Source organism: Nicotiana tomentosiformis, chromosome 7 (assembly GCF_000390325.3).
Source record: "Nicotiana tomentosiformis chromosome 7, ASM39032v3, whole genome shotgun sequence".
Lineage (NCBI taxonomy): Eukaryota > Viridiplantae > Streptophyta > Magnoliopsida > Solanales > Solanaceae > Nicotiana > Nicotiana tomentosiformis.
Window position 1 is genome coordinate 107,486,266 of NC_090818.1, and position 72,089 is coordinate 107,558,354.

Below are 72,089 nucleotides of genomic sequence, written 5' to 3' on the forward strand. Positions count from 1 at the left end.
CCAAGTGATGTGCATGCCCCTCCTGGCTACATGAGTACACCAGGATATCATCAATAAATACTACAATAAATGAATCAAGATATGGATGGAATACACTATTCATCAAGTGCATAAACATTGCTGGGGCATTGGTCAGCCCAAAAGACATCACGAAAAATTCATAGTGACCATAACGGGTCCTGAATGCCGTCTTTAGAATATCTGTATCCCGAATTTTCAATTGGTGATACCCGAATCTCAAAAAAAATTTCTCTCCTTGAAGCTGGTCAAATAAATCATCAATACGCGGTAAATGATACTTATTCTTGATTGTAACTTTGTTCAGTTGCCTGTAATCGATGCACATCCGCATAGTACCATCTTTATTTTTTACAAACAGAACCGGTGCACCCCCAAGGTGACACACTAGGCCTAATAAACCCCTTATCAAGAAATTCCTGAAGTTGCTCTTTTAATTCTTTCAACTCAGCTGGTGCCATAAGATACGGAGGAATAGAAATGGGTTGTGTGCCCGACACCAAGTCAATACCAAAATCAATATCCCTGTCGGGTGGCATACCTGGCATGTCTGCAAAAAATATATCTGAAAAGTCTCGCACTACTGGTACTGAATTAATAGTAGTAATATCTACATTTGCATCAACATCTGTCACAAAAGCCAAATATGACAAGCACCCCTTCCAAACCATACGTTGGGCCTTCAAATAAGAAATTACCTTGCTGGGAACATAATCTAGAGAATCCCTCCATTCGACCTTCGGCAACCTCGTCATCGCCAACGTCATGGTTTTTGCGTGACAGTCCAGAATAGCATGAATTGGAGACAACCAATCCATACCCAATATTACCTCAAAATCAACCATACTGAACAATAAGAGATCAACTCTAGTCTCCAGTCCCCCAATAGTTAGAACACACGGTCCACAATAATGGTATCACCCACCGACGTAGATACACGAACAGGAGAAACTAAGGACTCACGGAACATATCCAGATAGTGAGAAAAATACGATGATATATATGAATAAGTGGAACCAGGGTCAAATAATATTGAAGCTTCCCTGTGGCACACTGAGACAATACCTAAGATCACTGCATCTGAAGCAACGACATCTGGACTGGCAGAAAAAGCATAGAATCGGGCCTGACTGCCACCTGATCGGCCTCCCCCTCTTGGGAGACCCCTAGCTGATTGACCCCCACCCCGAGCTGGCTAGGCGGGTGGTAAAGTAACTAGTGCTGAAGTCGTAGTCTGATTCCTCTGCTGCACTGGACCTCCCGGGAGACGAGGATACTGCCTCCACATAGGCCCAAACTCCCCACACTCAAAGCAACTCCCCGGTACTGGTGGTGGAGAGGACTGAATTGGGCCCCAAGAACCAGAATAACCGCTAGAAGCACCCGGTGCAAATGAACCCTGAACTAAGGGAGCACGTGACGAACTCTGGGTTGGAAGGGCTCTCAGAGATGACAAACCCTGATGAGAACTGTATGAACCATGGCTGGATGATGGACCACAGTGAATTGGACGACCCGTCTGAGCGTGTCTGTAAGGACGACCCCTGCCGTGGTAGAATTGATCCCCAAAAGGAACACCGCTGAAACCACTCAGTCCACGAGGCCTCTTGGCCTCCCTCTCTCTTCTCTCCTGGCTACGGACCATATCTATCTACCGAGCAATGTCAACTACCTCATCAAAAGTAGAACCAGACACCCTCTCCCTAGTCATAAGTAACCGCAGCTGATATATGAGGCCATTAATGCACCTCCTAATCCTCTCCCTATAAGTGGGAACCAACCAAACTGCGTGACGATCCAACTTAGAAAACCTCATCTGGTACTGAGTCACAAACATGCCATCCTGCCGAAGCTTCTCAAACTGTCTGCGCAGCTCCTCCCTACGAGACTGCGATATGAACTTCTCCAAAAAGAGAACAGAGAACTCCTGCTATATAAGTGGTACTACACCGACCAGCCTGCGCCTCTCATAAGCCTCCCACCATCTGAAGGTATCCCCAGAAAACTGAAAAGTAGTGAACGAGACCCTACTGGTCTCCATAATACCCGTCGTCCGAAGCATCCACTGGCACTTATCCAGAAAAACCTGAACATCTTCTGACTCAGCACCACTAAATGATGGAGGTCGAAGCCTCCCAAATCTCTCAAGTCTCCTCTGCTCATCATCATCCATAACGGGGACTACCGGGGCCTGAGCTACTGCAACCGACTGGGCTGGTAGTGCCCTCGATATCTGAAGCCCTTGCACTACCTGCTCTGGAGTACGGGCAACAGAGGTATGAGTACCTCCCCCGGCCTGAGAAGTGGCTGCTGCGGCCTGAGCCGAAATCACCTGAGCAAGGCCAGTGCAAACAGTCAATATCTGTGCTAGTGCCTCCTGAAGGCCTGGAATCACAATGGGCACAACTGGTGCCTGAGCTGGTCCCGCTGGATCAACTATATCTGGATTCTACTCCTGAACCGGAGCAACTGGTGGTGCAACAAGTGCTACTCCAAGTGCTGTACGAGCTACACCTCGACCTCTACCTCGGCCTCGGCCTCTCGCAGCCCTAACTGGTGGCTGACCGTCCGATCCGATAGTACGTGTTCTCACCATCTGTGAGAGAATAGAATAACAGAAATTTAGTTTCCGGAATCAACAAGTTCGCACGAAAGAATACAAGAAAGTAAAATTTTTCTAAGGGTTCGGTAGCCACTCGAAGATAAGTACAAACGTCTCCGTACCGATCCGCAAGATTCTACTAAACCTGCTCATGACTCGTGAGACTTATGTAACTTAGGCTCTGATACCAACTTGTCACGACCCAAAAATCACACCTGTCGTGATGACGCATATCTCAATACTAGACAAACCGACAACATCAATAACCCATAATTCATTTTAAATACTGAAAATATAATAATTAAGTTTAAGAGAAAATTTCACAAATACTGGATATAAATACACTCCCAAAATTCAGTGTCACTAAGTACATTAGCATCTATATGGTAACAAAGTCTGACTGATAAAACACTGTCTGAAAATATAGAACAGTACAAAAACTGAAAGGAAGAGAATCAAGGTATGCGGACGTCAAGCAGCTACCTCGATAGTCTCCAACAGATAAAGATCCAAAAAACTAGCAATCACCGTGTCCGGAGGTACTGGATATGCACACGAGGTGCAGGGTGCAGTATGAGTACAACCAACACAGCAAGTAACAACACTAAATAAAGAGCTGAAGATAGTGACGAGCTTCACAGCTAAGTCCAATTACAGTAATTTCCAACATAAGAAGGTAGGCATGCTTTCGAGTTCGACATTTAAAACTCAAAGAGTAATTTCATATCAAATTCGACTGAAACAGAAGATAATGTCTTTCAGAAATTTCCAAACCAGTGATATATGATAGCTGAAGTGCAACAATAATGAAATCAATGCATCCTCTCAGAGCAACAGTCACTTAGTCCTCCCATACACTCCAATCTCACGATCACTCTTTCCTCACAGTCACTTATTCCTCTCAATCACTCGGAACTCGCACTCAGTAGGTACATGCGCTCACTGAGCGTATGCACAGACTCCGGAGGGGCTCCTTCAGCCCAAGCGCTATAACAAGCCAATCATGGCATATAACAATGAAACTTGCTGCGGCGTGCTCCCCAATCCCATAGATATCCTCACAATTAGGCCCTCGGCCTCACTCAGTCATGAACCTCTCCAGTCTCTCGGGCTCTCAGAAATCATAATAAGCAGCCCCAAACAGCAATGATATGATGCATCAATAATGAACAATAGAGACTGAGATGAAATATGCAATTAAAACTGTGACTGAGTGCAAAACAATAATTTAACAGATAATTCAACAAGTACACGACCTTTGTGGGTCCCTACAGTATAAACACATATTTTAAATATGATTTATAGTTTGATTTCTCTAATACGTGGAAAATATACGGATATCAACAGATTATTCAACCACACAATTACATAAAATTTATCAAGTCACAATTCCTACGGTGCACGCCCACACGCCCGTCACCTAGCATGTGTGTCACCTCAAAACCAATCACATATCACAGAATCCAGGGTTTCATACCGTCAGGACTAAATTTAGAACTGTTACTTACCTCAAACAATGTAATTCTTTATTTTTGCTATGCCTTAGCTTCGCGAATCGGTCTCCAAACGCCTCGAATCTAGTCACAAATAATTCGATTCAGTCAATACAAATTATAGGAATTAATTCCATATGAAAATACAAATTTTTCAATAAAATCCGAAATTGCACTCAAAAATCGCATGTGGGGCCCACGTCTCGGAATCCGATAAAAGTTACAAAAATATGAACGCCCATTCAACCACGAGTCCAACTATACCAATTTTACTAAAATCCGACATCAGCTCGACCTTTAAATCTTAAATTTTTATTTTAAAATCCATAGGCCCAAATTCTCTAATTCCACCTCAAACTACATAATTTAGTCGAAATACTCAATGATAATCCAATATTATTGACAAACAATGATCACAAGTGACTTAACTCAAGATTTCTTGTGATTTCTCGCTCAAACATCGTCTCAACCCGTGTTGAAACTGTCCAAAAATGCCAAAATCCCGCAACCCCTATGATTTTATTCTGTCCAGGGGTTTTCGGTTCCGCGACTCACTAAACCGCTTATGTGATTCCCGCTTCTGCGGCGAAGCTTCCGCTTCTGCGGCTAATCACGCTTCTGCGAAGCTGCCTCACCAAGCGCCCTTGCGCTTCTACGATCAAACGCCCACAGGTGCGGGGCCGCTTTTGCGGCTACCTGCCGCTTCTGCGATCACAGCCCCAGCCACGCCTGGCTGCATCTGCGATGGAGAGCTCGCACCTGCGATGGGATTTTTGCAGGTGCGATTACATCAGCAGCTTCTAACTTCAGCAATTCTCTAAGTTCCAAACTCGATCCGTTAACCACCCGAAATCAACCCGAGGCCCCGGGACCTCAACCAAATACACCTTCAAGTCCTAAAACATCATACAAACTTAGTCGAAACCTCAAATCTCATCAAACAACGCTAAATCCACGAATCATGCCCCCAATTCAAGCCTAATGAAATTAATAAATTCTAACTTTTACATTTGATACCGAAACCTATCAAATCAAATCTGATTGACCTCAAATTTTGCATACAAGTCGTAAATGACGTAACAGACCTATTCAAAATTCCAGAATCGTATTCCGACCCCGATATCAAAAAGTCAACTCCCCGGTCAAACTTTCAAACTTAAATTTTTATTTTCGCCATTTCAAGCCTAATTTAGCTACGGGCTTCCAAATAATTTTCTGGACACGCTCCTACGTCCAAAATCACCATACGGAGCTATTGGAATTATCAAAATTCTATTCTGGGGTCATTTACACATAAGTCAATATCCGATCAACCCTTTCAACTTAAGTTTTTATTTTGGAGATTAAGTGTCTCAATTCATTTCAAAACCTCACCGAACCCGAACCAATTACGCTGTCAAGCCACATAACAACTGTAAAGCATAAATTGAGCAGTAAATGAGAAAACGGAATTATAATACTCAAAACGGACAGCCTGATCGTTACATTAAAACATCCCATAAAGAATTGAAAAAGTCAAAGAAAAATAAAGAAAACCAGATGAAAATTATGAGATTCTTTTACTAGCAATAACACCTTCCCTGACACCATTGTCGATATCGAATTTTAGAAGGGGAACTAAAATGGGAAAAAGGGCTAGATATACCCCTCTACTTTAGAATATTGTCTATACGTAACCTTCGTTATACTTTGCGAACAAAAATACCCCCGTCGCTACCAAACTTATCATATATACTCCTATTTTTTTTTTTACAGAAATCCACAGTGGCAAAGACCCACCTATTAAAATCTTACGTGGCCTGATATTTAGGTAAGGTGGATGCCACATGGCGTGCCACCTCACCCCTTCCCCATACCTTCTCTTACCCTTCTATCTTCCGCCATTTCTATTCTTGTCACATGTCGAGGTGCTTATGTTTCTTCTACTGCTATATCACAAGATCCTACTTAGTTTTCCCATGACAACTCACCCTCTAAACTCAACTAGCAACCTTCATATTTGAAAAAACAAATCACTTCTTTCTTAAATGGGTATTCACTAATTTGTGTAATTTTTCTTTTATTTATGAACAGATTGAAAATGTGATTTTTTATTTTTTGAGAAATTCCCTTTTTGGTTAGTTTGTTATCAATTTATTTCTGGGTTTTAAAACTTTGACTTCCCAATTGAATTGATTACTTGTTTGATTCTTTGAGTTTTTTTTTGGAGTAAAAATGGGATTGATTTTTTTTTTTTGGTGAAGTCGTTTGTGATGAATTAGTTTGCGAGTCTAAAAACTTCACTTTTCTTGACTGGGTTACAATTAATTCTACTTATTTCTACTTGTGTTTGGGATGAAAATGCAAATGGTAACTTTTTTTTTGTAGTAATGTTATTCTTATTTTAAGTTTAGCCGGTCTCAATTGATCTATAAGATTCTTCAAGTATTTATAAAGAAATTGGACATGGTAAAGTATTCTCCATAATGATTGAGGTTCAATTATCTGGGTTTGAATCTTTTCTCTTCTTTCATTACCGAGAGGCAAGAATGGAAATGGTGGAAGAAGAAATAGAAGGGAAAGAGAAAGTATTTGGGGGATAGGGCTAGGGGTGACGAGGTGACATGTCATGTGGCATCCACCTCACTCAAATATCATGCCACGTAGGATTTTAATAGGTGGGTCTTTGCCACTGTGGATTTCTGTAAAACAAATAGGGGTATATATGATAAGTTTGGTAACGACCGGGGTATTTATATTCGTAAAATATAACGAAAGTTACATATAGACAATATTCTAAAGTAGATAGGTATATCTGATCCTTTTCCCAACTAAAATTGAAGCAGCGTGTTTCATGATTTAAGCCATAAATTTCAATTGATTATTTTGAGTCCACTTAACATCAAAAAGTAAACATGCAAGTGATTATTCATACTAACCCCGAAAATCCATGAATTCAGGCCTTCCTCATCAGAAATTGAAAAAAGAAAAATTCGAAATTAAATCAAATCATAGGGGAAAACATTTTTGATAACAAGAAACATCCATTTTCAATAAGGGATTGCTTTGGTTCTTTTTATTGGTGGGGGAGGGGGTGGGGTGGGGGAGAAGAAATGAACAGGGAGAAAAGAAAAGACAACGAGATGGGGTGGGGGTGCTGGGAAGAACGAGTTTCTTGTTTTGCTTTTGTTCATTGTTTTTTATTTACTTTTTGACTTTATATTTTTATTTGTTTTTTCTTCTTATTTTAATAATTTATTGTTCAAAATGTTCATATTCATGCTCACTGCCTCGCGTGAATTATACCTATTTTGTCCAGCTCAATATTTTGTTGCCACATGTGCTCGATCATTGGTCTGAGGTATTTAAAAATTATGTTTTGCATAGTTTAAGTGTCCGGTTAAAACTTTGTAGAGTAAAAAGATTGGGATGACAAAACTATACTAGTACAAATGTCCATTAGTCTATTCTGCCAAATTTTATTGTCAAACATTGCTACGAAATAAGCTAGGCAACGAATCCATTTAAAATCTCTATAAGAAATAAAAAGGTACTCTTAAAATGAACAGCACAAAAATTGTAAAAGATAATTCGAATAAAAAAGTTCCAATTGACAGGTGCTCTTCATTTTCTGCAGGTCAAAGATTTAGTTGAGATAAAGGACATGAACCTCGTCAACTTGATAGGAAAGCGAAAGAAGCAAAGAGGACAGACAAAAATGATAGGAAAAGACAAAATTAAACAAACACGTATTTCCTATTATTTTGTCAAATTAAATAACGTCTAAAATGTTCAGATTATCAAATACAGTAGAACCTCTATTGTCGGATCATGAAATAATATTGTTTTGTAGAGGTATTATTTAATCGATAAATTAATATTTATTAATTTAAAGAGTGTTTTCGAGATTCAATGAAGGATAATTTTGATTACATCAAAATCATTATATCTTACTAATTTATGTATTACATTTATTGAATTAATATAAAATATATATATTCATTATACGTAAAGTACAATGTATGATATATGATTCATTGTAATATTTTTTTAATTAAATGATTCATTGTGATGTTCATTGTTTATTCATTGTAATTAATAAACTATTGTAATGTTCATTGTTTCTTAGTAATCAAATATTATTCATTGTATTTTTACTAAAAACATTCAATACATGATGGTGAGAGAATAAACTATATAAGCAACATAGAAAATTTCTTCATTATTAAAAAGGTTATGGTTTCTTGCTAGCCAGATGTGCCATAAGCAAAAAGGAAGGATGTTTTCCCATGGGATAATATTGTTAAAAGAAAGCTTCTTTAGCTTGTTTCAGGTTATTGGCCTGAGCCGAGCTGAGAATATGGGATCCAACTGCTGACTTTCAGTAGATCCCTTGGCTAGTATTTCATGCGAGAAGTGGGCTACATTGGGGCATTCATAAAAAATGTGGTCACTGGTTTCAGGATATGCTGAGCAAAAACAACATTGAAGGTTGGAATTAACCCTAATTTTGTGCATGAAGGCTCCAATAGGCAGCCTATCTTGGGCAAGTAGCCAGATAAAGTTTTTGATTTTGTTAGAAGCTTTTAACTTCCATATCCAATTGAAGTTACCTTTATGCTCTTCCACAAAATCTATTTATTGCTGCTAAGGAAGGTATAGGCTGATATGGTGGTGAAAGACCCATTTGGAATCAACCCCATATTAACCTGTCTTCCTTGGCAGAGTTAGTAGGGATGAAAGTTGATTTGATCAAATTAGTAATGTTCTCAGGGATGTCTTTAGAGATGGATGAGATATCCTAGTTTCCAGAATTGTAGACAGCTTCCACTTTGGTAGCTATGTCATTAGGGGTTAAAGGGCCATCAATCATGTCCCTAATTGCTGATTGATTTGGGATCCATGCATCATTGATGAAGCTCACCTTATTTCCCTTGTGGACAACCCATCTACTGGCCTTGTTGAATGTATCACAACCTTTGAGGATACATTACTAGATTGGAGATTTTGGCTTCTTGGGGGTATGGTTCCAGTTACAGTGCTTTGAGATCAGGACTCTAGCCCATAAGCTGGAGGTGTTATGGTAGATCCTCCAAGCCAACCCAGCATGGGAGGCTTTATTTTTAAGCTCAGCTTTCTATAAACCTAGCCCACCATGCGATATTTGCCTAGTGACTTTGTCCCAGCTAACTAGGTGCAATTATTTCTTGTTTGAAGTTGTACCCCAAATAAAATTCCTCTGAATTCTATCAATTTATTTGATAGTCTTGGTGGGATATTTGATGTATTGTATAACATGGCTTGGGATGATACTAAGGGAGGCTTTGGCAAGGATGATTTTTCCAGTCATATTTAGATAATTTATTTTTCAGCCAGCCAGTTTGGATTGCATATTGTCTAATATGAATTGAAAGTCAGTACTAGTGAGTCTTCTAAGGAACATAGTGAATCCTAGGTATTTCCCAAAGGACGTAGTAGCTTGGATTGACACGGTATTTATGAGGCATTCCATTGTGTCAGGCTTTGTGTTAGAGGAGAAGAGAACCCTGGACTTGGTGAGATTAAATTTTTGCCCAGAAACCTCATTTAAGGCCTGCAAGATACAGTAGATTGTGGTGCAGTTCCTAATATTTGCTTTTGCAAAGAGAGTACGGTCATCAGCAAAGAAGAGTTGAGATAATTTTGGTCCAGGCCTACTGATACTGATAGGGAGCCATTGTTTATCCTGGACAGCTCTATCAATTGACCTAGAAAGCCTCTCCATACATAGAATGAATAGGTAAGGGGAGATTGGGTCCCCTTGTCTGGTGCCCCTAGAAGGCTTGAAGGTGCTTGTTTTGCCCACATTCACTTGGATGGAGATGGTTGATGAGCTAATGCAGGATAAGATTAACTTAGTTAGCCCAGGAGGGAAGTTGAAGGCATGTAGTGTGTCCCTAATGAAGGACCACTCCAGCCTGTCAAAAGCTTTCTCTAAGTCAATTTTGAGAATCATATGAGCCTGGTTCCCTTTCAGTTTCCCAAAATGGGCGATGTATTCTTGGACAATGATGACATTATTAGATGCCCTTTTATTGGATAGGAAACTAGCCTGGCTAGGGCTAATTATAACATATAGAAGAGGTTGTATCCTAATGACAATGATCTTAGTGATGGTCTTGTAGATGGTGTTACAAAGCCCTATTGGTCGGACATTTATTAGCATAGTGGCTTGGGGACACTTGGTAATGAGACAGAGAAGAGTTTGGTTCATGGTCTCATTCATGGAGTATGTGTAAAAGCATAACTTGCAGAAGTCTACTACTGAGTTCCCCACAATGCTCAAGTACCTTTGGTAAAAAATTGGGTGAAGCCCATCAAGGCCTGGTGCCTTGAATGGTTTAAAGGAAAAGATGGTCATTTTGATTTCTCTAACCTCAAGGGGCATCCAAACTGTCTCTTTGACAGTTTGAGAGGATATGGGTCATGTCCAAATGATTGGCAGTGGAAATGGGAGCTTTTGTGTGGGAGGAAGTGTAGAGACTCCCAAATAAGTGCATTATAAAGGCCTTAATGTCCCCTTGGTCATGGAGCCAGTTTTCACTATCCTCGTTGAGGGACAGGATCATGTTCATTCTTCTCCTATTGAGGGTGTAAGTATGAAAAAATCTAGTGTTGGCATCACCTTCAGTTAGCCAATTGACCCTTGACTTGAGTTTCCAGAAGTCTTACTCATTCTTGAGGATGGAGTCAAGCTCTCTGGTCAGGTTACTTTCCAGATTTAGTAGGTAACTGCTGAACTGGTAATTTGGTGATTTTTTGATCTCAGCAATTCTGGCCAAGATCCTTCTCTTTTTGTAGAAGATGTTAACAAAGGTGTGCCTGTTCCACTGGGTCATAAGGCTTTAGAAGGTTTCAGTTGATTGGATTAGGGGGAAGTTATTAGTGAAGGCATCATTGATGATACTAGTGAAGAAGGGGTGTCTAGTCCACATTGATTCAAACCTGAAGGGTCTGTTAGAATTACTGAAAAAATCCCTCTTTAGCATTATTTGAACAGGGCAGTGATCTGAGTGGGTCCTAGGGAGATAGTTAACACTAGCCTCAGGGTATTGAGAAATCCAGCAGTCGTTAGCAAAGTGCCTATCTATCCTTTCTAAGATTAGACTACTCATATTTTTGTATCTTTTGTTAGTCCAAGTGAATTTACTGCCTTTGTAACCTAAGTCAACTAGTTTGCATTCATTGAGGCAGTTCCAAAATAGGTTACTATGACTTGAGTTAATGGAGTTACCCCCAAATTTATCCCTAGCTTTTAAGACCTCATTGAAGTCTCCACCTACAAACCAGTTCCCAGTATTGCTTTTAGAGATAGTAACCAAACTTTTTCATAACAATTTCCTATCAGCTGATATGTTGCTAGCATAAATGACTAAAAATAACCAAGGGGTGTGGGATGGGAGTACCTTCACCATGGCATATATGCCCTTAGGGGTAGTAGATACCCCATCAACACTGACGCAGTCCTCCTTCCATATCGTAACTATCCCACTAGACAACCCTACTGCCAGAGACTAGATAAGCATATCAAAGTGTAGTTCCTCAGTCAGATTTTTATGGTCAGCCATCTTAGTTTCTAACATAACCAGCAGTGCTGGCTTGTGAAGATGAACCATGTCGAGGCAGTGTCTCCTGAACTCCGAGTTGTTTCCACCCCTAACATTCCATTTGATTTACTTCATCAGGGGTGGTTGGCGGTTGGGAGGACTGGTTTCCATGAGGCTTCTCCATTCCCTGAGGAGACGTCACTGGTTTCTTTTGGTTATTTTTCTTCATGCTTAGAACTGGGGTCAGATTGAGGAGTGGTTTGGTCACACCTTGAGTGTGGTGAGAGAACAAGCTCAGACCACACCTGGTCATGACTCTGGGAAACAACAGCACAAGCACTTCGCTATTCTCGACACTGAACTATATTGCTCTAACTGAGTCCAGTAGGAGAGAGTTTGTGCGTAGAGGGTCGTAGGTTGTTCCTTCCATTTCTGGTGGGGTTTTCCTCTTTAGAAGCTCTAGGGCTTTGTTGATCTCCCTTGTAATATTTCCTAATGGTGGGGGGATTAGTTCTTCTCTACTGGAGCAAAAGGTGATGGTGTTTGATGGGATTGGGGCTCGATAGTCACAAACACTAGAGACGCTGCTAGGTCCTCCGTTCCTGTGTCTTGGAAGAAGGGAATTAACTGGAACGCTTGGGAGATGAGGGTGTTGATCATTTGTGGGTCCAGATTGGGTTGCATGTTGCCATTGCTTGTCGTTGCTTGCCACAGGCTTAGGACAAAGGCTACCAAGGCCCTATTTAGGGCCTCCACCATTACCCTCGCCAGATGCATAGGGTTTTGGACAATCAGGGTTACTGGTTGATTTCCTATGGTGAAATTGTAGGCTAGTCCTTATCCTTGAAGCACCCCATCTAGCCACGATACCGGTGATTGGTCCGGTGGCAGTGGAAATGACGTCACAATAATGGGTGGCAGCTGGGTTATTTTCATTTTTGTGGTTTTTTTGTTTTACCTCTTTGGGTAAGAGTGGGGGTTATGTTAACGAGTCGGCTCATAATGGCGTCGTTTGGTGTCAAATCTAGATCAGTGGAAAGGTCATCAGTTATTGCATCTGGAGAAATGGATTCGAAATTAATGTGGTATTTGTTGGAGTGGATGGAAGGTGTCATGTCACCTGAGATTGGGTGGGTTCTCAGGTGAGGCCCTTGAGTGTTCATGGAGTGTGGTGAGTTTTTCCCATTAGAGTACTCTGATGGGAAGGGAGTTGGGGGCATATAGATATTTGGGTAGGGATAATTATTTGGGCTAGGTGGTTCCAATTGTATATGAACCCCAGTGGTTGATTGGGTATTAGTGCTAGGCCATATATTTAGTTGGGTATATGTCTAGGGTTGGGCTATTAGTAGGGGACTCCTGGTAGGCATCATTAACGGGCCCAACTGACTTTTGAATATCAGCTCCATCGGGCCCCATTCCCGCCTTGCGTTTGCCATTGTGCTTGGGCTGGGGCCTCGTGTGTTAGGCTGTTGGGGAGTGGGGGATTGGGTTTTGTTTATTCACAGGGCCACTGGGCCTATTGTAATTTTTGGACTGCATATTATTGGACTTAGAATTATATTGAAAAGTTTTGGTTTCCAGAAATTTACCAGAGTTTGCATCGAACATTTTTACCTGGATCTTTTGTGATTTTTGTGTATGATGCTGATTGTTTTTGTTTCCATTGTTCCTTCCCTTCATCGGTTGTTGGCTTGTTTTCTTTTGTCTAAGGAAAGTGACTATCTTTCATCCATCGTCCTCTCCTTCCTTGGTGTGTATTCCTGAATTTTTAGGGACTTCTTGTGACAGCGATAATTGGAGTTTTTTGAAATTGCAAATTTTTGTTGTGTGGCCAATTCTTCCACACGTTGTACATAACGTACCTTCACCTTCATAAATCACAGCTTGCTTATGGTCACCAATAATTACTGATGTTTCCACTGGGGTTTCAAGTGGTACTTGGATACAGATGCGTGCATATCTTCCTTTCAACGTGGAAGATGTGTATGAATCAATTTTGAGTAGTTTTTCAAGTTTTCTACCAACTTTTTCCAATATTTCTTTGTCATAGAATTCTGTTGGTAGTTGGGGTAGGCAAATCCATATGGATGTGGAAGAGAGTGAAGCTTCTTATGGGATAAATTTTATTTTCCATTTACGCACTGATAGAAAATTCCCAGAGACAAACCATGGCCCTAGGTGTAGTTCCTTAGCCATATTTTCCTCTAGACTAAATTTGACAATGAAGAAGTCCTATTCTAAATCAATCAAGATTAACTGTTCGGATGATTTTCATAGGTCAATCAGTTTAGATCGAAGGTAATGGGAAGGCATTCTATGACCAAAAACCTTTATGATTACTTAGAAGCATCATGGTTGGTATATGCGTTTCTTGTCTTCTTGTGAGAGGGAAATTAGTCCTTCAATATTTTTTCCTTTATCATCTTTGTTGATTTGGGGGGTATCTTCATCGTAGTATTCTGTTTGGCTTACTGCCTGCTTGTCGAGTTGCATTTTCTTATAAGAGTGTGTTATTATTTCTTCCACATTTATTTTGGCTATTTTTGTCCGGTGGTATAATTGGTGGTGTAGTGGTTGTGTCCATGTAGGTATTCTTAGAGAGAGTGGAGAGTTTCTATGACTAAAAGAAAATCTTGAGAATCACCCACGCCATAAATCTCTTTGTATTATTGAAAAAGTTATGGTTTCTTGCTAGCCAGATGTGCCACAAGCAAAAAGGAAGGATGTTTTCCCATGTGATAGTATTGTTAAAAGAAAGTTTCTTTAGCTTGTTCCAGGTTATTGGCTAGAGCTGGGATGAGAATATGGGATTCAATTGCTAACTTTCAGTAGATCCCTTGGCTAGTATTTCATGCCAGAAATGGGTTACATTGGGGCATTCAAAGAAGTTGTGGCCACTGGTTTCAAGACATGCTAAGCAAAAACAACATTAAGGGTTGCAATTAACCCTTCAAAAGGTGCTATCAGGATGCCATTCCATACCAGAGTTAAATGGGAACCTCCCAGGATGGGGAACTATAAACTCAATACGGATGGTGCTGCTAGGGGCAACCTAGGCATTAGGGGAATTGGTGGAGTATTCATGAATCATAGTGGGGATTGGATTATGGGATATATGAAAAATATACCACATACCACCAACATCATGGCAGAACTAAAATCACTACTAAAGGTCCTCCAAATAGCAGAACAAAATGGTTGGGTTCCACTAGACATAGCTACAGATCCGACTGAAGTAATAAAAATGCTACTCACAAGTAATACAACTTACGATCCTATAATTTATGAATGCAGGTTATTGATGCAAATGATGGACAAGGTGGTGGTGAGACACCGCTACAGGGAACAGAATAGGATGGCCGATACATTGGCAAAAGAGGCAGCAAATTTAAGCTTTTTGGGTAGAACTACCATGCTAGCAGTTCCTCTGATGTTTTTAAATTATGTATTTTGAGCAGACATCCTAGGAACTAAAATTGTTAGGAATTTTTGGACATGTAACATAGATACAATTGAAAAAAATATGATCTTTTTAGGGGAATTGCAGTACCTCAATTTAGACAGCAATCTGCAATGTAATACCTAGTTTCTTATATATATATATATATATATATATATATATATTCCCTTTGACCAAAAAAAAAAGAAATTTTCTTTAAACCGTACCCAACAATGGATTCTCATCTAAAAGGTATCATAAAATCAACAACGATAGATCAAATACGTAAAGCATTATGTGAGTACAAAAGAGATCATTTCACATGCACTTAAAAAGATTTGCAGTTCTGGCTTGATGAAAATATTCATTTGAAAGCTAGTCAAGGTATAGTATCAAACACACTCATACAATCAACTGAGTATCTTTCGACTAAACTTAGAAAAGGGAAGGGATATCAAGAGGCACAAGCCAGTAAAATTTTCAGACATGAAAAAGGTTATTTATGAGTGGTTTCTCCAATACTACAACCGTGTAAATATAATCGGAGAGTTAATTTTGGAGAAAGCGAGAGATACCATGAAACTTTTATATCCTCAACAAGATTTTGAGAATAACTTTTCTCAAGATTGGCTTGAGAAATTCAAGCTAAGACATGGTATCAAGTTATTTCGTCATTTTGGCGAGAGTGGTTCTTGATATACAAGACATGGAGATGACATTGGAGTCCATAAAAGAAAAATAGACTAGTTCCCTATGAATGATGTTTTTAATATGGATGAAACTGGTTTGTTGTACAGTTTACAAGCTGATCATTCTCTTGCTACTAAACAACTTGAAGGAAGAAAGCAGGACAAAGAAAGGCTCACAGTTGTTATTTGTTGCAATGAGGATGGATCTGAAAAACTTTTTTTATGGATTATTAGAAAATATGCAAAGCCACGTGGCTTCAAGAATGTCAACATGAACAGTTTGAATTGTCAATATCGTGCAAACAAAAGAGCATGGATGACAAATGTGCTTTTTGATGAATATATTCGTTGGTTTGACCAAAAAATGCATGATGGACGAATTTTGCTTGTGGTAGATAATTATCCAACACATCCAAGAAATATTGAATGACTAAAAAATGTTGAATTATTTTTTTTGCCCCCCAACATGACATTAAAAATTCAACGTTGTGATGCTTGGATAATAAGAGCTTTCAAGATGCATTATCGCAGTAGATTTTACCGTAGGATATTCGAAGGCTATGAGCTTGGACAAAACTAATACAAGAAAGATTAATATTTTGGATGCTATCAATCTTGCGATGCGGCTAAGACAACAAATGTTCAGCAAGAGACAATAGCAAATTATTTCCGACACTGCAAAATTCATGCGGGGAATGAAGCCTCAAGGAATTTAAATAAACCCACTTGTGAAAATGATATTCATGAACTTGAGGTCATGGCTAATGATCTCGGTTACCGCAATAAAATATATGTCAATAGAAAGTTCGATTATCCGGGTGAAAATGATGTATGTTCAAAGGTTCGGAGCTTAGAAGAAATTATGGATACCATCGGAGAAAACAATATTGATGATGAAGTTGAAGACGATACAATACCTTTAGAACCAGTTGCGCGTAACGAAGCACTTATCGCGTCTAAAACTCTTCACAATATTTTGGTGCAGTTCGAGAAAACAACACCAGAATATTTTGATGCAATAAGAAAAGTTAGATATGAGCTTCAACTAGATTTAAATTTTAAGAAAAAATAAAAAATACTAGAATCATGTTTCGCTAAATTGTCTTAGATATTTTTATAATTTTAAAGAATTATTAATTTATAATATTAATGGGACCATATATTTATATAGGGTCTTTCAAAAATTATTATCTTATAATCTTACAGAAATCGGTGATATTTTCCACTTCCCCAAGTCGGGATCGGAGAAAAATATTATTTTAGAGAGTTTATTAATTTACCGAGTATTAACGTAGAGAGGTTCTATTGTATATGCTTTTGAACATCATTTTGTACGCAATTTAATTTGACAGTAAGTGTGAACATATTTACTATCTCGATTGATCATTAAAACATTTGCATAATATTAAATACTACTGTAAGTAAATGGTAAATGTTTTGAATTTTGCACCTATATATTAACTTAAAAGTTTGGAATCGTCTTTGTGCTCTAATTATCCATGGATTAGCTTAATTACCCGTTTAAACTTCAATATTGTATAGGCCAAAAATTATCTTTGATATAGGCAAGCCACGTCAGCATCGTGATAGCCATCATATGCCTCAACGTATTATCAGTAAGATTTCTACAATGATCTGCCCGAGGTCAAAGTGGCCTTGAAGAGATGAAGGGTGCGGTTGAAGAGTTAGCAAAGATCAAGGTCATGAATTCATCGTAGATCAAGGTCGAGCATCGTAGACAGAGTTATAACAACTAGTTTTAAGATAGGACACTAAAAAAAATATTCTAGTGGATATTCTCTGCACTTGTACTATCAGGGTTTTTAGGAATATGTTCCCTATAAATAGAAAGAGACATAATAATAGGGGACATAAGATATTCATTTATAAGAGAAAATATTGACTTAATTGAGAGAATCTTACCATATTGCAAACATACGAAAAACTACCTTTTCACTAAGATCCTTGTCCAACTTTTTTACTTGATCCAAGAACAACCTGAATGTTCAAAGACTCAACAATTATTTATCATTGTCATAAGGAATATCAACAGATCTCACCTCTTTCAGGTGACTCATATGTTCTTATTTACTAAAATACCATCTATTGCTATATATATATTGTTAGTTAATGCTACATCACTCCTTTTGAGCTGTTAAATAATATTGACATTGTTCATATTTATTGCCATGTGACCTAACACATATATATTATTTTATTACAAAACTAGTTATCTTGTCTTTTGGATATTAATACTAGCTAAGATTGACTCTACTTTATTTAAATTTAATTGGTTGAACACGGATTTAAATTTTGGGTCAAACAATTTGGCGCCGTCTATGACCCTTTAGATCTACAACTCGCGTGAGTTGCTAACCTAACAAACCACAAGGTTTCACCTACGGATACTTACATGGTAGGTAACCAAGGAGATAGGACGAAAATGACAGGTGACTTCCCTGGCAATCACATGAACGCTCTCAACGAGAGCTGTGAAACACTAGGCGATGATATGATACCCACTGCCTCCCTCATACGTGAGAGGTCGCCTCCCCCCCTCAATTGTAGCATAACAAAACCAAATGGAAATGGGGAAACTACGTCCACAGGAGAAGGGACGCCACTGGCCATGAAAAAGCTCCTCGAAGCGTGGTTGACCGATACACTAGTAAGCGTGCTCAACAAACCTGCTCCATGCATGACCATAGAGACCACAAGAGCCCACACAGTGCAATGAGAAAATGATCAAGGCGAACAACCAGACCCTCCAACACCAGGTATAACTCATAATATCACTAAAAATCCAGGTGACGACATCCTCGCCGATGTTCTTTAGAGGATGGAAGAAATGGAGAATGAAAATAAAATGCTCAAAGATCAAATGAAAGAACACCAAGAACGGGTCGATACGATACAGGGCACCCCTAAACTACTGCCAAAGAGGGACGCCAGTAAATTCATAGAATAGTCGTATAGCAAGGAAACAATCTCGCATGCCATACCAAAGACCTTTATAATGTCGTTGTATCTCAGGATATATGATAGAACGACTGACCTCGAAGATCACGTAACTCATTATGTCACCGCCGTGAAGGGCAACGACCTCACCAAGGAACAAGTGTCCTCCATCTTGCTGAAGAAATTTGGTGAAACCCTCACGGGAGAGGCGTTAACATAGCATTCACAGTTACTAACCCGCTCCACAAAAACCTTCAAATAAATGGCTGATAGGTTCGTAACGGTGCATGCCGAAGCCAAGAAAGCCGAAACAAGAGTAAATGACATATTCGCCATCAAGCAGTTCTTGGGAGAAGGACTGTGGGACTTCCTCGCCCGATGTAAAAAGTTAAGGATGACCCTACAAAATGTGTCCGAAGGGATGGCAGTCGTGGCCTTCAGAATGGGTTGAGTAAATAGGGTTCAAGAGCGACCGAAAAACTGCTGAGCCGATTGATGAAATATCCTCCAACCACTTGGAATGAAATCCACAATGCTTACTGTGCCGAAGTCCGAGTAGATGATGATCCCTCAACGGACCAACTCGACATCTTATCTCGGCACAAGCTGAGCACTGGAAAGAACAAAGATATAACATAAGGAGGGATCACCCGGTCTCACGACCCAATAGGGAACGACATCAGCCATACGTCAGGGCCCCCGCCCCATCTTTTTTTCGTTATGATGAAGGCCCATCTAAGCCGAGGACGGGGACTCACTGGAACAAGAGAGGTATGCCCCCCTTATTGTCTTCTCATAATGTTTGTGTGTCACCTACAAAAATAGTCTATGCCCTAGAAAAACGCAAAATGAAGGTGAAGTGACCGCCCAATATGAGGTCTGACCTGAGCACCAGAAAATCCGACGCCCTCTATGAATTCCACAAGGAGCGCGGATACAAGACAGAAGACTGTATCGCCATAAGGCAAGCGATGGTAAACATGTTGCAGCAGGGACACCTCAAAGAGTTCTTGAGCGACAAGGGGAGAAACAACTTCGCCAGAGGTCGTGAACGCCAAGGTCCACCAAAGCCACTATCATCAGCTCGCACCATCAACATGATCATCGGCGGTAGCGACGATGCCTCTATCAACGGCGTTAAATTCACTGCCACTCACAAGCTCAAAAGATCTATTACCCACGAATGGTATGACTGACTCGAACAAAGTATCATCTTTGACGAGTCAGATGCTAACTGTTTGAATTTCCCTCACAGTGATGCTCTCGTCATTACTTTGGAAATTTTAGATATTGATGTCAAATGTATCATGGTAAACGATGGAAGTGGAGCGTACATTATCCATCCCCGATTCCTCACACAGATAAGACTCTAGGATAAGATAATGTCGCGCTGCATCATACTAAACAGTTTTAATAATGCAGTTGAACAAACATCGGGTGAAATTACACTCCCCATCTTGGTCGGCGGCATAAGTCTGGAGACAATGTTCCACATCATGGACCACGCCACCACATACAATGCCATAGTAGGACGACCATGGATACATCCCATTAGAGTCGTTCCCTCCAGCTTATACCAAGTAATTAAATTCCTTACACCTTGGGGAATATTCAGCATACGGAGAGAACGGTGCACGTCCCAGGAATGCTACCGCATCGATAGAAGAAAGACAAGCAAAAAAGAGGCATAACACAACAGGTTCGATGTCGACGCAAGAAGATACCAGGGACGTCATCGTGGATCCCGAAACTATTGAAGCCGCGGACTCAACTATAGAGGACCTCGACCTCGTTCAATTAGACTCCAGCGACTTCAGCAAAAAGGCCTACATCGATTGAAAACTCCGAGAACCAGGTAAATTTAGTCAGTTTTTAAGATCTAAAGCGGATGTTTTTGCCTTCAGCCATGCAGATATGCCGGGCATCCCCAAGAAAATCGTCACATACAAATTAAATTTCAATCCATTCTACCTTCCAGTAAGGCATGTCATACGAAAAATCAACCCTGCCATCAATGATGTCGTCCACAAGGAGGTGGAGAAGCTACTAGAAAATGGCTCCATCAGGGAGTCGAAATACCCTAAGTGGAGCACCAACGCAATGATGATTAAAAAGAAAAACGGGAAATGGAGGTCAAATCCATAAAGGCGGAGGATCATATCGACAAATTGAAGGACGCTTTCGACATATTGAGACAGTACGAAATGAAGCTAAACCATAGAAATGAGCGTTTGGCATAGCCTAGGGGAAGTTTCTAGGTTTTTTAGTGTCGCAACGAGGGATAGAAGTCAACCAAGACCAAATCAAATCTGTCGAAGGGATACCGGATCAACTGACTACTAAGAAGCAAATCCAAAGGTTAACTGGTCGAATCGTCGCCCTGTCGAGATTTATCTCGCGGTCATCTGACATATGTCACAAATGTTTTAGCATACTAAAAAAGGATAACGGCCTTGATTGGATGCCTGAATGTGCACAAGCCCTGCGAGAGATAAAGGCGTATTTTTCGTCACCACCTCTACTCTCAAAGCCCGAACCCGAGGAACATATCCTCGTCTACTTGGCCATCTCCGAAGTGGCAGTAAGTGCAGTACTGATCCAAGAAATTAAAGGTACATAGACTCCCATTTATTACATTAGCAAAACACTCGTCGACGCCGAAACAAGGTATCTACACCTCGAGAAACTGGCCCTGGCACTAGTCATAGCTTCATGAAAGCTTAGACCTTATTTCCAGTGCCACCCAATCTCGTTTGTTAGCACCTTTCATCTGAGAGGCATTTTACATAAACTCGAATTATCATAAAGGCTGGCCAAGTGGGCCATCGAGCTAAGTGAGCACAATATCATATATCAGCCGCGAATAGCGTTAAAGTCGCAAGTTCTCGCCGACTTCGTCACAGAATTCAGCGCAACGATAATGCCTGAAGTCGAAAAGGAAGTCGTCCAAGCTTCTCTCCAAACACAAGACCTCTGGGTCCTATACACCGACGACGCATCTAGAGCTTCCGGATCCGGACTAGGACTCGTACTCGAGGTCCCTACTGGCGAAGTGATTCACCAGTCTATAAGATGCCCAGATATGACTAACAACGAGGTCGAGTATGAGGCCGTAATTGCAGGATTGAGACTAACACTCAAGTATGGGGAAAATCAGTTAAAGCTCTGTTGTGACTCTCAGGTCGTAGTCAACCAAGTCATATGGACTTTCCAAATCAAAGAACAAAGGTTGCAAAAATATCATATCGAGATCTGCAAGTTGCTGCCCAAGTTCGACGAATGCCAGCTCAACTAGATCCGGGGTGCTCAGAACATTGTGGCGAATGGCCTCGCCAAATTGGTTACTGCCACCAAACGTATCACGATCGGGGATGAAAGTGTAGTCCACCTCCTCAAGTCATCGTTGGACCAAAGCGAGGTAAGATATGTAAGTTTAACTTGGGATTGGCGCAATCGTATTATAGCCTACTTGCAGGACGGCACACTCCCAAACGACAAAAAGGAAGCCAAAAAACTAAGAATGCGGACAGCCAGATACAACCTCCTCCACAGCGACCTATACAAGAGGACATACGGTAGCCCTCTAGTGAAATGTTTGGGCCCAAACCAAACCCAGCGCGTCCTCGAAGAAGTCCATGAAGGCCATTGTGGCGCTCATTGCAGCAATCGAGCACTTGTTAGATGTCTCATACGGGAGGAAACTACTAGCCACCATGAAAAAAGACGCCTCAGAATTTGTGAAGAAATGCGAATATTGTCAGAAGTACGCCCCAATAATTCACCAAGCAGGTGAGCATCTCTAATCAGTTACCTCCCCATGGTCTTTCATCAAGTGGGGAATGGACATCGTGGGGCCCCTCCCAGTAGGGCGATGTAATGTACGATTTCTTTTAGATTCAACTGACTATTTCTCTAAATGGGTAAAAGTAGGAGCGTTCGCCCAAATACGCGAATAAGAGGTAATCTCCTTCATATGGAAAAACATCATCTGCCCATTTGGCTTACCCAAAGAAATCAACTACGATAACGGACCCCTGTTTATTGGGAAGAAAACCGCAGAATTCTTCGAGAAATGACATATTAAGAGAATACATTCAACCATGTACCACCCAGTAGGTAACGGGCAGGAAGAATCCTCCAACAAGTCCATATTAAATATCATGAAGAAAAATCTCGAAGACGGCAAAGGATTGTGGCAGGAAATACTCCCAAAGGTATTGTGGGCATATAGAACCACCCCGAAGACTAGCACATGAGAGACACCCTACTCGCTGGTCTACGGAACCGAAGCAGTCATACTAGTCAAAGTCGGAGAACCCAGCCTAAGGTATTCCCACGTAAGCGGCACTAACAATAACGGGAGTAGAAGGCAAGAGCTAGATGAGATCGACAAACGAAGATATATGGCGTACATAAGAATGGTCGCCTAAAAGCCGCAAGCGGAATGCTACCACAACAAGAAGGCAAAGGTTTGGCCACTCAAAGTCGAGGACTATGTACTCAAATCCAAAATTCAAGCAAGCAGAGATCCACGAAAAGGAAAGTTGGGAACAAACTGGGACCGCCCATACAAAATTACTACCAAAGCAGACAAGGGTTCGTTCCAACTAAAAATAATGGATGGAAACAATTACCAAACAATTGGAACTCCAGCCACCTCAAATACTTCAACTTCTAAAAGGAAGAAGCGCCCCCAAGTCGTACTCTTTTTCCCTCACTTGAGTTTTATCCCATTAGGGTTTTCTCAAGTATGTTTTTAATGAGGCGACGAAAGGAACACTTTGAGTCGAAGTATGCAAATAAGGGACTATTTTCTTTTTCATTGCCCGACTCCTAGAGACTCTCCAAGCTGAATAATGAAGGGACTAGATAGACCGGGACTAGAACTAGAACGCTAGCCAATTCCCAAAGCTTGTAACTTTCTCCAATCATGTAATCAAAGCAACAACGTCAAAGTAATAGAAACTTACGTTTATCAAACAGCCTTAATGAAAGGTTAAGTTTGACCCAGCTTGAACAACACCTACCGGCCCTCAGTTGCGCCTTAATAAAAGGTCAAGTTCGACCAGTTCGAACAACACTTATCGGCCCTTGGCCTACAATTTAATGAAAGGTTAAGTTCGACCCAGCTTGAACAATACCTACCGGCCCTCGGCCGCGCCTTAATAAAAGGTCAAGTTCGACCCAGTTGGAACAACACATATCGGCCCTTAGCCCACAATATAATAAAAGGTTAAGTTAGATCGACTTTGAACAACACCAACGACCCTCGGTCGCGCCTTAATAAAAGGTCAAGTTCGAACAACACTTATCGGCCCTCGGCCCACTATTTAATGAAAGGTGAAGTTCGACCGACTTTGAAAAATACCCATTAGTCCTTGGCCCACAATTTTAAGGAAATGTTAAGTTCGACCCATTTCGAACAGACATCTACCGGCCCTCGGCCATAACTTGGCAAAAGATCAAAATCAACCAAGTCTAAAAAACACCTATTAGCCAAACCTAAATGAAGAAGCACACTCAACCAATATAAACAAAGGACAAATACGGGCCATAAATATTCATCCCCAAGGCTACGACCAACAAAAAGACGGCGATAATAAAAAGAACAGAAATTATAACAAGCAATTTTCGGCAAAATCAAAATATAAGAGTGTAGAAACAAGTGACAAATATGGAAAAAGGTGCAGAAAACAACCATAATATTCATATACGAATATAGAGTTCATTACAAGGGCTCTTGAAGACGCCAACAAAAATACTCAAAAAAGTCTAAAAGAAAGACTATTGGCCCTCGCCATCACGACCCCATGCGACCCTATCATCTCGGTTCCCAGCATGCTCACCACCCTCTCCTTGAGGATAAACGATATCATACCGGGCATCCTCCTCAAGCCGGTCTACATCTTCTTCCCCATCCTTGTCGTCAGGTCGAGGCGTGGCGGGATCGTATCCACAAGCGACCTGAGCTTTGCAAGCCTTAACTCGAGCATCCTCAAAGGCAGTAAGAAATAGAGCCCGTTGCGTGCAAGTCCTGAAACACATCTAACCGGGCCTCGGCATGGATCCACTCTTTGTACAACTCCCGAGGTACACTGGAAAATCATAAGCGTTGGAAGAGGACGGTCGTGCAAGTAGTTGAGCCTTCTCGGCCTCCAGAGCGGTCACTTGATCATGAAGGTCAAAGTTCTCCTTTTCCAATTCCCCGATCCTCTCCTCGAGCCAGTCCTCCTTAGCTCTAGCCATTGATTGATCATTTTCCCTCTCAGCCCGAAAAGTCTTATTCGCCAACTCGAAGATCTTCGCCTTCCACCGAGCGTCCAAACGAGAAGACTTCGCCTTCTTAAGTTCCTCCTATTTCTCGGCAATCTCGCCACTGAAGGCTTCCAACTGAAGCCAGCACTCTTCAAGTTTCCCTCGCAATTCAATCACTTGGGCTTGAAGATCACTGCATTGGGCCTCTACGCCCCTGCTAACCTCAAGCTCTTCCTCCCTACTTCTCAACGTCCCTTCAAGGAAGCTGCACTTCTCGATGACCTTCACCAGCTCCTCATCCCTCTTCTTCAAATATTCCCTCAAGTCCCGCACATCACCGCCCTCGCGAAGCCGACTTCAGAGATCCCGATACATGCAGCAGTACTCAGTGTATTTACTTTTCAACTTCATAAATATCTCTTTATACCTTTTCCCCCTCCGAGTGCTCTGAATTTCCAGAATTAGCATCTACAAACCAAAAGAAAAAAGTTAGAACTTAGAATGCTCTAAAAAGTTAGGAAAGGTTCATATGACAAATACTTACCCTGAGAGCGAGGGCGGCAATGCTCTTCGATAGGGCGCTGCCATTTATCTCCTTAAGGGTCTTACCCTCGACATTGGAACAGAGAGGGCCAAGGGTAGGGACTGTCTCCTCAGTGTTCACCAACAAGTCACGATCCATCGGGATCGTGATAGTCCTCGAATTCCCCTATAACCACACCTCGAGTTGGGTAAGCCCCTCGTCGATCATTCTCAGGTCGTCCATGTCGACATTGAAACCTGACTCATCGCCCTCTTCATCAACACTTTTTCCCCTATCGTCAGTAGGCAAAGAAGCGTCCACGGTCGTTCAAGATGTTGAAGCCTCCTCCTGCCGCGAAATTTCATGGCCGTCAGCAGTCGCCTCATCGATTTACATCCCCTTGGAATGTAGAGACATACCTATATCATCTTTCACCGGCCTCAGAGCCTCAAGACTCGGTTCAACATCATCATTCACAAAAATCGTCGTTGTCTCACGTAACGTGAATTCCCTTTCCGCAGCATCAATGGCCAGAGGGACTCTATCACCCATGTCCACACACCTCATTTTTTGAGGCTGAATATCCATGTCGCTGGGTGGTTCATCATCCTCGTCAATAAGTGAAAATAGAGGAGGGGCAAAAGTCGTAACGACCGGAACAGAAATGGAGGAAGAAGAGGCAACTGTCGAAATTGGGATGAAGGTAGGAGCGGCAGTGAATGAGGCAGAGACTGAAGGCGTAATGGCCCTCCTCTTCTGGAATGAGGGCACAGAGGCCCTCGACCTCCTCGTAGACCCTCTGACCAAACCTAGAAAAAAATTGGAAAGGAAGAAATCAGCAAATGGAACAGACATAGATGAAAGAACCACTATGTCGATGGTAGGGAAGAGGTTACCTGTCGAGGGAAGAGATGGCTTAATATCTGAGAGAAACTCGACCAGTCACGTATCCTCGCCATATGAGGAAGGATCTGTCTGACACAATCGGCAATGTGGTTCACCATCTGGAGAGGTCGAACAGTAGCTTCAGAAAAGGAAAAGTTGATTAACGAACCCACAACAAGAAAAATGCTAAAATAAATAAATAAATAAACACGAGCACTTACGAGTGGGGTTCCAAGCCTCAGGGAAGCCGACAACAACTGACACTATGGCCTCAGTTCTGACGAAGAAATAGTCAAGCCAGAAGTGCTGACTAGCCTTCTCATCCACCTCACCACCAAACACTTCCCCCCGTTGTGACGAAGATTGAGCAACGTCCCATGATAGAAATGTGGGGCGAAGAGATGGATCAGGTGGCATACCGTTATCTCGACGTCGGCCAATTTGGCAAATTTCGTCAGCATCTTGACCACCTTAAAAACAGAAGGGGCAAATTGCACTGGGCATATGTTGTAGTAGCAACACAAGTCTTCTATCAACAGTGGTAGAGGGAACGAATAACCGATAATGAATAGATATGCATAAAGGGCACAGAATCCAGGACGATGAACCCGCACTTCGTCGTCACCCGCAGGAACCAAGTCCATGTGACCGGGGAGGCCGAGCCTAGCCTAGCCTTAAATTTGGCTAAATGCTCAACCGTCATCGTAGATTGGAACCTCTTCGTCACCACTTCTGGCGCCTTGTGGAAATCAGGTTTAGTGTCGGGGTATTGAGGCACGATCTCCTCTACAGTAGGAAGGGTTTCCTCCTCAACAGCAACTCCATCGTCTTCCCCGTGATAAGGAAAAACGACATTAGAATGATATTCCATGTGGATATCTGATGGTAGGTCCGACATTGTTGTGGAAGGAGGTAAAGAAGCAGAGAAAGCAACAGAGAAACGAAAAGGTTCTACGAAGGAGAAGGAGAATTTCTGCTTATAAAGAAGAAGGAATGTGGGAAAAGTTTCAAATTCAACGAGCCACCCCCTATTTATAAAGTTTGGGGCACCATAATCAAAATGGTGTGTCATGATTAGCATGGAGATTGAAACGACAGAACCAATCAAGGGTCACACGAGAATCGACGTAATGCATCAGGAAAAGGCGTCATCATGACGTATGACATAATGACATCACTCTTTCTCTTGGACCAGATGACTCCAACAAATTTATCGAGAAATTCGAAGAATTCCAAATAGGTGGCTTATAGAGAGCCACGTTGCATGATCGTTAAGTCGATCATGACCTGTATAGCCAGCCCGATAAGCTTGACCACAAACGGCATTATCCACTCATCGAACGCGCCCGCGAGGAAGACCTCGACAAGCGAAAGGACTAACTATCTGGGCTAAAAAATATCTTTGATATAGGCAAGCCACGTCAGCATATATCCTGATAGACTTCATCGGCCACCACGTGTTATCAGTAAGATTTGTACAAAGATCTGCCCAGATCGAAGTGGCCTTGAAGCGATGAAGGGTGCGGTCGAAGAGTCAGCGAAGATCAAGGTCGTGAAGTCATCGTAGATCAAGGTCGAGCATCGTAGACAGAGTTATAACTGCTAGTTTTAAGATAGGACACTAAAAAGAATATTCTAGTAGATATTCTCTGCACTTGTACTATTAGGATTTTTAGGAATATGTTCCCTATAAATAGAAAGAGACACAATAATAGGGGACATAAGATATTCATTTATAAGAGAAAATATTGACTTAATTGAGAGAATCTTACCCTATTGCAAACATACGAAAAATATCTTTTCACTAAGATCCTTGTCCAACTTTTGCACTTGATCCAAGAACAACCTGAATGTTCAAAGACTCATCAATCATTTATCATTGTGAGAAGGAATATCCACAGATCTCACCTCTTTTCGGGTGACTCATATGTTCTTATTTACTAAAATACCATTCATTGCTATTTATTGTTAGTTAATGCTACCTCACTCCTTTTGAGTTGTTAAATACTATTGACATTGTTTATATTTATTGCTATGTGACCTAACACATACATATTATTTTATTACAAAATCAGTTATCTTATGTTTTGGATATTAATACTAGCTAAAATTGACTCTATACTTTATTTAAATTTAATTGGTTGAACCCGGATCTAAGTTTTGGATCAAACAAATATAGCTCCAAGTGAGTGACGGATCTACCAAGTAAGTTAGGGATTCACGTAAATTCAGTAATTTTTTTATATAAATATATATTAAAATTTTACTAAATATTTATAATATATTAACTTGAGATCGATTTAACAAGCCATAACTTCGAATTCTAGATCCTCTTATGCTTTAATTGTTATTTTGTATTGCAAAATGGTAAAAGCTTTCAAGTTCAAAGTTTTTGCGGAAACAAACAAAATAGAGGTACATGGATTCTAAATTATAATCTGTCGCTGTGACCTGTGCTATACGTAGTTTCCCTTGTTATAATGCCGAAGACGACAACAAAATCTTCTTTAGAGAATTATAACAAAGGGAACAAAATTAAAGGAAAAAGAAAAAGGGCATTATTAGTAGACCTTTTTTCGGTTTTAATATTTTTGTCTTGGGTTTTCCTCTATGAATTGACATTCAGTGTAAGCTAAGTTTAGATCAAGTTTTAAATCTTATTAACCAAACAAGATAATAATGACAAAAATCAACTTTAATCTTGTTAATTAGCTCGTTGGGTCGACAACAATCGAGGGGAGTGAGATTATCGGTTTTTTTTTTTTTTTTTTTTGGTTTTTCTTTCAATAATTTCACCATTATATTATTTTTCTCTAACTGAAATTTAAAAAATAGGAAAACTTTAAACACATTTGGTATTTACATCAAAGTGAAGAAACTGATGTACACATGACCTTTTTTTTCCTTTTTGTTTTGGTTTGAGATGCACACATGACTTGTGTCTTCTACTTATAATTTTATCACTTATCATTTAATAATGTTGAATTTATATGCAATTTCGCTTAATCATAAAGAATTAGTAATATAGCTTGGTAAAAATATTGTTATGGAAAAATATTTTCTAACGTCATATTATATCATGTCTAAGCCACAAAAATAAAAATAAAAAACATATATAAAAGACTTTATGGGTTGATCCGTCAATTACACGACTCCCACGACCAAGTAATCTACACCAACAAATCACTTTAATAATGTCTAAGAAAGGAGCTTGAATATTGAAGTCTTATACTATTACAAAAATGTAGTTATAAGCAATAATTATTTAAGAGCTCTTGTTTAAGCAAACTCAACAAAACAACACGAGTGACAGTGACATACAGTAAATTGTAGAGGCTCCTCATTTAAGTACATACTCCCTATAATCTAAGCCCAACCAAAAACCTCACACTTACTGCTTTCTTGTTCTGCTTCATTACTCATATTATTGTCATTGCTTCTTTTATCTTAAAGGAAGTTTCTTTATTCTTGTTTTTTGTATTCTTTTTCAATTCTAAAACTTCTCCAGTTAGCAGACATGTTTAAAGTTGAAACCTTATGGAAAAAGAGGTTTCTCTGCAATTTCAGCCACAGCTCAAGCATTTTATTCCTATAAACACTTGTACAAAATCCAAGAATCATACCCCTGGCCCTTTATCAGTATTCAAATTTCAAGTTTGTAAATCTTTCAAGAATCTGTATCAAAAAGCAAAAGTGTCAAAAGGTTTTGGCAGTAAAAGGTTTGAATTTGATGAGGTTGTAGTAGTGACAAACAACTCAGTTTATTGCGCTTCTCCTGGTTTTCTTGTTGATGATAAAATGGAGGTTTTGGCTGACAAGAAAGATGGAACAGAAGGGAATTTTGATGGTTTTGAGGTGAATGACAGTAAAGTTGAGTCTTTTGTGTATGAAGAGGAAGGAGGAGAGAGCAGTTTAAGTTCTGAATTTTTGATTTCTGAGGGAACTGTGAATGATGAACATAGTAGCTCTGAAGATTCTTGTTCACCACCTTCAATTGTTTGGCATATTAAGAAGAATGAGGTGCAGCATTGTGGCAATTCTGGTGAGTCTGAAGAAGTAGAGAAACCACAAGTGGATAATAGGAAGTTAGCAAAACAAGGGTCTTGTTTATCAGGTATGTTACTGTACATATTCTTAGGCGTTTGGATATGAATTGGTTGATATCCGGAAAAAAGTAGTATTTGAAGTTACCTTTAAAAAAGGTATTTGGAAGTTGTTGTTTAGACATGAAAACACAGTTGGAGCTACCGTTTGGACATAGATTTGGTTGAAATTTGTAAAAAGAGTTTTTGAAATTGTGTTGAAAAATAATTTTTGGAAGTTAAAAAGTTGTATTTGGACATGCATTTTATTTAAAAAATAATTGAAGTTTTGTGAGAGAAAGAAAAAATTTCACCCAAAAACCGATTTAGTTTTTCAAAAATTAATCATATTCTATGAACAAATGTTTTCAATTTTTTTTTGAAAACAAAAGAAGCCAAAACATATGGCCAAACCGGAGCTAAGTTTCGGGAATGAAGACTTGAACTCCTATAACCTGTTTTTCAAACTTCAAATTCCATATTTCAAGTTCAAAATAATCTCAAATTATTTGAATTTTTTTTTTTTTCAAATAAAATCTATGGACAAAATCTCTTAAATTCAAGAAATTGGGAAATTGGATTTTTGGTTGAATTTTTTTGGGGTTTCTGTAGAGGTTGAGATGATGAAGGAAAGATTTTCAAAGCTGCTGTTGGGTGAAGACATGTCTGGTTGTGGAAATGGGGTTTGCACGGCACTTGTAATTTCAAATGCTATAACTAATCTATGTGGTACGTTTCCTTGTTATTTTAGTTTCAATTAATATGAGTTGGTTTGTTTTGGTGTTTTTGTTTTACTAATTGAAAAGCTGCGCTTTGTGTCTCCTATTCTTCTTTCTTGCCCTTAGCTACACTTTTTGGGCAAATTTGGAGATTAGAACCTTTACCTACAGAGAAGAGGTTAATGTTGAGAAGAGAAATGGAATGGCTTCTTTGTGTTAGTAATTACATTGTAGAATTGACACCCTCTTGGCAGACATTTCCAGATGGCACTAAGCTTGAGGTAAATATATTTACTTGGACTTATACGTCTGCTCCTCAAAATAAATGATGTAAATTGCAAGATTTACTCTGTCTTACAACAATAACAACAACAATAATCATCTGTGTGTACGCAGACCTTACCCGTACCCTGGCTAGAGAGACCATTTCCGATAGACAAATTTTACTCTGTCTTACATGGTTACCAAATATTTGAAACTTGGACTTAAACTTGACTTGTTGCTAGTAAATGTGATTTAAACTTGACTTGTTTCTTGAGAATGGCTATGTATATTTAGGTAGGAGTGACAAACTTTTAAGTTTGTGTTCATTTGTTCTTCCTATGTTTTGTTATAGGTTATGACTTCTAGGCCGCGGTTGGACCTTTATGTCAACCTTCCAGCACTCCGAAAACTAGACAATATGTTGCTTGTAAGATACACACATTCCTTTTCCTTGAGATTTCAGCCTTTTGCTGTTGAATGATGTATTCTAAACTCTCTTGCATCTTTCACAGGAGATTTTAGACAGTTTCAGAAACAATGAATTCTGGTATGTTGACCAGGGGATCTTAGGGGAAGATGCTGATGGATCGTCCTCTTTTCGAAATCCTCTCCCTCGTCAAGAGGAGAAATGGTGGCTTCCTGTTCCTAGAGTCCCCATCGATGGTCTCAGCGAAAATGCAAAAAAGCAGTTGCAGCACAAACGCGACTGCACAAACCAAATCTTGAAAGCTGCAATGGCTATTAACAGCAACACCTTAGCTGAAATGGAGGTTCCTGAATCATATCTTGAAAATCTTCCTAAGGTACAATTTTCTTGCAGATAATGACTCTTATATATACGTAATGAAAACCACCATCTCGGTGCTGATTTAGCGTTGTATTTTATCTACTTACAGAATGGAAAAGCTAGCTTAGGTGATCTTATTCACCGATATATCACCTCAGATCAGTTTTCACCTGAATGTTTGCTTGACTGCCTTGATTTATCTTCTGAGCATCAAGCATTAGAAATAGCAAACAGAGTGGAGGCCTCAGTTTACGTGTGGCGCAGAAGAACTCACCCAAAATCCTCAAATATTATGCTCCGATCCAATTCAAAGTCCTCGTGGGATATGGTTAAAGATTTAGTGAGTGATGTTGATAAGAGGGAGCTGCTTGCCGATAGAGCTGAAAGCCTATTGCTTTGCTTAAAACAACGGTTTCCTGGTCTTCCTCAGACCACCTTAGACATGAGCAAGATCCAATATAACAAGGTTTCACTTGAAATCAAATCACCCTTTATTTTTTTATGTCATTTTGCCAATGATAGTAGGAGACATCAGCACTACCATTATTGTCTTGTTTAGCTACTCCATGTTTGATAGTTGTTGTTGAATGATGTTCTCAGGATGTTGGCAAATCAATATTGGAGAGCTACTCAAGAGTTCTTGAGTGCCTGGCATTCAATATTGTGGCTCGTATCGATGACCTTATTTACGTGGATGATTTGACTAAGCACTCTGATCAATTTATTCCAATCTCCAAAGTAAGCATCATTGCGCATAAAAGCATTGGAACTCCACTCTCGCGACATGTCTCGGGTAGTCAGATTAAAGCTCCTTTCTCCACACCAATCTTCTCGCCTTCTCAACATATTAGTCCAGCAAAGGGAGATAGATCACAGTTTTCTCAGTTTGGTTTTGGTGTGAAAAAGATGTTGACTGATTATTGGAGTGTTAGTGATTCTAAAGGGAAGGACTACAGCTACAGCAATGAACTTAAGAGATCAGATTCATTTTCGAGCACAGCTCAAGAAGTTTCAGCGACAGCATCAGTAGGCTCCTCTGAATGTTCAAGAGAAATTGTCAGCCCATTGACACATGACTCACCTGGAGAACAGTAATAAATCAACACTAAAAATTGCTCTTTTCAGGCATGTTATCACTGATGATAAAGAAGGAGTCGTGTGATATAGGTTGTATATGTGTTGATGGTATAAGCTGATCTTTTCTATCCTTGCAACATTTCTCTGTTGTGCAGTTTTATCATTTTCTTACAAGCCTAATCTGATGGCAATGAATAAATTAAAATGCAAAAAAGCTATATTGATCGACAATTTGTCATCGTTACCATGTATATTTATCAGCCAGTGCTACCTAAATGTATTTTTGTCCCATTAAAGCTACTAAAGATTAATAAAAATATGCTGGTTTTAATGCAAGATTCAAATAATAGTTTGCTTTGAAGAAAACAATAACAAAAAGATGGGGCATTCCGAGAATTGAACTCGGGACCTCTCGCACCCTAAGCGAGAATCATACCACTAGACCAAATGCCCACGCTGGTGCTGTGCGGATCTATCATATCTAACAGCTGTGCACTTTTTAACTAGTATATTATAATTTTTGTTTCTATCAAATTAAATATTTAATTTTACTAATTTTCTTTATATAATACTTTCTTATAATAAAAGCATCCCTCTTGGCTCTTGCGTGTGACAGGAATTAGGAAATGAGATTGTTTTCTCACCCAGAGGGTTCAAAAGCGCAATTGCATTCCTTTGCTCTAAGCTAATTCTGAAAATTGAATGAGCAAATAATAGGAATGCCCAGAAACAACAACAACCCATTAAAGTCTCACAAGTGGGGTCTGGGGAGGGTAATGTATACGCAGACCTTACCCCTAATCCGATAGAGTAGAGAGGTTGTATCTGATAGACTCCCGACTCAAGAAGACGAAAAGAGACAATATATCAGTACCATAAAAAAAACCATAGAAATAATGACAGAATCAGACAAACCAGAAAATAGATGAAAAACAACAACAATAATCAGTAAATAAGGCCCGACACAATGAAAAAGGAAAAATAGTGTGAACACAACATTAACCACTAGCAGTCCAAGACAAACCCTATCAGACTAGCCTCATACCGGTAGGAACGCCCAGAAAAGGGAAAAATATTAACCATAGGAATTAATATTCCAATAGTAATTCACAAAATATGCTAGGAAATGGTCTAATAAAGTTTTAAAATCGAAATATTCAGCATTCAAAATGGGCAAGTGCAATGATAAGCTTCTGTTTTGAAATTTATAAAACATAAGGATAAAGCTTTTTCATGTTTATTTCAAACGGGAGGTCATTTTATGCTTAAAGATAGATATGAAGGCAAACATTTTGCATATAAAGTGTTTGGAAAATCATCTTTAGAGTTATTTTCTAATGTTTGGTCGAAATTACTTTTCTCACAATTAAAGATAATTTAACACTGAAAATATTCACTATACCATCTCATATAATTTATAAAAAAATAATTAAATACTTAAATCACCATCATCGTCGTTAAGGTGCTCGAGTGTGATTTTACGTTCGAACTGAGTTGGACAATGCAGATGTATAAGCAACCAAAAAGATTTATATAAATGCACTGACCGATTGCAACAACAAGTCGTTGTAGTATAGTGGTAAGTATTCCCGCCTGTCACGCGGGTGACCCGGGTTCGATCCCCGGCAACGGCGTTTCTTTTTCTTTTTGTTACACGATTGGTTGATGTTTATCAACTAGGAAACTTTTTCCTCACTATATACAAAGAATATGTGCCTTCTCTTCAAGTCAATCTTTATATTTTCCTTCTTCCTTTTCTCCTCTTCTTTCTCTATTCTGGTTGAAAGGACAATTTCTAAAGTCAATCTTAATGCACTGGAACTTTTGACTTTGGATTTCCATCTAGTAACTAATTTCAGTTTCGTTAGACGAATAGAAATGTGGAAAATTCCTAGTTTTAGAATACCTAGTTTGTCATTGGAGCAAATTATTATATTGAAAACTGAATGAAACAAGTATAAAAGGAGCGAAATGAATATTCAGAATTTGTACATCAATCCCAACTAATTAAGGATTGAAGAGCGAAACTAATCATGATCAGAAGGGGTATCTATTGTAACCTTTGTTGGAATTAAGAGAAGATAGGATTCGACTGAGCAATTATGTAAATGCTAAAAAAATAAGGCCCTTGGGCTTGATCGATTGTTAAGAGCATATGGTGTGATGTGTGGATTAGGTGCGTGTCACAAGTTCGAATCCTGATACGGACAAATGTCTGACATTTAAGTAAAGAAAAATAGAGGGATAAGCCTATTTTCTATCGAGTCTAGAACATGCACCAGCTGATCTCTTGGTTAATTAAAAAAATAATTCTACAAAAAATGATTAGAAGCACCATTAGGATTTGGAGGTGTGCAGATAGCAGGGCCTTGTTGGAGTTCATCTCCAGATAATGAGGCGATAAAACTCCTTCCTTGTGCAGATCCAGCAGAAGAATCTAAGGCTTCTGTTTCAAGAAGCCCGTCTAGCTCAGTTGGTAGAGCGCAAGACTCTTAACCTTGTGGTCGTGGGTTTGAGCCCCACGGTGGGCCTTTCTTGTTTTGAAGGGAAACCTTAGAACAACAGTAAAGTTGATTCGAGTCGTGAAAGCAGTTATTAATGCTTGCCGTAATTTCTTGTTTTGAAGGAAAACCTTGAAACAACAGTAAAGTTGGTTCGAGTCGTGAAAATAGTCACTAATGTTTGCTGTAGAATAGGCTTCAAAACATCCATTTTTCTATTGGAAGCGGTCACGGATAAGTTTCAAAACATTCATTTTTCTATTAGGGGCAATATTATATAGTTAAAATATTTATTGTTGCTTACTGTGTTAATTATGGAGGGTGTCGAAAAAAACAACCAGAGAGCTCTCTAGTCTTTGACCAACAGAAACTGTAAATCTCCTTCTGCCACATATACAGATATTTAGTGGGGATGGAACAATTCAGTTAAAGTTATCCATAAAGGATAAGTCTGTTTTAGACGGTTAGTCGGTGGACAAACAATAGATAAGAAATTGAAAGCATGAGATACCAACAGTAACATTTGTATTTGTCACCAAGACATTTGCATGTCACAAATAGTTTTAAGTTTCTGAATGGGAACAGATAATGATGTTTGGTTTCTGATTGGACAATGAATGAAACTAAGAAAGAACCAAACAACCCTTTCATGTGACAATTAAAGATAACAAAGTAACCGAAATGGTATGAAAAAGAAGTTCCAAGAATCAAAAATATCTATAGATAAGGTTCATCTTGAATAATACCCATAGAAGAAGTACAACAGTAACATCCAAATGTTCTGACCAAGTCTTTTCACCTTATCAGAACTGACACTTTAACCACCAGAGAACTGAAAAAGACAGTTGTGGCCCTTAGTTGAACGTGGCTTCATCTCATAAGTTTGAAACCAGGCCGGAGCTAGCAAAGAAAGTATGGGTTGGACAAAAACAGTAACTTAATCTCGTAAGTTCGAGAATCAAGGGTGGAGCTAGCAAAGAAAGAATGGGTTCGACAGAAACAGTAACTTAATCTCATAAGTTCGAGGATCAAGGACGGAGCTAGCAAAGAAATTATGGGTTTGACATAATCTTAATTTTAAATTCTAAATTTACTTCTATCGAGAATCACATACGATTTTCTAAGTAAACAGTTCTTAGACAAATTCGTGAACTTGTTACGAAGATAATATTGTTCTCACTGCTTCTATTAAGAATCACATACGGTTTTCTAAGTAAACAGTTCTTAAATAAATTCTTGAACTTATTATGAAGATAATATTGTTCCCACCGCTTCTATTGAGAATCACATACGATTTTCTAAGTAAACAGTTCTTGGACAAATTTTTGGACGAAAATAATATTGTTCTCATGGGCACATTCATTGGATTTGATTCGACGGTTATATGAATGGACGTAAAACCAATTCGACGAACCACAAGATAGTTCTTGTGAAGTCGCAATCTTTTTGAATTTGACCACCATACATTAATAAACTCATAAAGCACCTTTAGAGAGGATATTAAGAACTTCAGAAAGTATAAAATCATATTTTCTGCAAAACAAAACATTACGTATTTGAGATGTATTGAAGCCAAAAAATTAATAGTAATTACTAAGAGCACAGAATTTTATGGTATAAGCTAGTTCCTAAACAGAACTTTTTTACATTATAAAGTAAGTACATAAGGTCTATAATCCTTTACAAGGAAAGTAAAGAGAAAAACACCTAACTACAATAACATATTATATTATAATAATTATGATAATATGTAGGTCCACCAACTAATTAAGGGTCATATTTAGCTAATTACTAGTAATCATCCATCTTTAATATGGACTATAGATAACTGCTTCTCTCTATATTAACCTTAACTTCCTGCCAAAAGACAAATTAAAGAGGATAAATTAGAAGAAACCAAAAAACACAATAAGTTCAATGAAAATAATTAAAGATAAGAAATTGAAACCAAAAAAAAAAAAAAAGAAACTTGCAATCTGCGGTAGCATTGATAAGAAAAAGAGTAAAAGACCAAAGGTCCTCGATCTGATCAATATTAGATGAATAAAACCAAGTCCTTCAAATACCTAGAGTATATATATATGTAACATCCATGTCATTGGTAATGAGATCTCAATAATATAAAGACCCTGCAAAATGAAAAACCATGTCTTATTGATGAGAATGAGATCAAATTATACTAATTTAACAATTAAAGCCGCTATATACCTTGCCACCAGTTTCCTCTAGACGCGCTGCTAGAATCATCTTCACCATTATCTTTGTTGAACTGAACTCAAAGGAAAAAATAGAAACATCAGAATGAGCAATGACCGTCTTGTTAGAAGCAAAACACTAGCTATTCTAAAGTATACCGTCTTGTTAGAAGCAAAAGATCGTTTAAAAAATGAACCTTAGTGTTAATATTATAAGCATTAGTAACTTAGAAGGATTGCGCCAATAAATCTAAACACTAAGGCATTATTTCCTTTGCATACATGAGATTATGTACTCACAGTTGTGTAGTTAGAATTCTGGTTATTTTGAGGAAATGAATAGACATCTTGCCCGCCATAGTATATTGATGAGCTAAGATGGCATGGCTGTACTTTTTCATTCTGATAAAATGAATTTGTCTGCTTATTTTGTGCGGTTTGGCTAGCAGCTTCATTGCTAGGAGTAGTACTTCCTGCAAAAAGAAAGTGGAAAAAAATTGAATCTCAAATATAAAAACCCATCAAATGAGCAAAGATTTTGATATACAGAGGAAATCATTGAATTACTCACACAAGTGATGGAAAGCTTATATCATTGAAATTCAATTAGGAGAAAGAATCGATCTCCTTTTTCTTACACAATACATAGTTTAATACAAGAACCTAGCTGGGATTGGAAAGTGAAAGCTTTCGAAAAAAACTAGTGTTAGAAACCAAGCCAGCAAACTGAGACATTTGAAAGATCTCATTCTTGTGTATCTATCCTACACCTGAAGAGAAAAATCCTTTAGTGGTTAGCAAAATTATCATAACAAATCCCGCTCATACTTCTGTGGAGTATACTTTAACCAATTCATATTATGATTATTGAAGACATAATTAAGTAAATAAAAGTATGTTTTGTCTAAGAAGTGAAGCTTGATGAGATGGTCAAATGCTTCAACATCATATCGGAGAAGCCAGATGACCTGATTCAAGTCTTATCGCCCATCGTTAAAAAGATTTTTCATGTGCTTAGCCTATGAAAAAGAATAAGGATCATATATATGTACAGGGCCATGTTGAAGACATAATTAAACAAACGAAATTGTATTATGTTCACATACTTCAACAAGAGTGAAAAATAAACCTAAGTTGTAACGACTGATCAGCTACACCATAATCTCACCAATTACTTTGATTCCAAACTAATTCCTTTTCTCAAAGCTATAAGCATCACTAACCTGAATATCCACCTTTAGTATTTCGTTCCTGAATCACAGGATCTTGCTTCGGTTGAACCGTCTCCGAATGTACCGATCCAGGACCCTTAAAAAGGAAAAGGAAAAGGAAAAGGAAAAAGAATTGAGGTATATATATGAGAATATAGCAACATGAGATCAAGAATACTAAAAAAGAACATTCTCATCAAAATTCTAACGTCCTCCTTTAAGTTTGGCATCCTTAACTCACTAGAATTACCTATATCAAAAGGCATCACAAAAGTACACCAACTCTAAAGTCTAAACCAACAGAATATAGCAACTTCTGCTTTTTCAATTCAATTCTTGTCTAAGATTCTGTCTGACTTCAAAATTCTCAAATTGAGTAAGCTCTTTACGAAATAGGTCAACTTTTAACCTAAAAATCCAACAATTCTTCTTGGGAATCAGGGCTACAATCCCCAAACCCCACTCTTAATTTTTTTATCCCTTTTTTCAAATTTTCACCTAATCTATTTTGCTAATGAACTTATGTGGTTATATTTGATTAAACATGAAATTTTAAGAAAAACAAACTTTCAAAGCATCGTGGTCAAAAACAAGCCTTAACATATATGTTTGGTTATATATAAATTATTTTATTAAAGGTAAAATAATAAATTTACACTTAACTTTTATCCAAATACAGAAAGATACTAATATTGTTTAATATCACATAAATTTGTACAAGAAGAGATATTTTTTCCTTGTTACAAACAGACAAGAGATCCCATTAGAACTAAAACATTAATCAACTGTTGGTCATTGAGATGGGGAAAACAGAGCAAAATGAAGAAAAAAAATGCATAAACACCCACAACACACAACACCTTAATTCATTGCAAAATTTATTGAAAACCCAAAAATCATACCTTAGAAGGAGGTGGGAAAATAGAGCCAAAAATCCCAGAAGTTGAAGAAGCAGAAGACTCCTTAGAACCAAAAAGATCAGAAGTAAATGAAGAACTCGTTGGCTTTGTTCCTTCCATTTTTCCCTTACAAACTCTTTCTTGAAATATTTAACGAGATTTACCTTAGTTTATATAGGAAAACCACCGTCAAAAGAAGGATCAGATAAAACGTAAAGGCCCACAGCTTTTTCTCCTCAGAAACAAACAGAAAACAGAAGAAAAAAGGAAAGAATAAAGAGAGAGACACGTGAAAAGATGGGGTGACGAAAAGAAACTGTTAAATTTTAAAAGAAAAACATAGAAATTTGCCTTTGCCTTTTAAACTGTCTCTATCGAACACAGAGGAATTTGGTATTATTATGTGAAAAAAGTTTGAAGGCTTTAATTTGTATGTTCATATTTTTTTCTTGACCGACGATTATGTTTTTGTCTCTCTCTCTCTCTCTTGTATTCTATTTTCTGCGAGTTTTCGGTTGTTCAGTTTCGGTTACACGGCGTTATTTTCTGAAATAAGTCATACCTGTCGGAAAATCGAACAGATTGTCGCCACGTGGATCAATGGATCTGCCAAATGGGACCAACTATTGTACTTCCAACCTTTTATCGCCACGAATTCCCCAGTCCATCATAAGTTCATAACCAACCCCCTCTCTCCTCCTCCTTTTTCTTTTTATTGTTTTTTCCATTCCTCCTCTCTTTTAAAAATATTACTCCCTCTTTTTAAAAATAAATGGCACTATTTCCTTATTAGTTTATTCCAAAAGATTGATATTTTTTAATATTTCTTTAATATGAAGCATTTTTAGTTACACAAATGTTATGACAGATTTCATATCACAAGTTTCAAAAGTTTTACAGTTACACAAATATTATGACTTATTTAAGACCACATATCTTAAAAGTTTTTCCTTCTTTATTAAAGTTTGTGCGAAGTCAAACTAATATAATCTTACTGAAACGGAGGGAGTATTAGTGATAATTTGAGGTGGAAATGTAAAAAAAAATTTATTGTCTTTATAGTATTTGTATTATTTTATTCTATTTATTTTATCCATAGATTTGAATTTGGGTGAATGATGTAGGGTTAGTTTCTTAACCACTGGTTTTTATATTGATTTTGATAGAAATTGAGCGTTTTAAAGATGATGTGGGTGGTGGTGGTGGAGATGCCACAGAAAGGATGATGATAAGTAAGAGAAAAAGAAAACAAAAGTAAAAGAGTTATAAGTCATTAAATTGGGTCGGGAGGATAAAAAGTTAGGGTAGATTTTAATTGGATTCGGGTATTTAAAATTGGGGCGGGTCTTTTTATTTATGAGTTTTTATGTGGCACTTCGTTCAAAATAAGGGTATATTTATGTCAAAATATAACAATAGAGTTATAATCGAACTGACAGTAAAACAAAAGGTATATTTAAACTATTCTCAATAGTACAAGAATATATTTGATCAATTTCCGTTCTAATTTTGATTCTTTGAAGATTTGTAAGGAATTATTCTTTTTACTTTTGTAGGAGTATGGAATTATCTTAAGAATCTGTGTTGTCTGCAACTCCCTTGTTTTTGTTGGAAAAAGCGGCACGCCTTCATCTGGTTGTGAGACTCAACTCACCTTTCAAAAACTACTGAATTTAAAGAAAGCTCTTAATAAAGAAAATAATAAGGTAACAAAATTCAAGTAAAAGATTTATAAGTGGTATAAAATCCAACATCTAAACCAAAAAACGTTGTTAGAGAATTGCTCATCCATCGTTATGGATTAGGGGTATTCGTGTGTTTCGATTTGGGTAGATTTTTCCCCAAAAAAAAAAATTAAAACCAACTAAGTCAATTTTTTAAATATGAGAATCAAACCAAACTAACGGAATTAGTTTTAATCCGTTCGATTTTTGTCGATTTTATTGGATTTTTTGATTTTTTTGTCTGTTTTTTCTAAAATATATAACATACACTGTGAAACACATTCCACCTACTATAAGAGTATATTCTAGCATAATACTACCAAGCCAATTATTCTTCAAGAAAAGTTATTATTTACCAAGATATCTTGATAAGAATTGAATTAAAAAGTGATGAATAATTTAAAGATTCAATTAAAAATAAATTAATTTTAAGATAAAATATATTCTTGGCCTTATCAAAATAAAGATACAAACCAAACTAGAAAGTAAAGGTAATATCTAAATTACTATAAAGGCAAAGAATGTAAACCAATAGTACAAAAGATTTACCGTAAAATTGTATGAGATTTACATAAAAATGTATGATATATATATATATATATATATATATATATAGTATATGTTTTAAATAGATATTTATATACTGTTTGGTTCAGTTTTTTGGGTTATTTTTGGCTTAGAACCAACTAAACTTTATCGGGTGTTAAAATTAAATCAAACTAAAAAAATAACAATTTCTTTTTTGGAAAAATGCATTAGTAACCCCCCTCCAAATCTATGACCGAAGTTCCTACTATACACCTTTCTTTTCCGAGGGTCCTATTACCCCCAAACTATTTTAAAGTAGAATAAATTTACCCTTGAAACACTACAATCAGATTTATTGGGAGGAGAATTACACGCCCTAGACAAGTGTATATTTCATTAAGAAATATTTTTTTCTTTTCTTTCCCTTATTTTTTTCCTTCTCTTTTTCTCTTCTTGGTTTACTCATGTCACCACCAAACTAGACAACAAAGTTTCACACCATGTTCTAAATTTTGGCCTCTAATTTATTTATTTTTTCTTTTTTTTGCTAAGCAGGCTTGTGGCCTTTAAATCGCTATTGTGGTGGAGGTTTTCTGGTTAGGTTTCTATCATTGGTGATTATGAGGGCATAAAAATGGTGGCTTTTATAATTAAGAGGTAAGTAATGGTAAATGATGTGAGTATATGTGTGTTTGCTGGGTAACAAAAAAGACTTCTTTCCGTTTGAAATTTCAAAAACTCCATTTTTTTTGACATAAAAAAGGTTTTTCGGTGATGGATATTTCTAGATCTTAGTGGTTTTGCTTTACATATGTATAAATTTTTCATGAAAGTATGATTTGTGTGTTCGAGATCTCGAGAGAGAGGAAGAAGACTAACAGAAAAAAATAAAGAAGAAGGCCAAAAAAGTCACCGGCGAATGCTGTATGTTGTCGACAGAGAGGAGAAGAAGTAAAAGACAATGAAAAAGAAAAAGTAAGAAAGTATATTTTTAATTTTAATAAAAGTAAGAAAGTAATATTTTAAAATATTTTTTTCTTCTCACACTCTGAGAGAGAGAGAGAGAAAGAGATACACACTGCCACCTAAGCCTTTAAGGTGCAATTAATTATACTTTAAAATAGTACAAGGGGTAATAGAAATTCTGAAAAGAAAAAATATGTAGTTAAAAATTCGGTTATAAGTTGAGGGGGTACTTATACATTTCTTTTTTTTCTTTGGTTTGAGTCGATTTTTGATTTGATTCAGTTTTTCGACTTTCCATGAACACCCAGTGACAAACTCACAATGCAAGTTTTCCGTGGAGTATTAATACTCCGTAACTTTTCTCAGGTATAGTTTTTATTTAATGGACCTCAAAAATTAAAAAATAGCAATTTTATTATTGCATAATTAAATTAAAAAGAAAAAATATAAACAAAGCTGCCACTTTAATTTTTCCAAGGCAAATTAGAGAAACGACGAAAAGAGTCACGGGTGGCGAGAGGTGAAAAATTTCTACCGGTATTTATATCAATAAATATAATATATGTGTCTTTTGTTACAAAATAAATACTATAAAGTAGATAAACTGAAGACAAGTATAGAGAGAAACTGATATATTATTCAATTTCAAATTCATGTACATAATAAACTGAAAACTCCTTTATTTATAGAAGAAAGGAAGCAGCTACGAGGCTTTTCAGAAAGCAACTGCAAGGCTTTTCTTTAGCTGTTTGTAAGCTGTCTGCATGAGCTGCTTGCAACCTGCATGTTTAATAAGAAGCTGCTGCAAATCATTTTATTGAGCTGCTTGCAACCTGCCTGCATCAGCTACTTGTAGATAAACTTCTACAGAGTACTAAATGGATAATCTTCTTCAGGAAGATTATCTATAGCAGAGTAATAAATGAACATCCACAATATAATTATTTTCATAACACTCCCCCTTGGATGTTCATTAAAAGATAATGTGCCTCATTAAAACCTTACTAGAAAAAAATCCGGTGGGAAAAAATCCTAGTGAAGGAAAAAGAGTACACATATTTAGTAATACGCATTGCTAGCTGCCTCATTAAAAACCTTATAAGGAAAATCATGTGGGAAAAACCTTAGTAAGAAAAAAAGGGTACATCGCGTATTTTACTCCCCCTGATGAAAACCTTGTTTCAAATATTTAAGTTTCCGCATTCCAATCTTGTATACCATCTTCTCAAAAGTTGAAGTTGGTAAAGATTTAGTGAATAAATCTGCCGGGTTGTCACTTGAACGGATTTGTTGCACATCAATGTCACCATTTTTTTGAAGATCGTGTGTATAGAATAATTTTGGTGAAATGTGCTTCGTTCTATCTCCTTTTATAAATCCTCCCTTCAATCGGGCTATGCATGCAGCATTGTCTTCGTATAAAATTGTGGGTCTTTTATCACATTCTAACCCATATTTTTCTCAAATAAAATGAATCATTGATCTCAACCATATGCATTCCCTACTTGCTTCATGAATCACTATTATCTCAACATGATTTGAAGAAGTAGCAGCAATAGATTATTTTGTAAAGCGCCATGATATGACAATACCTCCACATGTAAACACATACCTAATTTGAGATCGAACTTTATGGGGATCGGATAAATAACCTGCATCTGCATAACCAACAAGATCTGTACTACCTTTATTAGCATAAAACAAACTCATATCAAGAGTTCCCTTTAAATATCGCAATATATGCTTAATCCCAATCCAATGTCTCCGTGTAGGAGAAGAGCTATATCTTGCTAGTAAATTAACAGAAAATGCTATGTCAGGCCTTGTATCATTAACAAGATACATAAGTGTATCAATTGCACTGAGATAGAGTATTTCAGGACCAAGGAGTTCCTCATCCTCTTCTGGAGGTCAGAACGGATCCTTATTCACTTCAAGTGATCGAACACCCAATTGGTGTACTTAATGGGTGCGCTTTGTCCATGTAAAAGCGTTTTAAGACCTTTTCTGTATAGACAGATTGATGAATAAAGATCTCGTCTGCTAAATATTCAATTTGTAGACTAAGACAAAGTTTTTCCCTTTGGAGCTCTTCTGGAGTTCCTATGATATTTATGCCATTAACATAAACAACAAGTATAACAAACTATGATGTTGTTTTCTTTGTAAAAATGCATGGCAAATGCCTTCATTTACATAACCTTCATTCATCAATTCAGTGAGGCGATTATATCACATGCGCCCAGATTGATTTAAACCGTACAAAGATCTTTATACTCTGATTGAATGCATTTCACGATGCTTTGAACTATATGCTTCAGACATTTTAAATCCTTCAGGGATTTTCATGTAGACTTAATCAAAAGAATCATATAGGTTATGCCTTGCATTTAGATGGCATGACATCTTCAGGTGTCTGGACTACAGGTCCGATCCTCACAATCTTTTACAATATTGTGTACTATATTGTATCAAATATATCATTGACGATCATTTCATATCGGTTCGCAAGCGACATAATTTGTTGAGATCTCATCACTTTCTTTATTTTCAGGTACCTGAACTTCTTCCGGAGTTTCATGAAATGTTATGTCGTGGGCTCTTCCAGAGCTTATTTCCTCCTTATTATGATCATTTTGATCATTTGCTCCTATTCTTTTCAAGGATTGTTACCTTTGGAACCGATTGGTCTACCACGCTTCATGCGTACAGTAAACTCTATCCTTCAGGGACTTAATTTTAATAGGAGCATTTGCAGCTGAAATATGATATTTAATTTTGGATCAGCAAATGCTTCTGGCATTTGACTTGAATTATCTTCTAAGCGAGGATCATATTAATGATAATTCGATTCATATAGCATATTTTCCAACTATTTTATTCCATCCCCCAAATGTTAGAAAAACTAACATATATCCCAAATCTTCTTTGAAAAATATATCTTTGTGCATTGTGGTAGAGAAATTAATCATATACCACACATCAAAAGTTATTAGATAGTAAAAATATTTGGTTTCTGATCCTAAACCAATTGTGAGGGGATGACTTATCATATTTTGTTGGTCTGATGCATACAAGTGCTGATGTATGCAATTTAGAAAATCTTAGACCAACACATGAGGCTTTGTTCTCATAAGTAATAGTTTAGCCATTAATAGGAGGTATTCAATACTAAACTAGCTTGGATATAAACCAACATCATCAAGATGAATTATCTTGATTTCATAATCTGAAAATTATGCTCTTAGTTGAGAAAGACAATTTCAAATGCCAAACTGCAGGTTGACAATAAACATACATGTAATCATCTTATATATGCATCTATAAGTGGTTCACATGATAAGTGAATGGGCTCATATTCACCTTTTATATATTTTAGAATTCGGGAGTTTTAGTCCCAACTTTAGTTGGTATAATCAAGTTATTATGAGAACAAGCAACACAAGAGAATTCTTGAAGAATCTTCTAGTTCTTCAATATATGCTTATCTGAATTCTCAAATAGCTCATTTAAAAATGGCAAATGAAAACTTAAAGTTTATCATGGTATGTGCTATCTCTAGGTAAACTTCTGGTTTACTATGGCATAAACTTTTGTATCAGTAACCTTCTGATTTACTGTGGCTACTTTTGTATCAGTAAATTTTTGATTTACTGTGGCTGCTTTTGCCTTAGTAAACTTCTGGTATACTGTGATATATGATGTAGTATAAATTTGAAGAATAAGGCGAGTAACTTCTTACATACATATTTACCCCATATGATTGTGGAAACATAAAGATTTTCAATCTTTCAATCATTTGTAGTCTCAATATGATAGCCATTTGTATCATTAAACTTCGGGTTTACTACATCATATGTTTTGACCATAATCATATAATAAGAATGATATATTTGTATATAAGCTCTCCGAGAGCCTTCGTTTATTATCCATAATCTAATATTTATCGGACACTACTGGTGTCATGTGTCTTCTAGACAAACATCTAGCTCTTCAGGAGTTGTTGATACATTTTGTACTATCAAATATTGCTCAGACACTTCTGGTATCATGAGAGAAAATCATAATCAAATAAACAATATAAAGACAATTCTAAATTTATAAATGTAAGAAATCAAGAATTTCAATATTTTTACCACCAACTTTGTGTCTCCTTCAGGGAGAAATGCCATTAACATATGAATATTTTATATCAAAGCGGCAACCACATAGTCATTACATCCTTCAGGAAAATATACATGAGTTGTTATTTTCTTCGGGGTAGTTAATTACAACTAACCATAATATATCAATGTGGTTGTAGTATAAAGCATTCTACAAGAATGATTTTGCCTTAGAATGATACTTAATAAAATTATCCAAGATGTTTTACGTACAACAGGTACGTGCGACAATGATCTTTATGCCACAAAAATAATATTTATATCATATGTTATTCTAGCTCTTCCGGAGGTGAGTTATGGTATTTCTTCATTCACTACAGGGAATAAAAATGTGCTTCAAAAATAAGTTTGAATAGCTCATTATTTTATTTACACACAGAAAGACACTGTTTCATAATATTTTTCTACTTCGGGAGAAAATTTTAATTGTGTTACTTCTTCAGGAGCAAATTAAAATACGAAAAATTGAGTATATATTCTCTCAATCATATTACCTCTTATGGAGGTAAATTGTAATATATTTACATCAAGAGCACGTTCATATTTACGACTTTATTAATATTATCACATTCACTTCATGGAATGGATTAATATTTATCAGAAATTCTCATCCTTCAGGAAATCGAATATAATTATCTGAACGCGCATTAATCACATCAATTGTGATGCTTCAACCTCTTTTAAAATATTTACTACTTCATGAGCAAATCGATGCGTGCATGTAATATAGAGAATATTTCTCTAGCTTATCTTTAATTGTAACCATAGAAAGCCTAAATTATCACTTCTGGTGGTCATAGGCATATACCACTTCTGGTGGTTAACAAAATTTAGTTACAATGAGATATACGAAACATAACTACTTCTGGTGGTTGTATATTTCTTGCAAACTCTGCTGGAGTTTAAGTGGATCTAACAATGTTATCCACTTTGTAATCCTTTATTAAGATAATTAGGATGAAAACAAATACCAAAATAGGTACTATATACGTAACATATAACCAAGCAAGCGATGCTAATGATATTAAAATATAAGCAAAAGACTCAAATTAAATTATGCAAATTTGGCCACACCAGATGTAAGTGATATCTATATCACTACTGCCAAGAAGAAAAACTCACCACCTCAAGGATATAATCTGCCTTATGATGCTCGTTATGAACAAGATCTAACCACGGACATAAGAGTGTCGCCTTACATCGGAGACGAACACTGAAATAGAAATTAAATTCGAAGAAAGTGCTCAAAATGGCAGAGTCTCGTGCTGATAACGTGTTATAAAATAAATACTATAAAGTAGATAAACTGAAGACAAGTATAGAGAGAAACTGATATATTATTCAACTTCAAATTCATGTACATAATGAACTGAAAACTCATTTATTTATAGAAGAAAGGAAGCAGCTGCGAGGCTTTTCAGAAAGCAGCTGCAAGGCTTTTCTTTAGCTGCTTGTAAGCTGTCTGCATGAGCTGCTTGCAACCTGCATGTTTAATAAGAAGCTGCTGCAAATCATTTCATTGAGCTGCTTGCAACCTGCCTGCATCAGTTGCTTGTAGATAAACTTCAACAGAGTACTAAATGGATAATCTTCTTCAGGAAGATTATCTATAGCGGAGTAATAAATGAACATCCACAATATAATTATTTTCATAACATCTTTTAAATACATTTTTGTTTACATTTAATTACCGTGGATATTTTCGTTTTTTATTTATCGCTTTACCCTAAAATATTTGTGATTTACATAAATAACAAAATAAGTATTCTCCGAAGTAGAGTAGGACTTTGGGTCGGATGGTGGTTTTTTTAATGAACCGGGTTAAGACAAGAGATGAGTCGATTTAATCTGGCGCAACCACGTGGCACTCCGTCCAAAATATAAGTATATTTGTTCCATAGTATAACTATAGGATATGAAATAGCCAAATAGTATAACAAAGAGTATATCTAAAATATATTTATAATACATGGGTATATTTGACCTTTTTCAGATAAATATATTGTATGTGTCTTTTATATAAAATTATCGTGTGTAGACATTTAAATTTTACTTGATTTTAGTGTCTACACCATGTATATTCATAAAATATTATTGCTATTTGACGTAAATATCAAATAACTATTCTAAAAAGTTGAGGAGGAGCCGAGGAGGTTGTTTAAGAGATTGATCATAGCTAGTTTGGTACGAACGATAAAGAATAATTAATTTTGAGATGAGTTTATCCTATGTTTGGTAAGAAAAAAATTGTGATAAATTAATCTCGATATTAGTTATCCCAAAATTATAATATTTTTTTTATTTCTATGACAGAATGAAATAACTAATCCCAAAATAACTAGTTTCCAACCAAACAACTCACGAGTTTATCATTTTATCTGCACGTTGTGACGACTTTAATTAATTCGCCACTACGATTTGGCTGGTGGGACAAAGGCTTCAGACACTAGATAGAGAAAAGCAAAATCAGGATATTAATGTTTTTTGTGTATAATATTAACATAAAGACGCTTTATTTGATTTATTCTAATTTCAAATTTTCAACTACCTTTAAGTTAAACTTCCTTTCGTTATATTGCGGTTTCAGTGAATATCGGATCTTCGTAAATGCAGAGGCGGATCCAGGATTTAAACTCTATGAGTTAAATTTTTAAGGTTTATAGCGTTGAACCTATTATATTTTTAAAGTTATGAGTTCATATCAACTACTTTTGTAATTTTAATGTATTTTTACATATAAATTTTTACTCACACCACATCCGCCCCAGCATAGATAGTATTAGAAAATTATTCCACTTTTCTATTGAGTTGCGTGACTTATTCCTACTTAAGAGTTTTAAATAGACGAGTACTATCAAGACTTTGTGGTAGTGAAAGTTTTTACACAATGGGTGTGATTTTAATTTTTACTATCCTTATTATTCGTTATACCCTAGTGTAATTAAAATAACTAAAATATAAGGGAGTTGAGCTACATTTAAAAAAATTAAAATGGATCAAATTAAATAAATATGTCAGGTCAATCGCACCCAATATTTGATTAGATCAAGATGAGGAACAAAGTGCATATATTTGGTGATCAAGATGCGCGGTCGGACTAAGTAGCTCACAACCAAGGCCACCAAACTGAAAATCTTTTTTCTTTATTATTTTTCCATTCTTCTTAATTTGAATTATCAACTTGAACTAATAAAAGTTATTTTTCTGTTATTTATAATGACTTTATTGAAAAATAAACCCGAAATATTTATTTTTCTATATTTTGATAAATTCGTTTAAAAAGACAATATCTACTTATACATATGCAACTCTAATTGGCATGGTAGACTAACTTGGACTATACACAAAATAATCTGTAAATAAATTCATAATTAGCCAAACTCGCACAAGTCTAACTGATACGGTGATGTTTTATATAATTTAAACTCTTTAATTTATATTTGACACTTCATATCCTAGCTACTTCGATAAGAGCATATATCTATACCCAGCTTAAGTCTTGACAACTTAGGTAAATTATACTTTTTCAATGACACTAATAGCTTGTTTGGCCAAGCTTTTTCAAGCTAAAAGTACTTTTTTCAAAAAAAAAAAGTATTTCTTTTTAAAGTTAAAGTGTTTGGCGAAACTTTTAAAAGAAAAAAATACTTTTGAGTAGAAGCACAAACAGTTTTGGAGAAGCAGAAAAAAATAGTTTATTCTCAGGAGCACTTTTTGAGAAGCACATTTGAGAAAAATACAATTAGAAGCAATTTCTTACAGCTTGATTAAACACTAATTGCTGCTTAAAAATACTTTTCAAATTAATTAGTCAAACACAAACTCCTTCTCATCAAAAGCACTTTTAAATAAAAACACTTCTCAAAATAAACTGATTTTTCCAATTTGACCAAACATTATAAATTTGGCACCCTTGTTTTGGAAACTACTCTCCTCTTTTTCGGTGGATCAGGTAAACTTCAAGATTCAGGTACGATTTGAGTTTGGCCAGAGCTGTTTGGTAGGATAAGATTTGCAGCTTTAATGTAAGTTCATTTTTTCCCCCTCTCTTTTCGTTTTTAATTCGCTGTCTAATAAGTATTTATTATTGAGGTTCGATTAAATTGAATTTGTACTAAAAAGTCTCACCATAACATACGTCCATTCACCTCATGTCATAACAAGATGCATGGTATGCAGGGGTTTCTATATTTGATGTCAAAGCAGTAAAAATTTAGCAATGGCATGGGGTTCAATCCTTGAAAATGATAACGCCGCCCACTTATTTGTTCAGATGTTGATATGATCGTGATTTAATGTACAACTGATCAAGTTGTCAAATTGCAAAGGTGTACTATGAAATAATTGGCGTATTTAGATTTAAAATACAATGTGGACAATCTTTGATATGATTTCTCGTAGTGTTTTTCTTTTACAAGCCAACAACAAATGCTAAACTTAATGATTAAAGGTGTTAAAATAGGAAAACGTAAAATCTAAAATCACATGAAAATAAGTTATTTCAAAAGATTTAATATATCTCGAAAATCAATCAGATCTAATTGAAAATAATAAAAATTAAAAATGCAAATATACAAGTGATACCAACTAAAAGGCTAGTGCTTACTAGAAGATTCTTAGGCGTTTTTTGATTCGTGGGATAAGGGAAAACAATTTTGCGATGAAATGCAAAATTATTTTATCTCGTGTTTGATTGGATTTCTTATTTCAATATCAGTAATTTCGAAATTAGTTATACTATGATCGTGATATTAATTTGTAGCACATTTAATTTCGCCTCTGATCAAGGACAAGAAGGATTTATAAGAAAGAAGAAATGTTCTTGATTGGGTATTTTGATTACAAATCTTTATTGTAAATTTGCAAGGCAGAATAGCTTTGAAAACACTTGTATTTATTTCAATTTGATATTCCGGTCCATGTACTCTACAAAGTTTCATCCATATACTAATTTTACTTAATCAAAACAACTCTTTTAAACCCTCTGGACCTTGTATGCTCTTCACTGATCCTTGTCATTCATGTCCACCTCAGATTTTTATGCCACGTCATTATTTTTTCACTTCATTTCAAAATTTTCTACTCCATTTTTGATTTCTTTGCTATTTTCTACTCCATTTTAGATTTCTTTGCTATTTTCCCTCAAAATCATCTCTCAACACGCCTCTCTTCCTCTTCATGACTGCCTGTCGCCGGATTTGATCACTGGCTGGATGGCACATCTATTCCTATCGATGCTTTTCCCGTTTCCTCTTATCCTTACCACATTGTCTTCTTATTTTATATTTCTACTATCATATGGATTTTAGATATTGAAGCTATCGAGAGAGTACCAAATGTTGACGGTGACGAAGGTTACCGACTTTCGGTGGACGCGGCGGAACTTTGGCCGGATTTTTTGCCGGTAGTGACTCTAATATAGCCGGCGATATTCAATGAAGCTAACTCCGGCGACTTGTTGAGCTTTTTAGTCGTTGTTCGGTATCATTGCCGTCGGAGCAACACCACTAACCCCCACCTTTATGCCGCCACTTTCAACAACCTCCGCTAGAAACTACCTTCGACCACCGGGAATTCTCGCCGGTCTTTCTCATTTCCACTTACCTGGTGCGTTCTCTCGCCTATGTATGCCCCAATCTATAATATTATATACAACGAGAGAAACAAAATCGAATTTTGATTACAATTACACAGGGAACAAAAACTAGAAATTGGGATTTGGGGAATTTGAGGAGGGAAAATTTAAGGTGTGATTATCCTAATATGTATATATATATATATATATATATATATATATATATATATATATATATATATATATATATATATATATATATAGAGAGAGAGAGAGAGAGAGAGAGAGAGAGAGAGAGAAAAATAAAATCGAATTTTGATCGAATTTAGTAGTAATATATATGAAAAGGTGAAATTATTTTTTGAGTGTTTGAGGGTAGAAAGAAGGGGATGAAAAGGGGGGATAAAGGGAAAGAGTAGAAAAGTGCAAACAATGATTTGGCGATAATTAAATCAATGATTTGCACTAAGAAATTTGATTTAAATCTCATATCAGTTTTAAATCAAATTCATTGTTTATCCTCAGCTTTATAAGCGTGTATTTTACATATTTTGTCCAACTCAATAGATTCAATGCCATATAAGCTTGGTCAACGGTTTGAAGCGTTTAAAATACTAATTCTAATCGAGTAAAGTATCTGAACAAAATTTTGTGGAATACAAAAATTGGGATATCAAATCGAAACAAATAATGAATGCATACATCCGTAATTGTGACAGATAAATGTACTCGATTAAGGACCTATTGACTTGGCTTCCTTTTCACCAACCTTCGTATCTACTTAATCTTATCTTTAACCGTGGATATTGCAATGTGACTCCAAAATCCAACGCACACATCATAAAGTTCTTTTCAAGCGAGAATTCTTGGATACGAAGAGGCAATCCACGTACTTTTTTTTTTTATGACCTTGACTCAACTTGTGTGCACTTAAATAATTTTGAAGAATACCTATTTTCATTCATTAGTATTCAGTAATTTATTGTTTGTAGGGAAGTTTTGACGTAATTGGTAAAGTTAATGTTATGTTATTAGGAAGTCATAAAATTGAGCTGTGGCAACGATCTCTTCCAGAAATATTGGGTAAAGTTGCGTACAATAAACCCTTATGGTCCGATTCTTCTCCAAGTCCCGCGCATAACGGACTTAGTCCACTAGGCTGCCCTTTACTCTTTCTGTTAATAATGCTTAAATAGATGGAAAGAAATCATTCAACTTTGTTTGAGTAAGTTGAAATTTAAAATTTAATTTTTTATAGTAATACTTAACACTTTATTGACTACTATAACCTGTTTGGCCAAGTTTTTCAAAGTTGAAAAGCATTTTTTTTTGTTGAGGTGTTTGACTAAACTTTTAGAAGAAAAAGAGTATTTTTGAGTAGAAGCAGAAGCAGTTTTGAAGAATTAAAAAAAATAGCTTCTTTCCAAAAGTATTTTTGTGAGAAGCACTTTTGAGAAAAATACACTTAAAAATACTTTTTTATAGCTTGACCAAATACTAATTGTTGCTCAAAAGTATTTTTTAAATTAATTAGCCAAATACAAACTGTTTATTATTAAAACGTACTTTTTAAAAAAAACCACTTATCAAAATAAGCAGATTTTTTCAGCTTTGCCGAATATGCGATAAGTCACACGACAAATTAGCCACATATATTCTCTCTTTCTTTCCAAGAGGACAACGATATTAACATGAATCGCAATTCAACGAAAGTTGAGGCTATCAGTATGATGTACAATACTAAGAAATGGGAGTCCAGAACCCATTTGTGGTTCATTTGGACAAGTGTGACGAAAATATGTATTTAAAAAAAAAATAACAATTTTATATATAGCGCTCTTTTAAAGAGCGCTATGCTTTAACGGATAACGCTCTTTTAAACCGCGCTATACCTGTTTTATGGGCCCACCAATAAGTCTCCTGCGTTTTACTGACATAACAATAATTCAAATGTGGCATATGGAATGACGTATGGAACGTACCATCGCCAGCTTGATGAATGGGATTCCCGACAAAAAGTTGGGTAACGCGGAGGTACCAGGGCATATAGAGCTGGATAGTCTCCGTCTGGATCTTTGAAGGGGGCGGCGGTACCTGGGCATCTAACGCGGCGGTACCAGGCCGCAAGCGCTGGACTACACGGGGATGGAGATCTCTGTCCTTCATAAAATCCCACATGTCGTCCACTCTCCTGGCGCAGAGAGTCTGGGCCAGTAACTCTCCCTCCCATACGTAGGCGGACCTATGATCGCCCTGTAACACTAATAGCTCATCGGAGACAGGTCCGGGATGCATAGGCGGCACGTCCATGTCGTCTACTGTAAATTAAACAACATTAATTGTATGTTTGATCTGTAAATAAAATAATTATTTTTTATAATTATATAATATTTAATTGGACCAAGCTATTTAATTGGTCCGGTATCCAGGCTCGATATTTGATGCCCAGTAGGACCAAGCTATCGTGAGTTCTTGTGTGTGTCAATTTTATTATTTTCGTAATTTTGTATGTTTGTTTTGTAAATTAAATAATTAATTTTTATCATATTTAATTGGACAGAGTATATACCTATGGGTTCCAGGCTCGATATTTGATGCGCAGTAGGACCAAGCTATCCTGAGTTCTTGTGTGTGTCAATTTTATTATTTTTGTAATTTTATATGTTTGTTTTGTAAATTAAATATTTTAATTTTTATCATATTTAATTGGACAGAGTATATACCTATGGGTTCCAGCCTCGATATTTGAGGCTCAGTAGCACCAAGCTATCCTGAATTCTTGTGTGTGTCAATTTTAATATTTTCATAATTTTGTATGTTTTGTTTTATAGAGTATATACTTATGGGTTTCAGGCTCGATATTTGAGGCCTAGTAGCACCAAGCTATCCTGAATTCTTGTGTATGTCAATTTTAATATTTTCATAATTTTGTATGTTTGTTTTGTAAATTAAATAATTAATTTTTATCATATTTAATTGGACAAAGTATATACCTATGGGTTTCAGGCTCGATATTTGAGGCTCAGTAGCACCAAACTATCCTGAATTCTTGTGTGTGTGAATTTTAATATTTTCATAATTTTGTATGTTTGTTTTGTAAATTAAATAATTAATTTTTATCATATTTAATTGGACAGAGTATATACCTATGGGTTCCACGCTCGATATTTGAGGCCCAATAGCACCAAGCTATCCTAAATTCTTGTGTTGTCAATTTTAATATTTTCATAATTTTGTATGTTTGTTTTGTAAATTAAATAATTAATTTTTATCATATTTAATTGGACAGAGATTGTGTTTGATCTATCAGTATAAAAGATACTTAAACTACATGGATTCTATGCTAAAAGGATCTATATTTTACTACGCTAAAATGGCACTAGTCTTAAAGTAAATAAATAATCTAAAGTTGATAAAAATAACAAATACATTTTAATCATAAAACAAACACAAAACACTAATATCTTAGTCCGGAAAAAAATAACATACTAGTTTAATCGCAAAAAAAAAATACAAAACATGGAAACACATTCAAAACAACTAATATGCATTATTATACGAGTTTTGACATAAACTAAATCGGAATACCTCGATTTATGTTTTTCGGAAAGTCGATGAATTGAAAATTTGAGTCCGAAATGAGAAAACCACAACAATAGAAGGCTTGGCTAGGATGTGGGACCTACAATCTTATCTTTTTGTGTGACGGGTGGGGTCCACTACAATTTTTTTAGGAGGAAATTTTTGTGTGTGTTTTGGGGGGGGGGGGGAGGTTAAGAATTTTTAATTTGGGGGAGGTTTGAGTGTGGGGAAGAAGGAGGGGACCGTTTATTTATCTATGTATAACGCGGTATATAACTGCGTTATACATATATAACGCGGTTTAAAATGGCGTTATATATATATATATATATATATATATATATATATATATAGTGCTCTTTTAAAAAGTGTTATACTTTAATGGTCAAAATTCCGTTAAAGCATAACACTCTTTAAAAGAGCGCTATATATAAAAATGTCACTCTTTTTTTTTAAACACATATTTTCGTCACACTTTTTCCAAAAAATCACAAATGGGTTCTGGACCGTAAGATATGGACCTTATCCAGTGTTGCCACCGGAACAAACCTCGGGACCTGGATCTTATAAATGAATGACTCTCCGACGTCAAGAGGTCCGGACTTGAGACAGTGCTCATTTAATTATCCGGAGAAATAGTCGGCAATCAATCAAATGCTATTCTATCACTAATATATATCGTACGGAAGTAAGCAAAGATTAATTCCGGAAGCACAAAAGAGATCAGCTTCAAAGAAGAGAAAAAGAAGCTAGAAGTCTTATGACCTGTTTGACCAAGCTAGAAAAATTAGCTTATTTTGAGAATTACTTTTTTAAAGTGCTTTTCAAAAAAATATTTTTGGAGAAAAACAGTTTGTGTTTGACAAATCAATTTAAAAAATACTTTTGAATAATAATTTGTATTTGGCCAAACTTTTCATAAAGTACTTTTGTGTGTCAAATTACAAATAAGAACATGAAAAGATTTGTTTAATAGTTATTACTATTATATAAGTAGATAAATAATTATAAATATTTATTATTAAATATAATAATTAAGTATTTTATTTTATTTAAGTAAAATATAAAAATAAAATTGAAAAATACTTTATTCTTTCAAGATAATTTAAATATATCAAAAATCATCCAATAAATATGAAAGTTCATCCCAAAAGTCATTTTATATTACTTAATAGTTTAAACTAATTAAGGTTATTTTGGTATATATAATATTTTTGTAAAAAGTATTTTTGGTAGGAAGAAAAGTCAAAACTGCTTCTGATTCTGCTTCTGGAGAGAAGTTATTTTTTTCTACTTTCTTCAAAATAGCTTCTGCTTCTTCCCAAAAGCACCCTCTCCCCAACAAAAGAAACTTGGTCAAACACCTCAAATTGAGGAAAAGAGCACTTTTTGAAAAAGGAAAAAAAATTTGGCATGATAAGAAGCTTGGCCACAATTTTTTTTTTTTTTTCTCAAAAACACTTTTTTTTCTAACTTGAGGTGTTCGGCCAAGTTTTTTTGGGGAAAAAAATACTTTTGGGAAGAAGCATAAGCTGTTTTTGAGAAGCAGAAAAAAGTGGTTTCTTTCCAAAAGCAGAAGCAGAAGCAGTTTTGACTTTTCTTCTTACCAAAAATATCCTTAACAAAATATAGTATATACCAAAATAACCGTTAAACTTAATACTTAGGATATTAATGTATAAATATTTCTTATTATTTTTAGGATAACTTTCTAATATATAGTGACTTTAGGGATGAATATTTTTATATTTGTTGAATGATTTTTAATATATTTAACTTATATTAAAAGAATTAAGTACTTTTAAATTTATTTTCATATTTTACTTAAATAAAATGAAAAGATTAAATTATAGCATGTAATAACAAATTTTTAAGATTATTTATTTATTTATAATATTAACTATTAAGTAAATCTATTTATGTCCTTATTCGTAATTTGATACTTAAAAGCACTTTCTGAAAAACTTGGCCAAACATAAATTATTGCTCAAAAGTGCTTTTCAGAGTGATTAGCCAAACACAAACTGCTTCTCTCCAAAAGTACTTTTTTCAAAAGCACTTTTGAAAAAAACAATTCTCAAAATAAGCTGATTTCTCCAACTTGGCCAAACAGGCTATAATAGCCCATTTGGATGAGCTTATTTTAAGTGAATTTTAAGCCAAAATAGCTTTTAAGTCATAAATTAGGAATTATATCTTTTGGCTTTTGACCTGTTTTTGTCATTTTAACTTAAAAACGAGTGTTTAGAATCAATTTTTACTTTATTCAAACATTACAAAATAACTTTATTTTGATTTTAAAACACTTAAAATAAACCAATCCAAACGGAGTCTTAGTTTTTCCTAACTTGGAAGAAGATTTGGTTAATTAGACAATCAAATCTGCTTAGGACTTTTAGTTTGAAACTCAATCGAACCTTAAATGAGCAAACGGACAGTATAAGATTCATCTGTTTCTACGGATTTTTGATGCGTTACACAAACAAATACTTCCAAAGCCAGTAGAGAATGCGAATCGATTACTAATTTGACAAAAGAAAAGTGATTTCATATACAAAAAGGGAAAAGGTTAAAATTTTCCATCAAATATTAGAAATAGATGAATTTTGCCATTCGTTATCCTCTTCATTCATAATTCATGTCCTTGAAGTTACGTTTTGTATTTGATTTTTGCAATGATGGAACCCCAGTATAAAATAGGTGGACTTTACTTGTTCATTTTTTCAAGGAAAAAGATTAACTTTATCCCTCAACTTTTGATTGTGATTTAAAATTATTCTCAAGTTTAAGCTCAATTAGGAGTTAAGGGTAAAACACGAGACTCTTTTTTAATTAGGGGTTAAGGGTAAAATAACGAACCAAAAGTTAAAACGAAGAACATAATTATTCTTTTCTTTTAATTTTTTTAATTACATCCGGAAGGGGAAAGTGAATTCTACACTACTAATGGAATTTGAGTCTTTCACCGAAGCAAGCTGGCCTTGACTTCAAAGATAAAATTACTCAAATTCAAATAGTACATGAATAAATTTAATTTTTTTTTTTAAAAATAGTAAAAGTTGCGAAAAGAAAGAAAATAAGGTGGGTTGTTTGTTTTATTATTTTTGGGGAGGAGGGAGGTAAAGGTTTTGGGTGGAATTTGGCTATTTTACGGAAGGGGTCAAAGATTGAGATAATATGAGGGTCCCACTTTAATGGATTGGATACCGACAAGAAGCTGAAGATGACAAAGTGGAAAAAATGGGACCTACATTTGAAGATTACGTTACATTGGCAATGTTTTGTATTTTACTGAAATGAAATAGAAACACAAGCACTAAGGGTCGCCGTATGATATACGTGCGTCCCATATTTTGCCACGTGTTGTATCACAGTCCTTTCTATTGACTATATTACCCCTACTACTGTATGTAAATGGGATTTTTCGAAGCAGTGGATCTAGAGAGTTAGGTTTGACGTAAAATTCAATAGTTTTTGTTCATAGTATGAATGTAGGGAAAAATGTCCGGAACTCTAAACTTCACAACTTTTATTTAGTTTTTTCTTAATTTTATGTGGTCCTTAATATTTATTTGGATTTTAAAAATTAATAATCTTGACCTCCTTAGTTGTTGATGCGGCAAAGAGCATAACTATACTCTCTTTTAGGTGCATGAGAAGAAAGAAAGAATATACATTGCATACTTTACCCAAATTGTATTTTTCTAGATATAATGGATATATATTTTAACTATGTATTTCTTTTTCTTTTGTCCAAATCTACAAAATTTAGTTGAAACTCTATTTATTTTAACCAAATAAAAAGAAGATTTAGCCAAAATAATAAAGTTCAAATGGTGTATTTTCTACGAAAAGAAAAAAATACTGTGTATTTTTATTTTTATTTTCATGCAACGACTATTTGATTAAATCATGCCTTTTTTTTCCGAGTCAAATTAGCAAATTGTTCAGAATTTTATTATTTTTAGCTAAAATATTTATTTAGCCAATATACGAAGTTCTATCAATATCTTTTTTTAGATGCAATGATAATATGTTAATATTTTCCTTTTTCTGGCCAAATATGTAAAAGTAACTTGATTAAAATATCATTACCTTTAGCCACATAAAAAATTATAGTCAAAACAATGTTATTTCAAGTTTTTTAGACAGATTTTGACACGAAAAAAAATAATTAAATAGTTGATGAACTTAAAAAGATAAAAATATATATTTTATTATAAAGAAATGCCACATGGACAAAAAAATCCATATGGCAGTGCGCGCGTCATACTCCCATGGATTGTCAGCGTCCAGGGGGGTCGAGGCTATGAAATTGCCAAGTTCAAGAGGATATTAAAGATCACGTAAAGTTTAAGAGGGAACTAAACAAAAGTTGCAAAGTTCAGGGGATCCCAAACTATTCTGCCTATGAATATATATTAAAATATTTATTATAAATTTATAAATATTTGTTATAGATTTAATTATTATTTTAGTATTAACTTGACGTTGCTATAAGAATCTATAAATTTCAATCCGGATTCTCCCTCTGGCTTCCCTAAATCATACTCTATGTCAAGTCTATGTTTATGCTAAAATATACAAAGGAATCGAGAACAGAAAGACTAGTAAGTAGTAACTGTTATCTATCACTATTTGTAAAATAATTACGGAGAAAATAAAATAATATAAATATAAAAAAAATAGAATTTAATCCGAGCCCACTGAATTCACAGTATTTTCTTAAGGAATTTAATTCCCTCCTAGTACCCAAGGTTGTGGATTATTTCCTCCCAGGATAGAACGAATTACACACTGGTGTAGCGATACTTCAAACACCAATGTTTCAGCGAACACTTACTGATACTTTGTTTGTAGTTAAAACAATGCAGAAGAAAGGAGGAGAAATCAGAAATTCGTATGGAAAATCTGAGAGAATGGACTGGTATTTATAGCCAATGTTTAGCTCAATCTGAAGAGGTGCAACTCTTCAAATCCGAAGAGGTGCTAACTGTTTCTTCAAATCTGAAGAGGTACAAACTGTTCTTCAACTCTTCAGATTTGAAGAGGTACAAACTGTTCTTCTGAAGAGGTGCAAACTGTTTTGTAAATGTCTTTTACAAAAAGCGAAGGGCATATACTATTACGTTTGGATTTAATATTAATATTCCGTTTATAAAAAATCCGGATATTTAATAACAATTCTGTTAATATTTACTATTAACAAATAAATTTGGTCCAAAAAATTAATCAATCAATCGATCATTTGACCAAATTCGAATTTGAATCCAAAGCCGAAGCCGTAGCTGTAGCCGAAGCCGAGCCGAGCGAGCGAGCGACGACGACGGCGTGAGGCTTGCCTTCTTCTTAACTCTTTAAGAGTTATAAGAAGTGCAATTGTATATATACCCATCAAAATCTTTTCCTCTTCCAATATGGGACAATATCCCTTTGTCAAGGAGGGAAACTTAAATATTTTCAATTTCCCTCAATTTTCAATTCACCCTCTTTTAAGCTACATTTAAGCTTAAAAAACCCAACAATCCCCTACATGAATGGGGAATGGCTATATCACGGAAATATGCATGAAAAACAGTGTGATTAGCAAGCAAGGATTAATTGTATCAGGATAAGTAGGTTTTCCTTTGAACTTTCCATAGTGAACATATGTCGGATATACTCGGTCAATCGGTAGATTTGATATCTTTGAACCGTCGAACTTTGGTGTATACCTAGACAACCATAAGTCACACAACCAATCCTTAACCGTCTTTAGCTCTCATTGTTGTGTTCGTTTTAGCCATGAACACCGCCTGGTTTAATAAGTGCGTAGAGAATTGGCCTTACAAAATTCTCCTTGAAGCGGCTAACACTTCACACTTACATAGGTGATTCCTAAACGTGTCATCCCGTAGATACACTATTTGATATACCCCGTATCAAATTTAGAAATCATTAAAAAGCCTTAATGCTTTATCCTTGGTACTGAACATTATCTCATCACGAGAATGGATCAAACTTTTAGTTGACAATGTTGAACCGTCATTAATGACTTTGTTTGATCTCCTTGAACCTAGATCTTGGGATCTCCAGTCTTCTAGGTAGAGTTACTGCCACACTGGCTTGTTCTCGGCCATAGTCCCATTCCCCTCGATGATTTCTCAACTACCTCTCTAGTTAGGCCTTTTGTAAGTGGATCCGATACATTATCGCTTGACTTTACATAGTCAATCGTGATAATACCTCTAAAGAGTAATTGCCTAACGGTTTTATGTCTTCGTCGTATATGACGAGATTTACCATTATACATCACGCTCCCAGCCCTTCCAATTGCAGTTTGACTATCGCAATGTATGCATATTGGTGCCAACGGTTTGGGCCAAAATGGAATGTCTTCCAAGAAATTCCGGAGCCATTCAGCTTCTTCACCGGCTTTATCTAAAGCTATGAATTCAGCTTCCATTGTAGAGCAGACAATACAAGTTTGCTTGGATGACTTCCAAGATACCGCTCCTCCACCAATAGTGAATACATATCCACTTGTGGACTTAGAATCAGTTGAACCGGTGATCCAATTTGCATCACAATATCACTCAATCATCGCAGGATATTTACTGTAGTGCAAAGCAAAGTCCTGGGTATGTTCTAAATATTCCAGAACTCATTTCATTGCCATCCAATGAGATTGACCTGGATTGCTCGTGTATCGACTCAATTTGCTTATAGCACAAGTTATATCTGGTCGTGTACAATTCATGATATACATTAAGCATCCTAACACACGAGCATAATCCAATTGTGATATGCTTTGGCCTTTGTTCTTTGCTAATGCAAGTTTCACGTCAATTGGAGTCTTTGCAACTTTAAACCCTAAGTGCTTGAATTTTCTAAGTACTGTCTTAATATAATGAGATTGTGACAATGCCAAACCTTGAGGAGTCTTATTGATCTTAATCCCCAGAATTAAATTAGCAACTCCCAAGTCCTTTTTTTCAAACTTGCTAGTTAGTATACGCTTAGTCGCATTTATGTTGGCAATGTCATTACTCATTATCAGCATATCATCTACATATAAGCAAATAATGACTATGTGATTTGGAATATTTTTAATGTACACATATTTATCACATTCATTTATCTAAAAATCATTTGACAACATTGTTTGGTCAAATTTCGCATGCCATTGTTTGGGTGCTTGTTTTAGTCCGTAAAGAGACTTAACAAGTCTACATACCTTATTTTCTTTACCAGGAATCACAAACCCTTCAGGTTGTTCCATGTAAATTTCTTTCTCCAAGTCTCCATTTAAGAAGGCTGTTTTAACGTCCATTTGATGAATTTCAAGACCATAAACTGCAGCTAATGCCACTAACATTCGTATAGACGTAATTCTTGTAACCGGAGAGTATGTATCAAAATAATCAAGACCTTCTCGCTGTCTATACCCTTTGACTACAAGTCTTGCCTTATATTTATCAATAGTGCCATTATCTTTTATTTTTCTCTTAAAAATCCATTTAGAACCCAAAGGTTTATTTCCAAGAGGAAGATCAACCAATTCCCATGTATGGTTATTCAATATGGATTCTATTTCACTATTGACTGCCTCTTTCCAAAACAATGATTCCGAAGAAGACATAGCTTCTTTAAATGTTCGAGGCTCATTTTCCAATAAGAAAGTCACAAAATCTGGTCCAAATGAAGTAGATGTTCTTTGACGTTTACTACGTCTTGGATCCTCCTGATTAAATATACTTTCTTTTGTTTCTTCCCGAGGTCGTTTAGATCCTTCACCAATCGACTCACATTTCTTGTTATACGGGTATATATTTTCACAGAATTCAGCATTATCTGATTCTATAACCGTATTATTATGAATGTCGGGATTTTCTGATTTATGAACCAGAAATTGATATTCTTTACTATTGGTCGCATATCATATGAAAACACAATCAACGGTTTTCGGTCCTATTTTTACTCTTTTGAGTTTAGGAATTTGTACTTTTGCCAAACATCCCCACACTTTAAAACAATTCAAGTTGGGTTTCCTTCCTTTCCATTTTTCATATGGAATTGATTTGTTTTACTATGGGGTACTCGATTTAGTGTCCGGTTAGCCGTAAGAACGGCTCCCCCCAAGTTCTGTGGTAAACCAGAACTTATCAATAATGCGTTCATCATCTCCTTTAATGAGTGATTCTTTCTTTCCGCAATCCATTGGATTGGGACGTGTAAGGGGCAGTTGTTTGATGAATTATTCCATATTCTAGACATATTTCTTCAAAAGGAGATACATATTCGCCACCCCTATCACTTCTTATCATTTTAATTTTCTTGTTACGTTGCGTTTCAACTTCATTTTTGTATTTCCTGAATGCATCTATTGCTTCATCTTTACTATTAAGTAAGTAAACATAGCAATATCGAGTACTGTCGTTAATAAAAGTTATGAAATACTTCTTTCCACCGCGAGATGGTATTGACTTCATGTCGCAAATATCTGTGTGAATTAAGTCTAAAGGATTTGAATTCCTTTCAACTGACTTATAAGTATGTTTAACATACTTAGATTCCACACATATTTGACATTTTGATTTTTCGCATTCAAACATAGGCAATACTTCCAAATTAATCATTTTTCGCAAGGTTTTGTAATTGACATGACCCAAACGTATATGCCATAATTCATTTGACTCAAGTAAGTAAGAAGAAGCTGAAATTTTATTATTATTCTCAATAACCATTACATTCAACTTGAAAAGGCCCTCAGTGAGGTAACCTTTTCCTACAAACATTTCATTCTTACTTATTACAACCTTATCAGATATAAAGACACACTTAAACCCATTCTTAACAAAAAGTCCAGCAGAGACTAAGTTCTTTCTAATCTCGGGAATATGAAGGACGTTGTTCAAGGTCACCACCTTACCAGAAGTCATTTTCATAAATATCTTTCCAGATCCTTCAGTTTTTGCCGTTGCAGAATTTCCATAGAAAGCGTCTCTTCGGGTCCAACAAGAGCATATGTAGCAAATGCTTCTCTAACAGCACAAACATGGCGAGTGGCTCCAGAATCAATCCACCACTCCTTAGGATTTCCTACCAGGTTGCATTCAGAAAGCCTAGCACACAAGTCATCGATATCTTCGTGCTTTTCAACCATGTTTGCTTGACCCTTCTTCTTGTCTTTCTTTGGAGCGCGACAATCTATAGATCTGTGTCCAGCTTTTCCACAGTTGTAGCAATTTCCGTTGAACCGCTTCTTGCTTGGGTTGCTTTTCGATCCCTAAGCCTTCTTCCTCTTTCTATCCTCAACAATGTTTGCTCCCATTATTGTTGAGTTTCCACGTCCTTTCTTTTCAGCAGCTTTATTGTCCTCTTCGATTCTCAACTGAACAATGAGATCTTCAAGGGACATCTCCTTTCGTTTGTGTTTCAAGTAGTTTTTGAAGTCATTCCACAAAGGAGGCAACTTTTCAATCATTGCTGCAACTTGAAACGCTTCATTGATGACAAGACCTTCAGCGAAAATTCTGTTAGTAGAAACAATATAATTAATACTTTCAACATTAGTATTAATTTGACTTATACCTTCAGCAAGGAGATCGTGAATCATCACTTGCAATTCTTGGACTTGGGTAATAACAGACTTGCTATCTACCATTTTATAGTCTAAATATTTAGCGGCAACGAATTTCTTTAACCCGGCATCTTCCATTTTGTATTTACTTTCAAGCGCTATCCACAGTTGTTTTGACGTCTCCATATTACTATAGACGTTATACAAATTGTCCTCTAGTCCACTAAGAATGTAATTCTTGCATAGAAAAACAGAATGCTTCCACGACTCAGTCACGAGAAAGCGTTCATTTTCTGGAGTTTCATCGGGCAGAACAGGAACATCTTCCGTAATGAACTTCTGCAGACTTAAAGTCGTCAAGTAGAAGAACATCTTCTGCTGCCAGCGCTTGAATTCAATCCCGGAAAATTTTTCGGGTTTTTCTGCCGGTGCTAGTGCTGGTGTTGTTCGGCTTGTCGATGCGTTGGCAGTTACCATAGGAACAGTCTGGTTCCCGTTGTCGTTCGTCATTTCTGTAAAAGAATGACACAAACAAACATTAAAATCACGTAGATTTTAATCTCCACTGGAGTAGAAAATCACACAGGTTTTAGTCTCCAAAAATAGTGAATATAACACAAATACAGAAAATATTAAATTCCTTAAGCTTGTTATCTATCTGTATTTGTAAAATAATTACGGAGAAGATAAAATAACATAAATGTAAAAGAAACAGAATTTAATCCGAGCCCACTGAATTCACAGTGTTTTCTTAAGGAATTTATTCCTCTCCTAGTACCCAAGGTTGTGGATTATTTCCTCCCAGGATAGAACGAATTACACACTGGTGTAGCGATACTTCAAACACCAATATTTCAGCGAACACAAAGATCGGTAGCAAATCACACTTACTGATGCTTTGTTTGTAGTTAAAACAATGCAGAAGAAAGGAGGAGAAATCAGAAATTCGTATGGAAAATCTAAGAGAATGGACTGGTATTTATAGCCAATGTTGAGCTCAATCTGAAGAGGTGCAACTCTTCAAATCCGAAGAGGTGCCAATTGTTTCTTCAAATCTGAAGAGGTGCAAACTGTTCTTCAACTCTTCAAATTTGAAGAGGTGCAAACTGTTCTTCTAAAGAAGTGCAAACTGTTTTGTATATGTCTTTTACAAAAAGCAAAGGGCATATACTATTACGTTTGGATTTAATATTAATATTCCTTTTACAAAAAAACCGGATATTTAATAACAATTCTGTTAATATTTACTATTAACAAATAAATTTGGTCCAAAAAATTAATCAATCAATCGATCATTTGACCAAATTCGAATTTGAATCCAAAGCCGAAGCCGTAGCTGTAGCCGAAGCCGAGCCGAGCGAGCGAGCGACGACGACGGCGTGAGGCTTGCCTTCTTCTTAACTCTTTAAGAGTTATAAGAAGTGCAATTGTATATATACCTATCAAAATCTTTTTCTCTTCCAATATGGGACAATATCCCTTTGTCAAGGAGGGAAACTTAAATATTTTCAATTTCCCTCAATTTTCAATTCACCCTCTTTTAAGCTACATTTAAGCTTAAAAAACCCAACAATCACCTACATGAATGGGGAATGGCTATATCACGGAAATATGCATGAAAAACAGTGTGATTAGCAAGCAAGGATTAATTGTATCAGGATAAGTAGGTTTCCCTTTGAACTTTCCATAGTGAACATATGTCGGATATACTCGGTCAATCGGTAGATTTGATATCTTTGAACCGTCGAACTTTGGTGTATACCTAGACAACCATAAGTCACACAACCAACCCTTAACCGTCTTTAGCTCTCATTGTTGTATTCGTTTTAGCCATGAACACCGCCTGGTTTAATAAGTGCGTAGAGAATTGGCCTTACAAAATTCTCCTTGAAGCGGCTAACACTTCACACTTACATAGATGATTCCTAAACGTGTCATCCCGTAGATACACTATTTGATATACCCCGTATCAAATTTAGAAATCATTAAAAAGCCTTAATGCTTTATCCTTGGTACTGAACATTATCTCATCACGAGAATGGATCAAACTTTTAGTTGACAATGTTGAACCGTGATTAATGACTTTGTTTGATCTCCTTGAACCTAGATCTTGGGATCTCCAGTCTTCTAGGTAGAGTTACTGCCACAATGGCTTGTTCTCGGCCATAGTCCCATTCCCCTCGATGATTTCTCAACTACCTCTCTAGTTAGGCCTTTTGTAAGTGGATCCGATATATTATCGCTTGACTTTACATAGTCAATCGTGATAATACCTCTAGAGAGTAATTGCCTAACGGTTTTATGTCTTCGTCGTATATGACGAGATTTACCATTATACATCACGCTCCCAGCCCTTCCAATTGCAGCTTGACTATCGCAATGTATGCATATTGGTGCCAACGGTTTGGGCCAAAATGGAATGTCTTCCAAGAAATTCCGGAGCCATTCAGCTTCTTCACCGGCTTTATCTAAGGCTATGAATTTAGCTTCCATTGTAGAGCGGGCAATACAAGTTTGCATGGACGACTTCCAAGATACCGCTCCTCCACCAATAGTGAATACATATCCACTTGTGGACTTAGAATCAATTGAACCGGTGATCCAATTTGCATCACAATATCCCTCAATCACCGCAGGATATTTACTGTAGTGCAAAGCAAAGTCTTGTGTATGTTCTAAATATCCCAAAACTTGTTTCATTGCTATCCAATGAGATTGACCTGGATTGCTCGTGTATCGACTCAATTTGCTTATAGCACAAGCTATATCTGGTCATGTACAATTCAAGATATACATTAAGCATCCCAACACACGAGCATAATCCAATTGTGATATGCTTTGGCCTTTGTTCTTTGCTAATGCAAGATTCACGTCAATTGGAGTCTTTGCAACTTTAAACCCTAAGTGCTTGAATTTTCCAAGTACTATCTTAATATAATGAGATTGTGGCAATGCCATACCTTGAGGAGTCTTATTGATCTTAATCCCTAGAATTAAATTAGCAACTCCCAAGTCCTTCATATCAAACTTGCTAGTTAGCATATGCTTAGTTGCATTTATGTTGGCAATGTCATTACTCATTATCAGCATATCATCCACATATAAGCAAATAATGACTATGTGATTCGGAACATTTTTAATGTACACACATTTATCACATTCATTTATCTTAAAACCATTTGACAACATTGTTTGGTCAAATTTCGCATGCCATTCTTTGGGTGCTTGTTTTAGTCCGTAAAGAGACTTAACAAGTCTACATACCTTCTTTTCTTTATCAGGAACCACAAACCCTTCAGGTTGTTCCATGTAGATTTCTTCCTCCAAGTCTCCATTTAAGAAGGCTGTCTTAACGTCCATTTGATGAATTTCAAGACCATAAACTGCAGCTAATGCCACTAACATTCGTATAGACGTAATTCTTGTAATCGGAGAGTATGTATCAAAATAATCAAGACCTTCTCACTGTCTATATCCTTTGACTACAAGTTTTGCCTTATATTTATCAATAGTGCCATCATCTTTCATTTTTCTCTTAAAAATCCATTTAGAACCCAAAGGTTTATTTCCAGGAGGAAGATCAACCAATTCCCATGTATGGTTATTCAATATGTATTCTATTTCACTATTGACTGCCTCTTTCCAAAACAATGATTCCGAAGAAGACATAGCTTCTTTAAATGTTCGAGGCTCATTTTTCAATAAGAAAGTCACAAAATCTGGTCCAAATGAAGTAGACGTTCTTTGACGTTTACTACGTCTTGAATCCTCCTGATTAAATATACTTTCTTTTGTTTCTTCCCGAGGTCGTTTAGATCCTTCACCAATCGACTCACATTTCTTATCATACGGGTATATATTTTTAAAGAATTCAGCATTATCTGATTCTATAACCGTATTATTATGAATGTCGGGATTTTGCTGATTTATGAACCAGAAATCGATATGCTTTACTATTGGTCGCATATCCTATGAAAACACAATCAACGATTTTCGGTCCTATTTTTACTCTTTTGGGTTTAGGAATTTGTACTTTTGCCAAACACCCCCACACTTTAAAATAATTCAAGTTGGGTTTCCTTCCTTTTCATTTTTCATATGGAATTGATTGTGTTTTGCTATGACTCGATTTAGTGTCCGGTTAGCCGTAAGAACGGCTCCCCCCAAGTTCTGTGGTAAATCAGAACTTATCAACAATGCGTTCATCATCTCCTTTAATGAGCGATTCTTTCTTTCCGCAATCCCATTGGATTGGGGTGTGTAAGGGGCAGTTGTTTGATGAATTATTCCATATTCTAGACATATTTCTTCAAAAGGAGATTCATATTCGCCACCCCTATCACTTCTTATCATTTTAATTTTCTTGTTAAGTTGCGTTTCAACTTTATTTTTGTATTGCTTGAATGCATCTATTGCTTCATCTTTACTATTACGTAAGTAAACATAGCAATATCGAGTACTGTCGTCAATAAAAGTTATGAAATACTTCTTTCCACCGCGAGATGGTATTGACTTCATGTCGCAAATATCTATGTGAATTAAGTCTAAAGGATTTGAATTCCTTTCAACTGACTTATAAGGATGTTTAACATACTTAGATTCCACACATATTTGACATTTTGATTTGTCGCATTCAAACATAGGCAATACTTCAAAATTAATCATTTTTCGCAAGGTTTTGTAATTGACATGACCCAAACGTATATGCCATAATTCATTTGACTCAAGTAAGTAAGAAGAAGCTGAAATTTTATTATTATTCTCAATAATCATTATATTCAACTTGAAAAAGCCCTCAGTGAGGTAACCTTTTCCTATAAACATTTCATTCTTACTTATTACAACCTTATCAGATATAAAGACACACTTAAACCCATTCTTAACAAGAAGTCCAGCAGAGACTAAGTTCTTTCTAATCTCGGAAACATAAAGGACGTTGTTCAAGGTAACCACCTTACCAGATGTCATTTTCATAAATATCTTTCCAGATCCTTCAATTTTTGCCGTTGCAGAATTTCCCATAGAAAGCGTCTCTTCGGGTCCAACAAGAGCATATGTAGCAAATGCTTCTCTAACAGCACAACATGGCTAGTGGCTCCAGAATCAATCCACCACTCCTTCGGATTTCCTACCAGGTTGCATTCAGAAAGCATAGCACATAAGTCATCGATATCTTCGTGCTTTTCAACCATGTTTTCTTGACCCTTCTTCTTGTCTTTCTTTGGAGCACGACAATCTATAGATCTGTGTCCAGCTTTTTCATAGTTGTAGCAATTTTCGTTGAACCGCTTCTTGCTTGGGTTGCTTTTCGGTCCATAAGCCTTCTTCCTCTTTCTATCCTCAACAATGTTTGCTCCCATTATTGTTGAGTTTCAACGTCCTTTCTTTTCAGCAGCTTTATTGTCCTCTTCGATTCTCAACCGAACAATGATATCTTCAAGGGACATCTCCTTTCGTTTGTGTTTCAAGTAGTTTTTGAAGTCCTTCCACAAAGGAGGCAACTTTTCAATCATTGCTGCAACTTAAAACGCTTCATTGATGACAAGACATTCAGCAAAAATTCTGTTAGTAGAAACAATATAATTAATACTTTCAACATTAGTATTAATTTGACTTATACCTTCAGCAAGGAGATCGTGAATAATCACTTGCAATTCTTGGACTTGGGTAATAACAGACTTGCTATCTACCATTTTATAGTCCAAATATTTAGCGGCAATGCATTTCTTTAACCCGGCATCTTCCATTTTGTATTTCCTTTAAAGCGCTATCCACAGTTGTTTTGACGTCTCCATATTACTATAGACGTTATACAAATTGTCCT

General features: G+C 36.3%; 2 protein-coding genes, 3 non-coding genes and 1 pseudogene across 5 annotated transcripts; 4 read left to right on the forward strand and 2 right to left on the reverse strand.

Moving 5' to 3' along the window:
- Positions 1-15,353: 15,353 nt before the first annotated feature.
- LOC104088206 (CENP-B homolog protein 2-like) lies at positions 15,354-16,881 on the forward strand (annotated as a pseudogene).
- Positions 16,882-29,706: 12,825 nt separating this feature from the next.
- LOC104088204 (rop guanine nucleotide exchange factor 7-like) lies at positions 29,707-33,590 on the forward strand. Its single transcript, XM_009592848.4, has 7 exons — positions 29,707-30,544; positions 31,125-31,241; positions 31,358-31,512; positions 31,848-31,922; positions 32,008-32,298; positions 32,392-32,748; positions 32,883-33,590. Exons 1-7 carry the CDS (start codon positions 29,968-29,970, stop codon positions 33,375-33,377), a joined length of 2,067 nt encoding a protein of 688 aa, XP_009591143.1. The 5' UTR covers positions 29,707-29,967; the 3' UTR covers positions 33,378-33,590.
- Positions 33,591-33,740: 150 nt separating this feature from the next.
- TRNAP-AGG (transfer RNA proline (anticodon AGG)) lies at positions 33,741-33,812 on the reverse strand. The gene has a single exon. It is a non-coding gene; the product is annotated as a tRNA-Pro (tRNA).
- Positions 33,813-34,921: 1,109 nt separating this feature from the next.
- On the forward strand, positions 34,922-34,993 carry TRNAD-GUC (transfer RNA aspartic acid (anticodon GUC)). The gene has a single exon. It is a non-coding gene; the product is annotated as a tRNA-Asp (tRNA).
- Positions 34,994-35,817: 824 nt separating this feature from the next.
- Positions 35,818-35,890, forward strand: TRNAK-CUU (transfer RNA lysine (anticodon CUU)). Its single transcript has one exon. It is a non-coding gene; the product is annotated as a tRNA-Lys (tRNA).
- Positions 35,891-37,467: 1,577 nt separating this feature from the next.
- LOC104088205 (uncharacterized) lies at positions 37,468-40,657 on the reverse strand. The gene is made up of 6 exons (XM_009592849.4): positions 40,169-40,657; positions 39,279-39,363; positions 38,356-38,528; positions 38,069-38,129; positions 37,927-37,989; positions 37,468-37,717 (listed from the first exon to the last, which is right to left on the reverse strand). The coding sequence occupies exons 1-5, from the start codon at positions 40,283-40,285 to the stop codon at positions 37,973-37,975; spliced, it is 453 nt and encodes a 150-aa protein (XP_009591144.1). The 5' UTR covers positions 40,286-40,657; the 3' UTR covers positions 37,468-37,717; positions 37,927-37,972.
- Between the last annotated feature and the right edge of the window lie 31,432 nt (positions 40,658-72,089).

Coding starts and splice junctions, on each gene's coding strand:
- LOC104088205 (XM_009592849.4), bottom strand. CDS start 40,285: ATGGAAGGAACAAAGCCAACGAGTTCTTCATTTACTTCTGATCTTTTT. Junction 38,529..39,278: donor TACTAAAGGTGGATATTCAG/GTTAGTGATGCT, acceptor TTCTTTTTGCAG/GAAGTACTACTCCTAGCAAT. Junction 38,130..38,355: donor AGAATTCTAACTACACAACT/GTGAGTACATAA, acceptor CTTTGAGTTCAG/TTCAACAAAGATAATGGTGA.
- LOC104088204 (XM_009592848.4), top strand. CDS start 29,968: ATGGAAAAAGAGGTTTCTCTGCAATTTCAGCCACAGCTCAAGCATTTT. Junction 31,513..31,847: donor CAGATGGCACTAAGCTTGAG/GTAAATATATTT, acceptor GTTTTGTTATAG/GTTATGACTTCTAGGCCGCG. Junction 32,299..32,391: donor ATCTTGAAAATCTTCCTAAG/GTACAATTTTCT, acceptor ATCTACTTACAG/AATGGAAAAGCTAGCTTAGG.